The sequence below is a fragment of the Manis javanica genome, chromosome 11 (assembly GCF_040802235.1).
Source record: "Manis javanica isolate MJ-LG chromosome 11, MJ_LKY, whole genome shotgun sequence".
Classification (NCBI taxonomy): Eukaryota; Metazoa; Chordata; class Mammalia; order Pholidota; family Manidae; genus Manis; species Manis javanica.
In genome coordinates, this window is record NC_133166.1 from 103,145,285 (window position 1) to 103,216,701 (window position 71,417).

A 71,417-nucleotide genomic window follows, 5' to 3' on the forward strand; every position below is an offset into this window, starting at 1 on the left:
GCTCAGAAGTAGCGCACTTCTTTCCACTCACATTTCCTTGGCAAACCTGATACCACTGGGGCAGGCAGCGCAATCCTCCCCAGGGCCAGGTGGACAGAAGTGGAAGACGTTTTGACAATACAACCTACTACAGTCTTGGAAGTCTTTTATCAGAATACCAGTCTCTCTCGGAACATAGCAACCTGTCCCTTCTGCTCTTGGTCCACTCCTACTGTATAACCTTCTTTCCATTTCATGAAGGCCTTTCATTTCCCATCAGCCCCCTGGAAATAATGACAGTAGGTAACATTTGCTGAACCCTTCGCAGGGCCTGGCTTAACATCTACTACCCTGAGGTATTTGAAGCTTAGAGAAGTTGAATAATCTATCTCTATTTCTTTTTGTTGTCTTCTAGATTAGAACAATCACTTCAACTATTAGGGAAGCAGGAAGACCAGGTAGATTGGAGAGCGCAGGTCGGGGACATGAATGTGTAGTGACAACGACCCACAGGCGCGTGGTTTTTCCTCCGGAGGCACTCAGCAAGCAAAAGGAACTGGCAATCAAGAAATTTCAGGGTTCGGGGGTGTACATGGCAAGCCACTGACTTGGGCAAACTGACTCCTCCCTTTCCTCACACCCATTCATTCTTGAAGCCTGTCTTGTCTTCACTCTAGAAAAGCATGTGCTTTATACTCCCTAATTCCCAAGGGCCCTAATGAGGAACCCCCACAACTCTGCTTAACTAGCTCAATGTAAAATACACTCTGCAACTAACTTCTGCCTTGATTTCTCTCAAATCCATGCACTTTTTAGGTTTTTATCTCAGACACAATAGTTTCAACCACTGACTGATTCTGCGATTCTTCATTGACTGGACAGGTTATTGAATTTCTCTAAGACTTAAATGCCTCGTGGGATAATAAATGCCATGTCAGCACCTACTCGGTGTTCAGGAAATGGTATCTATTATTATGCTTTTCAGTCCCACTGCACCACCGTAGGAGCATCATCGTTTCCAGCCCAGATTGCTGCCACAGCCTAACTGTTCTCCCTGCTTCTGGTCCAGCCAGCATGCCAATCTGTTCTGAACAATGCAGCCAGATGATCTTTCAAAAATGCAAATGAGATCATGTCAAACTGCTACTTAAAATCCTTTAATGGCTCTCTACTGCCTTTAGAAGAAGGTTCTGACTTACTTGCTTAGCACAACATACCCTCATCATCTGGCCTCTTCAACACGTCAGCCCCAGCCCTCATCACTTCAAGCACATCCTTTGTTCTGGTTACACAGAACAACTTGCCGTGCCCAAGACAAGCCACCTGCGGTCCTTACATTTCCTGTTTCCTTGGCCCATGTGGAAACTGTCTCATTTCCCTAATGCCACTGCTAGACCGCAGGCAACGTGAGAGGGCTTCCTTATTCATGGTGGTATTCCTAATACCAAACAGGCTCTGGTTCATATTAACACTTAATAGGTGTTTATTGAATGACTTTAGCCCCTATCCTTAATTTTGAAGAGGAAAGCAAAAAGGAAACCAGTGATCAAGTGAGTTCAGGGCTGGGGGTGTACATGGCAAGACATCGCTGTATCCCCAAACCTGTGATGACGTAACATCTAATAGCACTGATTCTCTTAATACCTTTAGAAGTTGGACTTGCACAAATTCTGGCAAACAAGCTCTGACGAGGCATCTGCCTGCTAACAAGTGTTCAGCTCAGTTCCTAGTTTCAGCCTGCCAAAGACAGATCTGCAGCCAGGACTCAGGTAAGCAGGACACAAAACCCAGCAAACTAAATGTTGTGCAGTTGGAATCATTAAAAAGTACCTTCAGGAGGTCCCAAAACGTGGAAAGCATTGTGTGGACACAGAAGATGGCCTCATCCCGTCCCCTAAAGCCCCTTACTTTTTTTCAGTTTTCACTTTTACAAAGCCAACCCTTCTATTTCCAGCAACACCCTGACCCCACCCACAGGGCTGCCTCATACGGATGATCCCACATTCTCTCTAGGGGATACCATTTCCGTGGCAGCCTCTGATGGGTGCCCCCAAAAGTTGTGCAGTACGCCGCAATCTGCACCAATTATGTGATGGCCGTAAGCTCAGGACAACTGACCAGATGTTTTGCTCCCCCGAATGGCTTTAGCCATAAGGAAACGACCTTCTGAGAAGTGCGTGGGCCAGCAAGCTCTTCGTACAGGTTCACTTGTCTTTGATATTCCTCCAAAGAACAGAACCTGAGGGCCACAGACAGGGGGCTTCAGTGAAGCTCCTGAAAGTGAACATAAAATGTGTTTTCTAAGACATTTCTTAGGTCTCATTCATTTTTCAAGATAGCTGTAACCCCCAAATATTTAGGAACCATGCTAGAGATACTAGCAGATGCTAGGCCTGTAAATGATGAACGTGTACTGTGTGACACTCTCAGGATCTCTCACAGTAGCCCCAGTGCAAAGACAAGGTAAGACCCTATGCCTGGCACACCTCTTTGTAAACTCAACCAAGCAAATCTGTCATCTCACCATTTAAAATCTCTTCAGTAGCAAGGGGGTGGTGGGAACAAGTTGATGTAATCGTGGGCTCAGAAGAGTTAGGTACCAACTTGTGCCAAGAGAAAGGGCTTGTCTTCACTCTAGACAAGCATGTGCTTTATATTCCCTAATTCCCAAGGGCCCTAATGAGGAACCCCCACAACTCTGCTTAACTAGCTCATTGTTAAAATACACTCTGCAACTAACATTCCACAGCATGAATATATCACAGTACCCATCTTGGTTTCTAAACATCATTTTCCAATTAAAGGGGTCAGAGCTCCTTAAAAAAAAAAAGTGGGTTATATGTGTGTGTGTACTGAAAAATTCTGAGGTTTCCTTCAGGATTGGGAACCAAAAAATGAAACCTTACTACTCTAATAGGTAGCTGGGGGTTAATACCAAAAGTCACTGTTGATTTTAAGTTCAGTAACTTCTACTACAAAAGTTATTCTGTCCCCACATCAGACCAAAAGTTGTATATAGCATATAAAAACAGAAAATGAAGTTTTACTGTATACAAAAAAAAGTACTTATTTCCCCAATAATGACACCACAAAATGGCAAATGAAAACTATTTAATACACAAAAAAGCATAACAGCATCAGTGGGTATTAAAAAGCATAACATAGTGCAAACACCAGAAAATACACAGCTATCAGTGGGGCTCAGAAAAACTAGGTGAGAACACATGAAAATGTCTCCTGGCCTCTTTTAGTGAGATGGCTGATTCGTTATTTTAAATTATTTTTTTTCTTCCTAATGTACAAAGCATATTCGCTATCAGTTATGATTACAACTACCTGATCAGGTTTGTTACTTGGAAAACTGCATGTTTTCTGTATACTGACAGTGCATTTTATGCCACCTACTCAAGTGCATATAGAAAGAGAATTTTTGTATATCAGCATGGCAGTCCTGTCTACTGTCCAATTTATACACACTACTCTCAGAACCTAGAGACAGAACTTTTAGTCAAGAGCCTCATCTCGAGGCAGACATCTGGTCTAGAGGCACAGGTGAGAGGAAAAGCAGGCTGTGCTAGGCAGGCAGAAAGGGGAGCTCGTGCTCAGCTTCCAGGAGATGAGGTCTTCTGAATGTACACCCCACACCTTGGTATGCCAAGGGCATGGCCACTACTAGCTTATGCGAGGCAACTCCAGGTTAAGTTGCTCCGCCTTGCTTAATTCCCACGACAAACTATGAGGTAGAAAGGGTAGTAGGTGCGCTCACTGTACAGATGAAAAAACTGAAGTTTAAGAAGGTCAAGACTGGGACTCAAGACTGTGAACAATCTTCCTCCGCATCTCTATCCAAGAGGGACTTGACAGTACCTGGCTAGAGTCCTATTCAGAGGCCGCTGAAGACCTCTCTTGCCAAGTGCTGAGGAGGCCAGAACATTTCAGTCCCCCTTTAAAACATTTTGTTACTTTTAAGAGGAAAGAAAAAGCCAAAGGAGAAATCAATATTCTGATTCTTTTTTAAAAGGAAGTGAAAACATAAGGCAAACTACAGGGGGGAATAAGTCCTTCCATAGGAAGAGGGAAGGCTGACCTCAGTTTCAGTGCTGAGACGGGGGAGCTGTCTCCCATTCGCCCATCATGCTCACAAAGCTCCGACTAAGAGCTGTTCTTCCTAAGTAGCTCTGGTGTCACAGCTTCCCTTCTCAGGAGAGCCCATCTCCTAATCCGCCTCTGCGCCTCTGCGACAGAAGCATTCCCCGGGACTGCCTGCACAGTGGGGTCTCATCTGAAGGTACTGTAGTTACAGCCATCCAAGGAGAGATGCGGGCCTTTGGCACAAAAGCAACACCCAGAGGTAGCTAATACCTCTGACCTTCAGAGGAAAGAGCAACAAACAGTTAGGGAGGGAGGAGGGAGATGTCTGAGATCAGAGTACTTACTGATTAAAAAAACCCAACACCTTAGGATAATGAGCTAGATGCTCTGATAAACTCTCGGTGTTATAATGAGGCCAATTTTTAATAACGCATTTGCCATATTACAGCAGCTGTTCTGAGAAAGGAACTGCTCTGACAAGCTATTTGGCCCTTTTAGGATGCCTGACCCATCCCACCCCAAGAACTGAGGACTGCTACCTGCTGTGCTGGCTCCCAGAAGACAATAATAAGGCTCTTGGATGGAGGAAAAGTGTGTAGGAGAGGCGGCACCTTAGTCTTCAGACAAGCTACCCAGAAATATGAACTACATCTTTCTGCAGGTACACTTCTTTCAGTGTAACAGTTCTTCAAAAGGCTCTTGACAGAGGTAGGTAAACCCAAAGGTACGTTTATTCTAAGGTTTATTTAACAATACGATGTTCACTGATAATGGCAATACTTGGGATTGCACATTCATTCCATAGAAAGATCACAAAATGCTTATGGGACATTGGCCCACAGGAGAGAAGAGACCTGGTGGCTCTTATAAAGGAAGAACATAGCAGTAGCCATCAAGGAAAACCGTCAACAAAAAGGACACCTCAAAGCAATCTGGAAACACTGTCCCCAAATTAGGTCTGGGGAGCCACTTGAACTACTACCTCAGATACTCCTTCCTTACTTCCAGCTGAGCTCTAAGATCCTTAAAGGTTCTCCTCATATGCTAAACTGCAAGTCCGCTCATTACAACTGCGAAATTCCAGCCAAGTAACCTCAGCACCCCTGCAGGGCACAATCCCAGAAATGTGGAGATATACATTCTACTTTTGGTATAGGGAACAGCCTGCAAGTTTCTTTACCTCTGAAGTGCAGATGCTAAACACAGCTTAATAGTCTATGTGTGCGCAAGTACACCCATGAATAGCAGAACCATTAAAATGGATTCTTCCGCAGGACATGGGTCTGAACAATTTATGCAGATACATGGGTAAATGGAATGTGGGTAAATGGAAAACAACAGATTCACAGTATCTAAAGCCATATACTTTCAGAAGTTCATATCTCTCTTGAAAAAAAAGGAACTGGTTAACAAGTTCCCTCTTTTCTAAAGATATGCAATAGCTTTGTAGAACTCAAGATCTAAGTCACCAGTATCTCATTAACGTGTTTTCAGGGGAGTCAACATTATGTTGAATTAACATTTTAAATGCTGCAAATGGGCGTGACCTTTAACAATAAATTCTTACAAACAAAATAATGTCCCACAAGGTTTATATACATCTAAATATGCATAAATTATTATTAAACACACCTGCATATTTCAAATACTGGCAGTGATTCAGCCTTCTATTAGAGAAGCTCATGGCAGTATGGAGGCTGGCCTAGCTAGGTGCCAATTCCCTGTTCAAGCCTAGAATTGGGAACCTATGCTAGTCAATAAATGGATTGTGGTAATTTCTGTTTAAAGGCTTGGTCTTTAAGATTTCATTTCTAAAGTCTAATTTAAGTATTGAATACAAAAGCATACCCAATATTATAAGTACAGTGCAAGTAGAGTTAATATTAAAGCCAGGAGACATTTTTGCTGTAACCTAGAAATTGCTTTCCTAAGCATCTGTCATCTCTGCTCTGAACTTTTTTCCAGGATAACACAATCATAAATATTACCTTTAAATGATAACTAAGAAATCTGATACTAGTATGGGTTGATTTGAGTAATCATACATCTGTAAGCAGCGGGTACAATAAACTCCACTGACACCTACTTTAACAGATCCTTTCCTCACAATTAGGATTTCAACTCAAGCATGGCTCACCTATAACTAGGAAGACCATATAATTGAGTGTCCAAGTGAAGACATTCAAGAGTGAAAGGGAGAAATGGAGACAAGTCGGACAGGATGCTGAAAAGCAGTGGTACGCCAGCAAGCAGTCTCCAGAAAACCAGAACATAAGGTCAGCCTCACTGCAGTAAAAGATGCGGTAGTGTTTGCAAGGCAATAGTTTATCTCACAGTAGTGAACTATGAAGACTTCACACAGCAACTATCCCTTGCTTTATGGCAGTGAGTAAAATATACATCTGTACCGCAGTGGCACTGAAGAACAAAATAAAAAACAGATCAAGAAGATGCTTTTAAGTTTCCTGCAGATAAAGAATTGCTCTGATAGACTATTTGGCCCTTTTAGGATTCCTGACCCATCCCACCCCAAGAACGGAGGACTGCTACCTGCTGTGCTGGCTCCCAGAAGACATTAATAAGGCTCCTGGATGAAGGAAAACAGTGTGCAGGGGAGGCAGCACCTTGGATTTCAGACAGGCTACCCAGGAATATTACCTATACCTCTTTCTGCAGGTACACTTCTGCGTAACAGGTTCAAGTCATTCAAAAGGTTCTCAACAGAGGTAAGTAAAACCCCGTGTAGGTTTGTTGTAACACTTCCCATTCAAACGAACAGCTCAGGATCTTCTAAGCAAAGCTCTTAGCGCTACTGGGGTCAGTGAAAACCCCAGGAGAGCAAAAAGGAGAAGGAAAGCTGAGTAGCCTAATCTGTGCTAGGCAAGGATGTACCAACATTAGCACCAAACATCTACAAGAACAAAATTCTTAAATGTCTTAAGTTTTCTAAAAAAACTGCAACTTTACATAAATGGAATTATGGGGTCCAAGGGCAGAGCCCCAACTTCTTCCTGCCTCTCCCTTATGACGTGCAAAAGCACTTTACTAATAAAAACAAAAGGAAGGGCTATGAAACCACTATGAACATAGTAGTACTGGAGGCAGGCAGGGAGTAAATAGGAGGAAAATAATCTAGCTTTCTGAAATTTCAGAGCACTGACCATGGACTAAATAAAACCAGTGAACTGAAAGGCCTGTTCAACTTATTGGGGGAAAAAAACCTTGTCCCTCATGCCTAGAGAAAGCCAAAGTAACCTAAGCTTCATTCCCCAGAGGAACAATACTGAAGAAAATGACTCAGGTTCCTCTGCCACCTCTACTTGCCTTCCCAGTGGGAGGAGTAATTTACCTGATTCTGTAAGAATGCCTGACATTTACTGGCCCTTTTTCTCTTTTGGGAGAAAAAAATTGTTAAAAGTTACTTTTTATCGAAAGTCTTATTTTGGTTGCAAATCATATCCTCCAATATTTTATAATTATTAGTTGTCCCAAATTCAACAAGCACCACCACAAGTATTTAACAAATAATGAGAAGTACAGCTTAAAGATTTCCAAGAGACTTGGATTCCATTAATAGCTCTATCACTAGCTGTGACTTTCAGCAGTCATTCAACCTTTTATCCTGATGTGCAACATAAAAGGGGGGGAATATGAGTTTGTTTTAGTTTTAAAATTCTGTAACTTTAACAAAACTTCTCTAGAAATTAAATATGATACTAAATACAGGGGCCTAGTTCTACTTCCTGTACCTGGAAAAACCCTTCCTTCTAGAGCAGGGCTTCCCAAAGAATGGTCTGTGAACCACTTGAATCAGCTTCCAGAACACTTGCTCAAAGGGAAATCCCTGGCCCAGACCTCAGTGAAAAAGGCTTCCCCTCACCCATCTAGAATCTGACCAGGGGGCACTGCCTCAGGGTGTAAAAAAAACCTCCAGAGGCATGAAACGGACAAGAACAAGCAGAAAACCCCCAGAGGACTCTCAAAAGACCGTGAGGACAGAGCAAAGCAAAGCAGCTTTGGTTCCGGATTCTGTGCCTTACCTTTCTACCTACCTTACAACTTTAACTAAGAAGGTCATGCCAGACACGTAGCTTAATATATTTACTTGCATTAACAGTAAAGTCAAACATTTTCTGACTGAAAGTGAAGTCTGATTTAGCTGATTAATTTTATAATGAGAACAGGCGCTGCCATTTTATATGACAGGACTTTTTAAAATTAATCAGTTAAATTGAGAGCTCCAAGGCTTTGATAAAAAATATTTTTAAAGCATGTATACAATATATTGGACAATGTATTTTTTGTAAGTACTTAGATCTAAAGACTTAGATGTCAAATTAAACACATGCAGAGGGAAAACTTATCCAGGGTGAGATGGTGGAGGGACTGCCTGGGAAGGGGCGCAGGGAACACTGAGGGGACAGCTTGTTTTAGGCAGTTATGCAGAAGCCTACAGTTCATCAGAAGGGAACACTTTATTTGCTCTTATACTTCAATGTTTTAACTGTGCAAAAAAGATTGTTAAATACTTCTTCAAAATTCTTTAAGGGGTATGTTAGACAAAATGTTTGATACTATTACTCTAGGCATACATTGAAGAAATCTTGTTTTTCTTTTGGCTTTTCTGAACCAAGAAGCCTGACTGCAACATTTCACAGCTCTACATAACTTATCAAATTATTTATGCTTTTTCACTGCTAGCTTTAATATTTTTCTAATAGCCACCTTGGATTTTGATGCATAAGAACATTCTCTAACAGAAAAGAAGAGTAGGGAAGAAAATAAATTAACTAAATGAAGATAAATCCTCAAGGCATTTGGTAAGTGAATGAATGAATGTATTTGTTTGTACTGATAGGTGCTTCCTCCCAGATCTTCATCTTTGAGGGAAGATGAAATGATTATATATCTTTTCATGTTAAAGGAGACTCCAAGTTGATAACCTAGTTCTGAAGAACTTAATCTCAAATTCCACATAAGTTTAGACACGAAAATATCCTGGAACAGAGAGGTTTACGTGAATTGGTCACACTGAGTACAGATACTCAATACTGATGTTTTGATACATGAACCTGACAGACCCTGTTATTTTTCGGCAATTCACTGATTCAGCTATGCTATAAAAACCTTAATAACTAACTGAATCTCTTTCTTGCAAATAGGGCACAAGGCCCCAGCCTTCTTTAATCTTCTGGCACAGTGAAAGCAAGCGACAAGATGGCCTGTCCTCCCGTGAATAATGTTCCCATCTCGTGGTCTTTTCTCACACAGTCTGCATGGCTTCAAAAGATTCTGACAATCCTCCATGTTTTCTGTATCTGTTCTCTGTTCAAAAAGGTTATCTGATTGCTCTCCCACGCTTGAAATGGTCTCTTGGCTTTTAGAACTGTGAGCCAAATCCAAGAATTCCACTGAGCTGCAGGGGTCAAAAAGTTTGGGATTTTCTTCCTTTAAGTATACACCTTTAGGTCTAACCACAGGAGCGGATATGGTTCTTTGGCAATCAGGGACATCGATTCCTTCATGTTCCTTCTTTTCAGGTATGGCAGCGATATTAGATGTGGAAAGAGAATGGGTTAATTTAGAACAATCTGAATACCAATCCTTCCTCAAGGCCCAGCAACGAAAACAGTACCTCTTGCTTGGAGAGTTAAATTTCTTGCACTCAGTACACTGCCACTCATCCTGCAAAGACAAGCGCAGCCAGTGAGCACTCTGCAGCGAGCCCGAGGACAAGGAGACAGAGCATAGGCCAGACCTCCTCCTCTCACTACGCTGCCAAGAGTCCCGACATTCCACAGCAGGACTCTAGCCTAGAATGGGAGTAAACTCTGCAGCTATGTGTAAGCCCGTCTGGAGAAGGTGCACAATGATAGTGACGCAATTACCATTTCAAGCCAAAATTTGACATAGCTATCTTTAAGTTAAATTAATTATTTTGGCTTTCTATCTAGTCTGGGTGGAATTTACATTGTTTGCTTTCCCCCAATACCTCCTTTTTAGGTCATTTGTCTTCACACAACTTATTCTTCAACTGAGCAAGAGGTTAAAGAGTGAAAAAGAGATAATACTCTGTCATTTTTCCTACTAATTAAAAAAATGTTATAAAATTGGCAAAAAGGAAGCTACAATTAAAATGAGATTTGAAAACTACTAAATTTACTCATACTCTCTCACTGCTCTAGCATCACAGGTAGCTAACAGTATGCCTAAAACGCAGTCTGAAAAATGTATGTTCTTATCCTTGAATGCCAACTAATTTTTTCCCTATGTCTCCATACTCAACTTAGGAGATACTAGAGCTCAATGAATTTTAAATGCCTTGCTTAATTCAAACATAGCTACCTGGAACAAATCAAGAGTATTTAATGTGGATAATTGCCTGGCTCTGACAGGATCAATGATTTGACACAGGCTGACTTGATTCCTTTGAGAACAGAGGCCAAGCACTTCAGTTTAGAAGCCATAACTCAACTGCCTAGACAGAGAGGGAGCGACAAGACCATTTGTAAACTGGGATGTTCTCCAAAGAGCCTCAAAACATTCTTGCCCATTTAAGATCCTCAGATCTCATCTGAAATGCTATACAAATTCTCAGAATAACTTCACAAAGATTTGGAATTCATAACTGATGGTGTGTCATAGTCTAATTGGCATCACTTTTTCTTTTTTAATAGTACATAAAATAATAGGACTTATTAAATTCAATGGCATCTTTGATTGATGAAATAGTCTATTTGTTTAATAGGTTTTCTGGGCCAAGTAGCCACAGAAGTCTGATTAAGATGGAAACACTTACCTCTGCTATTTGTATTATGATCAAGAACACTTAATGGACCAATATATTCCACTTTATTAGTTAGCTATACACAGCCAGATAATTTGCAATGAATTACCATAACAGTCAACAAGGGGTTCGGGAGTGGGGGGAGAGCAACACCAGAGACAACCTTAAATTTTTCTATCCCCAAGCAGCAAAATGTCAAATCCCCCCCTTAGCCTCCCCTCCCTCTTCCTCCCACTGAGAGTTAGATGAGGGACATACACACTACAAGGAAAATGGGGAATTCGCATGAAAAGAGAAAAAGTACACACTGGAGTATAAAACCCGAGATGTCAAACTGTGACAAATCCACACCATTACCTAACAGCTCAACAATGAATCTTCATTTATTAGCTCTCCATTAATATAAACCCATGTGGAAATTAAGCTATTTTATATCTGTTTCTTTTTAAGAAAGTATCAAAAATATTATTTTTATATTTGACAAAGCATTTTAATAGCTCACAGGTCTCTCTCTGGAATTACACAAAGGTGCTTAGTGGGCAAAGTATGCAGGACTATTCTGAGTAATGTATCCACTACATCAGATTCAAAGAGTCTGGACAGCAAGGGGGAAGGCACAGAGTCATTCATCCCTTTTCAAGGTGGGGAGAGATTAGATCAACTCATCCCCTCTCCTCTCTTCTCAAATTCCAGTAAGAACCTGGAACAAGATGTAAAAAAACCAACAGCATCGCTTAACACCTAGGAAAGGTAGAAATGGGGGCAAGGAGGATTCTTCAACAGAAAGTAAACTGCTGGCACATTAACACATTAACATCTGAAGAGGTGAGAGGTGCAAAATAATTCTTTGACCAGAGATTCATACCTCCGAGGTAACTTCTACATCAGTATCATCACTTACGAACTTAGAGTCCTCAAGGTCATCACTTTTCCCCACTTCAATCACCTGTGAAGGCAAGTAAGGTTTACCTATTTTAGACGAGGTAATTACCTGAGAGCAAAAATGAAAGAGCTTCAAGTTAAAACTCACATTCTGTCTCCATCACTAGTACTTAAAGAAGACAGCTTAAATGTGAGACCAAAAACAGGATTCTGTACACACCTCACTGGCATTTCAATAGAATGAATGACTGAAAAGCACCCAGAAGGGTTACCAAGTATCTTCTGAATTTAGAAGGGAGAGGCTGTCCAAATGTATGACTTTAAAGAAAATAAACAATATCAGAGTAGAAAAGCTACAAAATTATTAAATGTGGAAATTTTCAATCTTGGGAGTCTATGTCTAGGCATTCACAGGAATGGAAGTGAAAATCTCTGCACAAAATATACTTGGATGTGAAGAAGGAAAACAATTTAAAAATTTTACTTTTCATATTTTAAAGTAAAACTACTTAGGTGATATTTTGGCCATCCTATAAAAACATGCCATTGGACAAAGAAACAGAGTCAAGAAATGTTGGTCTTCTAAATTTTTAAATTCAGATTTTGAAATTCTAAAAATTAAAATCCTAGTTTTGTGATCCAATTAATGGAATAAAGCCAGTTATGATACAATTGTGAACCTCCATATAACAACTTTCTTACAAAAGTTCAAGTACTTTAGGTCACATCTCCCTACAGAAGTTCCCAAATGTCACCTTTGTCTTCATTCCAGCCACTTGCATTCCCTTCTGTTGCTACCCACATAACCAGTCTAACAGAATCCAAGCATCTATCTACCTACCACATAACATTCAGAATATCCTTCAGGAAACCAAATTACTATCAAAATCCCTTAATTAAAAGATACCCAATTTAGGTCCTTTTTTTCTTTTTGCTACATTTTCTCAATGCACGTTTGCTTAGCATCTTGTCCATGTGGGCACTGGATCTGCTGCCCAATTTCTTTTGAGACCTGAGCACCTGGCCGTACAAGTCATCTCTGTGTGCTCACACCATGTGTACTCTGAGTTCTAATTCTCTCCATTCCCCCTACTTAAACTCTAAACTCTGTGGAAAAACTCATCCATTTCTATTTGATATAAAATGGTTATGGGAGCTACTGAGATGTCTAAGAAATAAGGACTTTTTTCCTATAGGCTATTGTGACCATTTATAACTTTGCTCCTTGTTAGCAAAGCAAAGCCTCCAGAAGAAAAATATCTCCACGATGAGAAACTAGAAGGGCACAAAGATAGTTTATTGCTCCTAACAAAATAGGAGGCTTTACCCATGAAGTCCCATCCTATTTTTAAAGCCTCCCTGATTAAATTAATGTGAATCTTAAAATTGGATACAGGAAAACATTAAGAAGTAAGGGAGGATTATGTGGGTCATTTGCTGTTCCAAGAGGTATAGGTCAAGTCACCAGATCGCAATAAATTATATTGTGCACACATAAATAAAATCAACAAGAAATTTTTCCAGAACATACCTTTTTGTCTCTCACTTTCTCTACTTCTTCACTTGTTTGCTCAGTACCAGCAGCTTCAACTTTTATTCCAACACCGAACTGCTCTGATACTGACTCATTCAAAAACAAGTCGTCTGTGGTATCTGAAACAATGGCAGTACCTATATCCTAATAGAAAAAACAGAAAGACCTGAGTTTTTCTAGTCAGAAACTTACCAGAGATGAACCCAAAACTCACTGTCTTCACACATCTCCAAAGAACACCTAGCCTTTCTTCAGTGGATATCTATTCACTCAACAGATACCTTCTTGGCACCTACGACGGATAAGCTAATGGATGGGTATTAGGGCACCGGAAAGAAATTTTCTATTTTAACAGTAAATCAGGTATAACACCTTAGAAACAGTGCGGACAGGCTTAAAAGCTGAAGACTCAGAACAGCTTAACCAAACAGGACCCGTTCCTGACATTCCTTTCCACAGGTGGCCCTCTGAGAAGCTAGAAAACACTGTTAATTGCGACACATTTTTTCCTTTAATGATCAATATTTATTGAAGAAATATGAGAAATACTAATGGTTACTCAAACCTTCTGTCCTCTTTCTGAATTCTTTAAAAACTTCAAATATAACTTACTTTCTGCACTTAACTATGGACATTTTATGACATGCTTTCTATAATACTTACAAGAGAAAAACTTACTGTTTTGCCACTACATGTCTATCCATTTACTGCACAAATACTCACTGAACACCTACTGCGTGTCAGATACTGTGCTGGGTGCTAAGCACTAAGAGACACTGCTGAGTAATACAAAAGCCCTGGACTTACATTTCAGTGAAGGGAAAGAGAAAACAGACACAAAAACAAAATACAACCATAGTTTTACAAAGTGAGAAGTGCAGTGGAGAATATAAAACAAGATAATGGACAGAATGATGATGGCTTGAATTAAGGAACGAAAGCAGAAGTAATAAAAAGTGGTCAGTTAGATTTTGCATATATCTAGAACCTGAATGTGGCATGTGACAGTGAGAAATCAACGGTATCCCCTAATACTTGGCTTGGATGACTGGGTAAAAGGTAAACTTACAAAAAAGGAAAGGGGGAATAAGAGTGTTTTATAAAGTTAAACAACAAAAAAAATCAAGAGTTCTATTTTGAACATGCTAAATGTCATATCATCTAAGCAGAAGTGTTGATAGGCAGCTGGGATATGGAAGTTGGGCACCTAGGAAGAGGTCAGAGCTGGAGACACAGATTTGGGAATCATATACACACAGATGGCACTTAGAGTCATAGCACTCAATGAGAATTCTTCAGACTTCAACATGCGGTCAAAAGTAACAAGAATATTACTCCAAAAGAAAAGTTCTTCTTCAAATGTGAGATTTACCTGATTTGTCTGTAAATCAGTTGAGCCATTACTTCTAGGTGTATAGTTGTTTCTCAAGTTTCCTAAAAACCACCAAGGCAGGCCAGCTATATCCCACTCCTCAAACCCAAGGTCCAGCTTAGATGTCTCATCTTGGGCTAAATTTTCTAGAAAGTCTTCATCTACAGAAGTCGAATGAAAAGGATGATAACTATGTACACAGCACTTCAAGACTCTCTTAATAATATTTATAATCTCTTTATAAGATAGGTAAAAACGAATTACTATTCCCAGTAAGAAAGAATCAGAAAACAAACATCTGTTTCAAAGGCAGAGCCCAAACCCCTCCCGTCGTTAGGCTTCATTAGCAAGTGATGAAACTAGAAGCAAATGATCATTTATCATGAAATCTAAATTCTGAAAGCATCTAAACAATGACACTGTTCTAAAAGGATTTCTAAATGGTCATTTACTGGCATTTTAAAGATTTCTACCACTGTAAAAACTAAGGAACAACTTGCCCTAGTACATGGTGCCTGATAATGGCTTGACCCACAGGATGGCACGTGGTGATAGCATCATAGCCCAACCCCTGAGACAGAAACAAGGTGGTCCAGACTGTAACCGGCAATAACAGGGATGTCAAGGCAGTCTCTCACTGGTACCACATATTGGGACATTTCTCAGTTAATTCATACATTTTGATAGGTAACAATCATTATAAAACACCGAACTCTAGGTTGTCCAAATAAATATACACACGTATGTCTTTTCTGGATCAATGGGCTCTTTCAGAGTTAAGATATCTAAAATCTAGAAATATTGCAAATCTAACACATATTAAGGCCCCACAATATTCCAGGTAAAAGATCACATGTTGTACATGTAAATGACATTTGGGACAGTTACTAACAAAGTCGGTTGCTACCACATGCAATTCTCTTCTTCCCGTTGTCCCATCTCTTTCGCTGTGCTTTCTCTTTTTCTACCACCTTACTTCCCCTGCCTCTTCCCAAGGCACTCAGCATGCCAACGGCAACCACGGTGTTTAAACGTCCTGCAGGACATACAGCTGGAAAACTGTCTGCAGTAAATGCGTCCCTGCCAGAATCACAAGCCCAATTCCTGAGATGGTGCCACATTAAAGTCACCTCCATTTATTCAAGCTCTGTAACTTTTCAGGAAGAGAATGGCAATAGGCCATCCTTTCCAGATAGAGAAATTCTGTCATTTCTGTCTGTTTACCTTCCTGAAAATGTTATTCTCAAAATTTACATCACAAACTACATATAGTCTCTTGAATTGGCTGTTTTTATATTTTAAACAGCCTTCTGAGTAAAAAATAAGGACCAGCATTTAAAGAAACAAAATTACAGATTTAATGCCATACAGAGTGGAATAACCTCCAGGGTAATTAGGTAGCCCAAAATTCAGTGTGTATTTTCAATGCGATTTGAAGAAAACACAGCATGATAAACTGATTCAATTTTTTTTAAACTGATTCCATTTTAATTTAAATATTTAAAATATTTCAGCAGCATAACTTCCTGGGATGTCACCCTAAGTTTAACCTACCATCGCTCCAAATGTGAGCCAGGTACCTAGACTAAAAACCATCATGCCATTAATACCTGTGAGGAATTTAGGATTTTATACATTTTTGCAGAAAAAAATTTTAGAAGACATTTTATAAAGTAGGGTTTGGGGGAAACTTCCAAAATATCAATTAACTCATTTAAGCTATGCATTCCATTTCTAGTATGGATGGCAAAGATCTGATGACTCCCTTTCCAAGGGCAGAGGAACAACTACACTCGGCTTCTTATGTCTCGTTCTTGCCTCTAAGATACTAAGAATATTTTATCATCTTTGCAAAATTCAAAAAACTGAAAATTAGCACAAGCAGTCAAATCAAAATAAAAATTCTAATCAGATTGAATACAAAATAAAAATTCTAATCAGATTGAATATATACATAGGTTCCAATATTCCAAAGGCCAAGGTAGCCAGGTTACCAGGTTGCAGAACAGATAAACATGTAGTTATCTTGCATTAGTGCATTAAAGGAAAGGCCTTGCTTTATCCCAGTAATCACGGCTGCTCAATGAGCATTACAATCTTCCTCAAACTTCACAATGGTGACGAGGGCAAAAAGATTTTCAGAAAAGAATGAGAAATAAGTATGACATAACGCCCCTCCTACTTCACATTTGAAGAGAGAGCATTATTTTTTTTTTTTGAGAGAGCATCTCTCATATTTATTGATCAAATGGTTGTTAAAACAATAAAATTCTGTGAGAGAGCATTATTTTTTAAGTCCTCAATATAATGGTCTTAATTACAACTAGTGCTTAATGTGGATAGATGCCATTTCTAGAAGTCATCAACAAAAAAGAAAGTCTACCTAGTCTTAATCCAAAACTTACCTTCCCTAGAATTTCTGCATTTACATTGTGAGGTTGGCAGTACGGGAATATTGCCTTCTTCCGTTCTTTTCCTAGAATTGGAACTTTCCTCTGCACTTTGCTGAAAAGAAAGGAAAGGTGTTTATCAGTTCAACAGAAATGACTGAGACCAGGGGATGTAGCAGTTCCATTCTAGCTCACCAGTCAGTGTGCGACACAAAGGGTTACACACAAGCAAGAGAACTCTGGAGTTCACCACAGTCATCAAATAAAGGCAGCACCTCTCCTCATCCCACTGTGAGCAGAGCTAGGAGACTCCCAAACCTGGGGGAGAGAAGTCTCTGCACAAAAGGCTAAAGCATACTGTGAAAAATGGGCTATCAATACAAAGCCTCTAGCCTACTACAAAATTAGGTGTAATTCAGAGAACATGTGAGAAACCCTCACCATATACCAAGATGATCATAGTTGTCCCAGGTCTTGGGAAGCTTTGAGAAATGGCATAACATGAACTTAACTGAAACAAGCCTGTAAAATCTAATAAAGCCGTTTCCTCAAACACCTCTGAACATACACATCACACACACAGGCACACACAAACTCCAAAGAAACTGCAGCTGGAAGAACTGAATTCAGAAGTGCTACATCCCAAAGGAAAATTCAGAGACTGGAACTCTGTTATGGGCAGAACAGAGAAGGTTCACTCTGTCCCTGGTCTGTGAACTCCCAAGAACCTTTCTTATTAAATTCTTACCACATTCAAGGAAAGGTCGTGGGAGTCCAAGATCCATAGGTACAGAGAAGGGGCCACTCTGTACAACAAAAGAAGTCACCGTGTGGTGATTTTACCTTCAGTCGGTCTTGACTTGGAATATCCATACTGTGATCCTGTGCGAGAGCGCGAGTCTGAGCAGCATCTGGATAGCAAGTAAAACAAAAGGAAAACCTTCCCTGGTAATAACCATTCTTTCCACACAAAGGACCTCAGCAAACAACCCTGGAGCCAGGTTTGGTCCCTAGAGATGTACTTCTCCATACTGGCTAGACAAGGCTCTTATCCAAAAGGAATGGAAAGACCAAAACTACTAAAAATGGCAAAGACCAAGACAGGCTATTTCAAAATAAATTACCAAAATATAATCTGGGGGAAAAATGGAAAATGACTAAAAAAAATATTCATGGCAAGCTTTCAAACTTTAGTATGAAAAATGATTCCAAGCAGGGAATAAACAGAGTGTATTTTTATTATCTTTTCCTTATAGGTGTTTATCACCAAATTTGCCTAACTTGTAAATAAGGACAAAAGAGTTTGGCTTTTTAATTTAATCTTTACTTTCAAGTGTTAAAAGTTACAGAGGGTTATGAAATCTGGAATTTTCCCCACTTGCTTCTAATGCAATGGCACCTTCATGTAAATTTGTATTCTAAGTGTCAATGATGATTTCTTAGTTTAAATTCCCATCACCTTAATATAGATTAATCTTTTTAAGTCAGTAACTCATTTTTTCCAGTCACTATACACATTTCCTAAGAAGGAAGAAGAGGCAGACAAAGTTTTTCTCAAGGCCAATAAAACAAAGCAAAGCAAACAGTAACCTGAGAGCATTTCTTAGATAGTCTGAGAGAAATGTATTTCAAGGGCTGGAAAATTTTCACGCAGACCAGAAGATGAAAACTTAGCTACAGAGAAAGAAGAAGCTGCACAGAACTGAATAACTCATTATATAAGGTTATAAGTAACTGAACTGCACCCAAATAAGTCTATCATGGATTGAGTTCATAAGCTACTATCAGGTCCAGAGATAAGATACCAAGGCAAAACATCATCCTTGTCTAATAAAGACTGCCAGGGAGGGTATACAGATCCTACCACTCGCCTGACAAATCAGTTGTTTCACACAAAGCAAACATCTCCAAAATTGTAATTACAAAGAGCAATATTTCTAGAAGCATTTTTATAAGTAAATGTTGATATTAAGAAGTTCAATAGACAGCATTATCTAACCACAGTGGTCTTCAAAAATCAATGAACATATACTGCAGATGAAGTATTTCTCTAGTAAGTCAATTTGATAACTGCTATTCATAGTTCTAAAGCCTTTCTACCTTACCTGGGTTAAAACAATTAGCAGCAGAAAGAAATTATCAGGGAAAACTACAAGGTACAAAGGAATTTTTAAATAAATACAACGTTTGTCATATGTATTTCACTTTATTAGTATACATGTGGAAATTTGGAGAAATGGTTTATAAAGAACCACCTTCACTTTAAATTACAGCATTTTCTTCAACCATCAAAACATAAGGTTTAACTCCCTTGCAAAAGTGCAAACTAGGTGATTGCAAAAGCACTTTTCTCATCTATCCTTTCAAATGTGACACACGCATTCCAATTTACAAAGACCAACAGAGATGGCCAACCATATGCACCAACATAAGTTCAAGTCAGAGCAGACAACCAATCAAAATCACTGTGGGGCAGTGTCCTGGTCTGGATCGCTGTACTGTGGTTCTTAAGATACTACCACTGGGGGAATCTGCGAAAAGAGTCTATGCAGCTCTTTTTAACACTCTTGCAACTTTTTTTGTAAGTGAAATTATTTCTAAGCTTCAAGTTAGAGAACAAACAGAATGTTTTGAAGATTTAATGTTCAGAGAAAATTTGTGTTAAAAGAATTGGGGCAGATTCTGTTCCAAGCAAGGGCTCAGGAGACATCAATGAGTGTGTGGCACAATGAAAGAAGTAAGGACTGGCCAGTCAGAAATACCTGTTCTGTCAATTATCAGTGGCATCTGAGGATAAATCACTCATTCTATTAAAAAAACTTCAGTTTCTTCTTCTCCAGACCTTTCTTACAGGGCTGTTTTAAGGATCAACTGAAATGTTTCTTATAGAAATGTTCACTTTAATATAAGGCATGTAAAATTCTGCACAGGAAGTGCAAGGAAGAAAATGAGGAAGAGAAAACATGAGAATTATACCCACTCTAGATATTCAGAGAACAGAGCAATGAGAAAACAGATTTTACTAAAAGAGTAGATTAGCAAACATAAAATAAATCCTCTGGGTATTTCAAGCCTGTAGTGACTATCCAGGAAAGCCGTTCTATTTCACAAGTGACTGAATTTCAGTAAAGCTCCATTATCATTTGCAAGGCCTTCCCTCTCACACAGACATTTACAGTTGGGTGAAGTGGGCAAATGGCTAAATGAAACTAACAGGCTTCAAATTCAATGTAAGTCCAAAAGCACCTTTCAGTATAAAGCAAAGTGTCCTTGCTCTCACTTTAAAGAGTAAATCTTCATTAGGAAATACTTTTTTCCAACCTATTTGTTTTCGTGAACTATTGAGAGATAATCCAAAGGGATTACAAATTCAGGCTTTCTTCAAAGGACAATGTTACCTAAAATCTAAATGAAGCTCACAAAAGGGTTTCATGTAGGAATAAAGAAAGAAAAAGTTCATTTTTGGAAATTAGTGAGAGACAGGGTTACATTTCAATTGTATCCACTTTATTCACTTATCTCTAACACACCACACTTCAGACCCCAAAGTAGCCAGTTTCCTACACGTACTTAATAAATTAAACTCAAAGGCAGTTATTTAAAAAATATGGAATCAAGCAAAGAGTTAAACTGGCATTCAAATAAACAGAAAACTAAAACCATTAGGTAAAGGTTCTTGGGGGACCTTTCTAACAGATAAATCAGGTGATGTCACATGACACCACAGAATCTTAACATCACTGAAAGGGACAGGCAGGCCTTACATGACTGATAGGATGCAAGAGATACACAACATACCACCTCTGAAACCTCAGCAAAAAATTTAAACATGAATCTACTCAAGTACTACTAGTTTACCAAAAACAGAAGATAGAGAAATACATTAAACAACATCACAAGGATACAATCTGCAAACTCTAGAATGTGGGAAATTCTACAGGACAAACAATCCATTTCTTCAACAAATAAATGACATAAAACCAAAGGAGGGTTAAGTTGTATAGATCAAGGATACTCAAGAGACATATCACAAAATACAATGTGTGGACTTTGCATCCTGATTTGAACAAGACAAATGTAAAAGATATTACTGAGATAACTAGGGTAACTATACACTTGGCTACTGAATAATACTATGGAGTTATTATTTAGTTCATTATTTTTAATTTTGTTGGGTGTAATATGGCATTGTAGTTACGTTTGAAGGAAAAAAGTCCTTATCTGTTAGAGATTTTAAATGTATGTCTAGATGAAGCAAATACAGCAAATGTTAATAATTACTAAGTCTAAAAGTAGGCATTCATTATACTAATCTCTCTTTTTCGGTGTATTTGAAAGTTTTCACAGTGAAAAGTTAAATAACATAGTAATAATGTTGTGTGTGACAGGTATCCCTCCCAGTCAAGCCAAGGCAGTATCACATTTCCATCTTGATTCTCCTTGTTTTCCCACCATTTGCCCCCTTGAACTCAAAGCTGTGATAAAGACTGAAGAAATATGATGAGACATACCTGTAGTAGCAGTTGCTAAAGTGACAAGATTCTTCCTTAGCATATCATAGAGAGGGCTGTCATAAAAGATAAAATAAAACATTAACCCCATGGTTTCCACTAAAGTGTTAAGGCTATTTCTGAAATGCTATCTTGCAACTTGTCTCTATAACATATGAAGAGGCAGCAGTGCTTCCGCAGATTTTTTAAAAATTATTTAAGCATCAAGACGGTAATGGATAAGCCCTTGTGTTACTTTGCCCCCATTAAAAACTAATTAATTTACATTGTATGTTATTAGCTATCGGTAACTGAAAGTGGGGAGATTTCCTTTGAAGATTATCCCTTATTTCTAGGGGTTAAGTTTTACATTTTAATTAGGGAGTGGAGGTGGAAGGCAGTCTTATTGCTGTAAGACAAAATGAGCTCAGAAGAAACAGTCATCACAAAGCTATAGTTATTGATTAACATTTGACTACATAATTTAATGACCATATCCCCACCAGCGGGAGAAAAACAGACACAAGCTTAGCATCAACCCCAAATTGCCCAGCAATTCCACCTTTTTCTATCAGCTCACTCTCCACTCTACAGTAAGCATTTCCCAGAATTCTAACAGAGCCAAGTCCTACCCAGGGAGTAGGTCCCTCCCACCCAGGCATGTATACATTAATGTTCCATCTGTCAGACACACTTCATCCAGCCCCTCGGACTCTCTGACCATCCTTCAGCTCAAACACGATGTCCTGAAGGAATCTTGCCTTAACCCCTAAGGACCTAAGTCACACCCCCCAACACAGCTTCCTGAACCTCTTTCTATAACATATAACATATAACAATACATGTTGCCGGACTGTCCAGGCTTATTGTGAGATAAGGGGACATCCTTCTCTGATTTCAGCCTAGTAGGTATCCTATTGCCTTCCCTCGTTTGAGTCACATTTGCCTCCAAAACCGGAAGTGATACCTTGACCAGACTCATTTACCCAGAACTTTATGCTCATAGAAAAATACACACACACATACACACATATATCTGATGGTCAATACATTATTGTTAATTGAGATCATTAAAACATAAATGTCATTCGAATGAGGTTTACAATTTTTAGTTGAAGAGGAAAATGCTGTTGATACAATTTTAAGTGAAAGAGACAAGATAAAAAATTGTATGTATAGCATGATATAATTCTACCTGCACTGGTATGATCATTTGATTAAGATAAGAAGAACATTTACTTTACGCTTGATAAAATCAAGTCTGTTGCTCACTACTGTGTTCTCAGTGTCTCACAGGCCACCTGACATATTTAGGCCCTTAAATATTTGTGGACTAACAGAAAAAATAACCATTAATGACCTACACAAACTAAGTGGTTAGGTATAAGCCCCCAAAAAGACGAGCAAGTCCTCACTGTTCTCACCTTGGATCTTTCACGGAGAAGCTCCGGCACCCTAGTAGCTCCCCCAGAAGATCCCCGCCGCAATGCACCACGTGCTGCTCCTGCTGATCGTAAAGCCGCTTCGCCATTATGTACTGGCCGAGGTGGTGCATGACCTGCCGGGAACAAAACGCCATGAAGAGATCTGTCCAGCTGGTGCCAAAAACACACGAATTAATTATGGAGAAGTCAGTCTGCTAGAGAAAGAGGGAACATGTATTTGGAGATGACTATTGGTGCTGGTGTAAGGGCTGTTACAGCCAGAGAGTTGGCCCCAACTACTAGCTTCAACCACTTATTATCGTTCTGAACATTGAGAGACCCTTGCATTTTAGAATGGAAACGTACTGGTCTGACAAGAAGAAAAAGTGATGAATTTACCTAGTATGCCCGTAAGTTTTTTCTCACCAATCCAAATAAGGGGTCTGGTTCTTTAAATTTCAAAGTTGCCTGGGTCATAAAAATATTTTCCAAGTCCAGCAGCGCATGACTTCTCTAGCCTTTTGATGTGTGTTCACTTAATTCTTTTTGGCAAATGAAGTACAATGGTTAAGAAGCCATCAGCACTATAAGTGCATAAAACATAATGTTTATCAAATAAAAATTTGGTATATCTGCCTTTTTTCACAGAGTTCACAAAATGGAAGGGGCACACACAAGTTCATGATTCAAAACTTTAAAACTGTCTAATTTTTCCCTAGTTAGGAAAGTAGTATATTTTTTTAGAATTACTAATTAAGGTCACTTAATGACAGTAACAATCTTCTCCCAGATCATAAGCAGACCAAAGACCAAAGCAGATCTTTATCTTTAGGTCCCCCGCAACTTCTCAAGAATTATTAAGTATTTGCATAGATTTTTCAAACACTGTTCCCATTATACTGGAGCAAACAAGTACCTACATTGCACCTAATTCCAAGAAACATGTCCCAGTATTAATAGCTGTCAAATCTAATCAAATATCTAGGACAAAGAAGTTTTATATTTATGTGTGTCCAATATTCAGAAAAAAACATATCTACTCTAAGAATACAAAATAAGATCCTCTAAAACACTACTCTGAATTGATCTATAATACTAGTATTCTCATTGTACCACACTGCCTCAATGCACATACTGAGAACCAATATTTAAAAATAAAAAACTAGGAAATTCCTCTTTATGCACCAGGTAGGGTCAAGATTCAAAGAGAGAGCTTATCATGCAAACTGACTCTGTTCAAAGTTTTCCCCAGTAAAACAAACATTCTCCCTGAACGGCACGGAAGAGGGGCTTTTTTTGACATCTCTTGATTCCAACTGTGTTTCTTCTTAGCCCAGGCAAATTCTGCCATGATATTGAAGGAGATAGCATAATTCATTTTAACAACTATATTGATATAAAAATCGGCACTTTAATAACAGTTTGGAAAAAAGTCTTATTGCTCAGGATTTTAGAGATATAATCTAAAATGATGCACTTAATCTTGAGGGGTGTAATGGCTCAGGAGAGCAGTACTGCTGGTTTAAGAAAAGTGAAAAAAAAAAAAAAAGCTTGACAATTTTGTGTCCTCTGGTTAGGAAAGGTTAGGTCTTTACCCTACTAAATGCAAGCAGTTTGGAAGAGGTTAACATTTTAATACTGAGTCTTTTCCACTTATAGAATTAAATTTTCTTTTGTTTGAAGAAAAAAAGAGAAAAACTTCATATGCTAAAGAAGTTATTTAAATACATAAGTGTTTAAAATAACTCACAGTGCTCAGAAAAGTATCTGACACATTTACAATGAAAAACTACATTTAATTCTTGCCTGGCAGTATATTCTGTAAATCATAGACATGGTCATTTTTAATCTTGTACATGTTTTGTATTTTAACTCTGAGATCAATGAATTTACAGTTAATCTTGTGTTTAGCTGACAACACTCTTCAGAAAGAAATTTAAAGGAACTAAGAAGTTCAACTTCGCTTGATGGTCTTTACAAAAGAGCAAATGTTGCCCCTCCCTTACCTCAAGAGTAGAACTTCCTGTCTTAGCATGATTTCAGAACTACACATTCACTGGCTTCTACTTCTCAGCTGTACTTAAAACTGGAAATCCGCTTTGATGGCTTACCTCTTTAACAGTGAACATTTCACCTTGTGCACCTGCTGCCTGCAAAATCTTCAGAAGAGGCAGTTTTGGTCGTACCTGATAGAAATATAAAATAAACTTGCTATTAACATTTCCATTAGACTGGTTTCTGAAACCCTAGGGAACAAAAGACCCTCTTTAAACAATTTTTTAATGAACTCTGGTAGATATTTACCACTTAATAACATACAATCTTCCAACACATAAAATAACCACTTGTTTCTATGCTGAAAAATCACATTTTCTGTGATGACTGAGGCTGAAAAATCACATTTTGTGTGATGATTGAGACTGTTACTTGTTTCTGTCCTGAAAAATCACATTTTCAAAAGCAGCACATTCACACTATGATGGCTATAATAAAAGGAAAACAGAAGAAATCAGCAAGTATTGGCAAGGATGTGGAGAATTTGGAACCCTTGTGCATTGCTGGTGCGAATGTAAAATGGTGCAGCTGCTATGGAAACCAATCTGGCAGTTCCTCAAAAGTTAAACACAGAATTACCATATGACCCAGGAGTTCACTCCTAGGTGTTAGGGGGGCGTTACTTTCCTCAGTTCTTATTTTCCTGCCTAATACAGGTATATACCCAAAAGATCTGAAAGCAGGGACTCAGTTTGTACACTCATGTTTATGGCAGCTAACTGCTACTCATAGCAGATGAAATATGGACAATGAAAATGCCATTGACAGATAAACAAACAAGATATGATATACACATACACGGAAAAGGGGCTTTTTTTGACATCTCTTGATTCCAACTGTGTTGCCTGTCTTTAGCCATACAATTTTATTTTTTTCATTTTATATAGTCAAACTCGTCTCTCCTCTTACAGCCCCCTCCAGTTGTTTGTCTTATTTAAGGTCTCCCTCTTTCCAAAGTTTCACAAACATTTCCTAAACTTTCTTCCAATATTTTTTATCATGTTGCCTTTTACACTTATATCTTCTGCTGTGTGGAATGTTTCTGTACAGGGTTTGAGGTCTTCATTTGTTTCCTTCCAGAGATGGCCAATTATATCAAAATCATTTATTATATAAGCCACATTTTCACCTACCAAATCCAAATTCCACCTTTATTATACATTAAGGTAGATAATACTATATATTGTGCAATGTTTATGAAAATACAAAACAAAATTATGTTTTATACGTTAGAGGGAAAGATCTGGAACAAGACACACCAAATTGTTAATAGTGTATATCTGAGGGGGAAGGGACTTAGGGAGGTAAAAAGGAGATGATCAAAGGACACTCTACAGATAAATACATTATAAAGTTTGAATTTTTTGTTAAGAATACATTTGCTAAATTTTCAATTTAAAATAGATTTTTAAAGAAAAACTAGTTGCAATGAAGTGAGCAAGACAGAAAACAAATTTATATGACTTGGGTTTAAATTCTCCACTAGACACCCACACCCTAAAAACGCTAGTTTTCAAAATGTACCACTTTGAGTAATACGTAACCTCCATATATATATTTGTTTAATCAATTATCAACTCAAAATTTATGGGTGTTGATACTGTTTACTAATTTCCCTAATATGACATTTCAAAATATAGTCCTTTCTGCTCTGCAAAAAAAATCCTACAGTAAGGCCATCTACATGCCCCAATTCAATTTTTTAAACTCTTAAAGAAAAATAGTGGTGCCTAAAAATGATTTACCTGATTAACTGGTTCTGAAGAGATTCTGCAGGCACTGTCAGATGTTGAACACTGGGCAGAGGTGGCAAATGATGTCATTTTGGCAGTGAAGAAGTTGCAGTCTGTTGATAAATCTAGAAGAAATAATAAAATCTCTTCTGAAGTAGAAAACTCTCTTTAGGATTTACAAAACAGCAGCCAGCAAACGCGAAAAAGACACATATATTGGCACACTCTACACAAATGCAACACACCCACGCTAAAGTCCTTGACACCCTTCTATCCACTTTCTAGTTCAGATTATGCAAAAAAACAATAAAAACGATCTATGCTTCCCTTAGGTGAAGACCGAAAAAGAAACAGGTACAGGCTTGCTCCAACCTCCAGGACAATGATGATAATGACTAAATTGTTTCAGCTGAAAGTCAAATTTACAATCATTATCTCCCCAGGGGTATCAGATAGTTCTTCAGTCCCTCCTCCTCTCATGGACAAGCGCTCCAGAGCAGCCCTTAGAAGACAAGATGCAGGGCTGAGGGATTACCAAGATTAAGTAACAGATTTAAGATTGCAAGCACAAATCAGGGAAAACCTCTGCAACATGTTGGAACATGTCTTGGCAAGTGACCACAGGAAAATGAGAATCAAAATATTCAGTATATTCATTATCAGTTAAAGCAGCTTTTAAAATGTGACGACACACTATATACCTACAAAGGGGGTTAAACCAAGGTGGACATACCAAGAAGAGATATAGCTTGAATTCCCATACAGAGTAAAGTTTCATTAAAAATTTTCGCTTTCTACCTTTTTCCCTTAGGAAAAAAAACCTATAGAGAAGGAAAATGAATTTTTAAATAAACTTGCTTGAGTTACCTTCAGGCCTTTTTCTAGTAAAAATCAGTGAAATGTATGAGAAACAAGTCACATCAGGAAAAAGGTGAAGCAGCCTAGAAAAATCAACAAACAGTCTGGCTAAAGTTAACATGATTCCTCACTCTTCTTAGAAGACTTCCTAACAAATTATAATTTCCTCCCTTTCCCTATCAGCTTCTCTTGCTACAACATGGGAAGTCAAACAGGACACAGTATAACTTACTATTTTAAAGCAGCTTGTTGTGCCCAAAGTCGCGAATCCCAGAAGACCACCAAGGAGCCAACACCGATGCAAAAGCCAAGAGCCTTTATTCGAGCTAGCTCGAGCTCAATCTCTCATCTGCACCAATGCAGTGGCAAGATGGCAGAGAAAGAGAGCGAGTTTCAAAAGTATAAAGGTTTTATTGGGGATCTAGGGGCAGTTGGTGGGGTAGAGGTGTGACCTTGGCCAATTGGCTGGGTCTAGGGGTAATTGGTGGGCTAAGAGGTCGTAGCTCTGGTCCATTGGCAGGGTCTAAGGGTGGTTGGTGGGCTTCTTGCTGACTGGTGAGGAGAGAGCCGAAGCTCCAGTTGGCTGAGGTAGGATCCAGGTCCCGATTGGCTGGAGTAGGATCTGGGTCCTGATTGGCTGAGGTAGGATCCTTGAAAGGGCAGCACTTATGCTAAGGGGGGGGGTCTAAAAATAAAATTAACTTCTAGGGGAAAAAACTAAGTCCCCTTCAGCCACTTTTAACTAGCATTTCAAACCTTATAAACAGAAAATCAATCCTGATCTCCCCACACCTGCTAGTCCTGTTGTCTGCCCCATCTCAGCAGATGGCAATTTCATCCTGTCAGTTGCTCAGGTCAGTGACCTTGAAGCCATCCTTGGTTCCTGTTTCTCACTCCACACCCAGTCCATAAGTTCTGAAGCTCTCTCTATCTTCATAATATGCCCAAAGTCTAACCACTTCTCATGACTTCCCTTGTTACTACACTAATCCAAGCCACCCATTTCTTAACAGCATTAGCTTCCCAAAGGTGTTCTTGGTCCCACCCCTGCCCTTCTAGCTTCCAACTTTCTCCTTTTGTCTTGGGTCAAATGTCAGTTCATCAGTGAGACCTTCCAAAAGCACCCATTTTTAAAAGTGCAACTCCCTGCCCCCAGTACTGCCCATCTTCTTCCATGCTTTATTTTTCTTCATTGTTCTTGTCATCAACCAACACATGTTAATTATTGCGTAAAACATAACCTGCAAGTGGGCAGAGATTTGTATTTACTTGTGCATTAATATTATCCCCCAGTGCTTAACCTGAGAATTACTTGGTAGAGCAACATGACGGATATGAATATTAATAGTAATAACTGATGGTTTCCAAAAATTAGCCCAATGACCCACATCTCCAAACTGACATAAATTAATAGAATACAGTAGACTTGATAATGTGCCAACTCCAGGCCCAACAGCTTCACTTTTTGTGCTTTTGGAAATCCTGAAAATCTGGCTACCCTACTGGAGACCACACAGAAAGGCCACGTGGAAGCACTCAGTTGTCCAGCTGGGCCCAGTCTTAGCCTCCAAAACATCCACACACCTTAAGACATTCCAGCCCAGCTGACACTTGACTAGAGTTGCATGACAGGCCACAAGTGAAACCACCAGGACCATCCAATGGAGCCCACAGAATCATAATAAATAAATAAAATGGTTGTTGTTTCAACTTACTAGTTGTTTGGTGATTTATTACATAACATTAAATAATCAAAACAAATGACAAAACTTACACAGAGCTTACTCTGTACCAGGCACATATATTAACCCATATAATTAAACAATCTTATGGTGTAGGTACTATTATTATCTTTATTTTACATATGAGGCAAGAGCATAGCGATGTTATTTGCCTGAGACATATATTTAATAAATCACTGGAATCAAGATTTCAAACTCAGAAAAGCTTTCAATTCCCCACTTAGTTAAATGTCTAACTTAAGAAATCAGGAAATGATCAACAATACATTTTAAGAAGTAGAAGAGTTTATAAGAAGATACAATAATATCATGAATGGAAAGGAGGGTGTATCAGTGTACAAAGTAGAGCTTAAAAGAAAATACTGTCAACTATATGCCAGCAATTTGAAAGCTTAGACAAAATGGGAGATATAAAAAGCTTTAATAATCTGATATTTATTAAAGCAGTGAAAAAATCTTCCTACAAAGAATACACTGGGTTTTGTACTTTTTACAGGCAAGTTCTATCAATCTTTCAAGGAGGGATTTTACTAAAATTTTTTTATTTTTATTCATGACATTTGAATCCTTAATCCATCTGGAGTTGACTTTTTTTAAGAGATCAATTTTATTCTTTTTCCATTTAACTTATTCCTTCCTTTATAATTTGAATATTAGAGCTGCAAATTCCTTCCTCCTTCTACCCCAGCAAATTTTGATAGTTTTATCACCCAGCTGTATTTTAAATTTCCATGACAATTTTTAAATTAATCCATGAGCTTTATAGCTATGCCTATACATACTGTATTTTTCAAATTTAGGTTTTTGTGATTAACTTCTAACTGAGCAGCACTATGGGAAGAGATCCCCTGCATAACATTTCATCTTTGAAACTGTTAAGGCTTCCACAATGGTCTGACCAATGATCAATTCTGTAGAATACACTTGCAGAACTCTAAGTCCATTAGGTTAAGCCCATTGGTTTTTTACAACCTTACGTATCTGTTCATTTGTCAGCCTGACATACAAAAATTAAGAGAAATGAAATGAAATCTCCCACTGTGATGGTGGATTTATTCATTTATCCCAGTGTAGTTCTACCAACTTTGCTTCATCTACTTTAAGGATTTTTAATCAGAGGCATACATGCTTTAAACTGCTATCTCTTCTCAGTGAACTATCATTATATAGCGATTATCATTATGTAATGATTCTTTCCATCCCAGTTAAGACGTGTCTTAAAGTACGTTTTATCTTAATATGCTCATGCCAGCTTTCTTTCGTTTAGAATTTCCAGGTATGTATCTTCCCAATCTTTTACTTTCCGTTTCACATACCCTTAAACTTTTAATGTGCCCCATGTAAAAAGCATATCTGGACTTTGGGTTTTAACCCAATTTGTCAATTTTTATCTGTAAAGGGTGAATTTAGCCTATTTATTGTGACTGATACACATAGATCTGTTTCTATCTTACCTTAGCATTCCAGTTTGTCTTACTCTCCCTGTGCTTTTTAGTATGTTATTGCCTTTCTTAGAAGTTGTATCTCTGTCTCCAAGCTAATAAGAACTCAGCACAATATCATCTGGACTTTAAATTCTGAGATAGATGTATTTTTCTCTCCTTTGTTCTTTCCTTTTCTGTCTTTTAGGCCTTAGTCTTTTCAGCAAGCAATGATACCAAGGAATATGATTACCTTTACTTCGTATCTGAATAGGAATTTTTTTACTTTTTAGCTATTCTGAAACTTCCATGATAATTTTTTAAATCCATGAGCCTTATAGCTGTGCCTATGCAGTCTATATTTTTCAAATTTGTTTTTGTGAATAGCTCCTAATTTAGCCACACTGTGGGGAAAGTAACACTGACTTTTCCTGGTTTTGCATAGTACTTCATCGAGAACTGTCTTCACTGTGGGTCTTTGTGTGGCTTGTCAGTTTGACCTACAAATAATTAAGGCTCTCAAGATTTCATATACCTGAGAATATTATCACCTATTTAAACGAATGTGATTAGGTATAAAATTCTAAGTTTCTCTTCAAAACTCTGAAAACACTCTTTTGTCTTCTTGTATTTAGTGATATGCTCAAAACTCAGATGTCAATTCCATTTTTACTCCTTTGTATGTAATCCATTCTGAGGCTCCTATAACTTTCTTTTGCTTTGATATTTTTACATTTCACTATAACGTACCTAAAACTGATATTTTCCTGATCTCCCATCTTTAGCCCTCTAAGGAATCTTTTCACCTGAGGCTTTCATCTACCTTTCTTTAATTCTAAAAGAGAACTTTAACAGATATTAAAATAAAAGAAAAAACTTTTTGTTTTTCCACAATTTCTTCAAGTACTTCCTTCATTTTTATTTCCCTAAAATTCTTATTCAGATGTGAGTACCTACATGTGAGTATCTGTTAGCTTTTCCTTTATATATTTTGTTCCTTCTTTGTTCTGGGAGGTACTCTCCATCTAGAGTTCTAATTCATTCTTCAATTCCTTTATGTTATTTGTACCATCTGTCATGTTATTTTAACCATTATATTTTTCAAGCCTACTACTTCTGCTTGGTTCTCTCAGCCCCTGCTTACTCTTGTCTCACTATCTTCCCTATTTCTTTTAGGTTGCTTATCAGCCTAACTTTAAACCCTTGGTCCATCTGTTCTATTATTTCTGTTCCAGTGAAGCCTGTATGTTGTTCTTCTCTTGAAATACCTGTGCTCTTCAACTGTCTCTGTTATTTTTCCCTGGAGGACAGCAGCTACTCCGACAAGCAAAGCAAATGGGGAAAACCAGATTCCCGTCCTTATCAGTCACAGTGACGTGGAGTAAGGCAGGAAATGAACACTAAAGTAGAAAGCCCCAAGCACCAGAAAATCACAATCATTAGACAATGACAATCACTCTCCATCCCATAAAATCAATACTCAGATCAAGGATTCAACCTTTGTTCCCCAGGAAGAAGCAACACTGTGATGGGGATTCGGGTATCAAGGAAGTAAGGGGCAGCACAGAGAAGACGGGCAGTGACTCTGCTGCATCCTACTACGCTGATGGACAGTGACTGTAATGGGGTGTGGGGTGGGGACTTGACAATGGGGGGAATCTAGTAACCACAATGTTGCTCATGTAAGTGTATATTAATGATACCAAAATAAATTTAAAAAAGAAAGTAAGGGACAGAGAAGTGACTGCCTAAAGTGTGTCATCACCTGTTTTTCTGAACTCCTCACAAGCATAGGCTTCTGTAATGCCCTGACTTACTCTTGGAGAGAGCTGGACTAGGGCTCTGAGTCACCCCAAGAGTAGAAAAAGGTAATTCCAAGGTAATGCAAGAGGGGATAAACTATAGCAGCATTACAACAGTTTCCTTCCCCCAGGGTTTATTCTCCTACAGCCACGACTGGCTGACTCCTGCTCCAAGCCTAACACCCCCAGCACCCCCCTACACACACACACACACCAGACCACAACAGCTCACATCACCCATTGTTTCTCACAGTATTTTCCTTTCACGGTTCCTCTAGGGATGATTGGGGGAAGAAAGCCACCAGTCATGCTGGTTCAGCATCTTAGCAGGGACAGGAACTGAGCACTTGGCAGCGCTGAAGAATTTAAACCTCAATAGAAGTTTTTCTTACTTTGCTGTAATACCTGGTAGGAAGTGTTGTGCCATTAAAAATGGTACTGATAAATGGGCCATGGAAGTTCAGAGCAGGACAAATTACTTATTGCAACACACAGGAGGAATGAGAAGGACTGGAGATAGTAGTAGGCTAATTTTTAAATGGGAGAGTACTGCAAAGCATAGGACGGAAAACATTATGAACAAAAGCACTGTTTAAGAATGTATGTGAGAAATGAAGTCAGCTGAAGGGCTTTGAATCCAAAGCAAGATCTTGACTCTTTTCCACTTAGAATTTCTTTCAAATACAGCAGGGTTAGACATTGTTATTACTTCTTAGAAGAGAAAAATCTTGGGCATAAAGAAGTGGAGTAACTTGCCCAACTATAAAGGTTATCCTTTTCCACTATACCATGCTGCCAGTTAGTATTACTATTTATTCAGTTATTCAAACCAGAAAGTTAGGAGTCATCTTGAACTCTCCCTCTTCCACTATTACATTATCAAACCTTATAGATTTTAACTCCTAAATTCTTCAAAATCACTCCTCCTCTTCATCTTCATGACCACTTCCCCAAACCAAAGTGTTAACTCTTGCCTGCATCACCACAACGGACTCTTCACTGGTCCCTCCAAGCTCATTCATTTTATGCAAACTCCACCTTACAGCCAGAGTTAAAAAGCCACAACACAACAAACAAACCCAATTCTATAGTGCCAGGCCCCAGAGCTTGGACTGCTCTAAAGACACACACAGAGCTGGCGCCTTAGCACCCTGTCAAGCTATCCACTCGCACTGTCTTCCCCATTCCCCAGACCACTGGCACAGTGATCTTTCTGTTTCTCAAACAGAGCCTTTGCACCTTGTTTCATTATTTGGGGCATCGTGAGTTTTGTACAATGACTCATCCTAGACCTTCCACTCTCAGGTTAAACATCACCTCTTCAACATCATTAATAGATGCTAAAACCACTCACGTGAATGGCTGGGAGAGGGAGGATTTTAAAACACATGGAACAGGCTTACAGCACTCAACCCACTGACCAAACTTATCCCTAAGAAAGGGCCATTCACACATCATGTACTTCCTGATGTGAAGCAACAGGAAGCACCCAGTACTTCCTTTGAAATACTCTTAACCCAAAGAAAAATCCAAATCTAATCAAGCTTCTAGATCTAACTACTAACTACATGTTTGTAGGAAAAATGGATGGTAGAGAAGTAAGTAAACAATACTAAAAAGCAGGTAATTAACCAATCCAGAATGTAGGAATTTCTACAGGACCCCTGCTCTGTGGGATATGGGTAAGTGGGGAGACTCTTACAGACACTTCAAACACATAAACCTAATACAATGTGTGGACCTCGCTCAAGTCCTGATTCAAAAAAGCCATCTGTAAAATGTCATTTTTTCCTAAACAATCAGGAAATCTTGATGTACTAGGTATTAGATACTATTAATAAATTGTTAATTGTAGTAGAAAGGCACTGTGATAATTTTTAAAATCCTGACAAGAGATACATCCTAAGATATTTAAAGGTGAAATGACACTTTCTGTGATACACTTTTAAATGTTTCATTAAAAAGTTGGGGAAAAGAAAAAAAAATATTCAATTAAAACAACATGTTTTAATTACTTTATTGAATGATACACACAAATGTGGAATAAATTAAAAAATTTTGTGTTTATTGTATCTTGAAAACACTAGTACACTTGGAAAATATCCCAATTATATTTTAAAAAATTGCTATCAGTAATCTGCACTGCTTTGACTCTCTGGAGATGTGTTTCTTTCCAGCTAATAATAAACATAGGGATGAGTATAAGGAGCTAAAAACAATTTGCCTGCTTTTAAATGAATGATAAGAAAACTCCTTTTTGCAGTTTTCTTTGCTTGCTCTCAAAAGGACTCCCACTCAAGAGAGATGTACTTATTAGAAGAGAAGCCAATTTCACCACTGCATTCCACAATACAACAGAACTAGGAATACACCAGGGCAGGTGAAGACACCCTGTTTTTTAGGGCATTTCAAAAGTGAGGAACTATCTTACATGGGCCTGTAGAGCTCATGCAGTAAGAATTCCATTTCTAGAAACTCACCCCCTCACTGGGTATACAGGTACATAAGCTTTTACGATCTGTCTCCAACTCACTCTCTATTCCTTCTTGGCATTCTTCTCCAAGTCTCCATGCAGCACCCACCATGATGAACTCAGTTTCTTGAATCTGCCTAGCCTTTTTACCACTCACCTCACAATGTTTTTGGTACTGAGTTTTTTCAAACTTCAACTTATATCACAGTTGCCCTTACTTCCTCCCCTCCATTAACAAGATAGAACAGAAGATAAAAGTAACAAAATTTTGTTCTGTGGAATCTGTTTCTGTCATTGAAAACAGCCCACATTTAACACAATTAAGTACCATTGTGTCAGGTACTCTTTAAAGCACTTTATATACCAGAGTTGATTTAACTCTTACAGAGGCCTTATGAGGTAGATATATCATGGTCCTTATTTTCAGAAGAGAAAACTGAGGCAGAGAGGAAGATAACTTGCCCAAAATCAAAGTCTTAGAGTCCAAGCACTCTGGTTGCAGAGCTCTTAACCGTTACTCCCCTTCGGTGTACTGAGTCATAATATAAAAGTTCTTTTCTACTGGAGAGTCACAGATAAAAAAGTTTGAAAGTCACTGCCTTAGCACCTGTCCTATCTACTCTTGTATGTTATTTTCTATTCTGGAAAACTCTTATTCTCCCACCCAGGTCCGAAGTCACTTCTGTGGTCAAGATTTTTCTAACCCTCCAACAGAAGCTAATGACACCAGAGCACCTCTATTAAAACACTTAACATATTATAACTCATCTATCAATGATGAAGGTGTGGTATTCACCCTACATTTAGTCCAAGGGACTCCTACCCCTCATCTTCAAATCTCTACCTTTAAAGACAACTGTGATTTTAAACCTAAAATAAAAACTTGTCATAAGTTAGCATAATTAATCATTCTAATCAATTCTTTAAAACCCCAAGGACCTCTATTAAACAATGATACTCTTTCAACTATATACTTGAGAGTAATCAAAACAACTTCTTCCTTTTAAAAAATAAGCTACTATTCAGACACTGTTTTAGTCCTTACTAGGTCTGCTACACACCTACAGAAGTCAATTGTGTACAGGAGAACTGTGTACAGGAGAATACTCCAGCACAGTTTGCAAAACAAGCAACATGCCAGGAAACAACCTAAAAACCCATCAATGGGGAACTCGTTAAAGCAGCCATTGTACAACCCCATAGTGCAATACTAAGCAAGCCTTTAAAGGGAAGTATTATTTGTATACATACAGAAAGCTGTCCCTGATTACTACCTGAAAAACTTCAGGTGCAGAACAATACATACAAAAGGATCAATTGTCGCTTTAAAATGTGACTATGTGTAAAAAAATCAGGAGATATAACATCAAGCAGTTAACAGCAGCTAAGGAAAGGACCAGTCAGGGATGACGGACAGTAGTTAACTTTACACACTTCTGTACTGTGTGCATTTTTTAACAACAGGTACACACTTCCTTGTTTTTAATGACTACCAGAAATGATCCTGACCAGTCCTGTGGAACAAACTATTGTGAAATAAATACTTTTAAACTAAATTACCTTTTCATATCAGGAATGTGTAAAAGGGTGGGGACTAACTTAAACTGAGATGTAGTCATACTTAACACCAAAGGTACTAAGCATCTTTGACAGATACTTGTTCCGCCTGCGAACATCCCAAGACAAGAAGCTTCCTAACACAGAGCTTTCCTGTGTTCACAAGCGTTTTTCCTGTGGCAAAAACTGCAGCATTTTTCTCCGGGTCTCCCTTTAAAACAGTGTTTTCAAACTTTAGGGTGTACAAGAATCAGTTGGGAGGCATGCTGATTAAAATACGTATTCCCGAGCCCCACCTCCTGATACTGTTTGGGGGAGGTCTGGGTGTGGCCCCCAAACGAGCATTTTTCAAATAAGCGCTCAAGTTCTTCTGAAACGGAAGGGCCGCAGCCTTGAAAATGACTGTCTTAAAAACTTGAGTCACCTCTGTCATTTTCCTGCCTCCCTCCGTCCGCTCCTTCCTCCCAAGTGCCTCAGCATTCCTCAAAACTTCGCGCCCAGCTAAACATCGTCGATCCGACTATTTTCATTTGAGGTTAGTACCCTGTTGGCCACGCTGCTTCCCGTCAGTCTACTTCCATTTTTAGCTTCCGCGGGTCCTCACCTTCTAACCCTTCCCCCACAGCCCTTCTTCCGCCCGGCGCGGCCTTCCCAACGCCGCCACCCGTGCCGCAAGCCCCTCCCGCCCGGTACCCCGGCTTCGGGCCCGCACGACTGGCCGCACCGCCGCCGGCTCCCCGTCCCCCCGCACCCGCCTCCTCCAGCCCCTGGCTCCCCCCACTACGAAACGAAGAGCCACACCTTACGGCCGCTCCATGAGTCGCTCCCCCGCCGAGCCCGGGGGGGAGGGGGCGTCAGACGCAGTCCCTAAGGCCACAGCGGCATTTTGAAACGGCGAGCAATGAGCACGCAACTTCCGGCCTCCCAACCCTTCTCTCACAAGAACTTCCGGTGAGGCCTCCGGAAACCATAGATGAGTCAGCTGGCGAGCTAGAGAGCTAGAAAGGCTGAGCACCCCTACCATAGAGTAGATCCCAAATGGGGAGAGTCGCAGCACCTGAACAAGGGAGAGTTGGGAGAATTCAAGAGGGAAGGTTTCAGGAAATCGTAGAGTCTTGAGATGCTTACAGACGTGTCCTAGGAGATCAAAACGCGGGAAGGGGGGAAACCTAAGGGCATAATCAGAGGCGGCCTTCAGCTTTCCAGGAAAACGCCACTCCCTGTTCCTCCGTGTTAACTTGCTCATTCTCACTGCCCCAGAGGAGGGCTGGAAAGAAGAAAAAGCATCCTAGTGTTGTCAATTGGGAGAGATAAGACTAGTCTATACACAAATAACTACAAGATACGTCGTAAATGTTAAAAGACAGATGCAAAGAACAATGAAATGGAGCTAATGGGGAGCGCAGTCCGGTCATCTAGTCTCTCCCAACATTGAAGTGCCTTCAGCGAACCTCTCAGGCTGGCTGTCTTCAACCTCTGCTGTTGCCAAATGGCATTACTTCTCCCTAATATTTCGTTTCTTTCAGGACGATTCCAAACGTTAGCGGATTTTCTGAGTTGAAGCACGCTACTTAGCACTTTCTATTGGTTTCAGTTCTGCACTTGGGAGAAACAGTAAGGCTTCATTCTTTCCAATACGAATACTATTCGGTTATTTGAAGACAGCTGCTATGTCCCATCCCAAACCCTCTCCCTTGTTCTTCTGCAGGCTAAAAAATCCCCTCAGTAGCCTACAGCTATTTATTTGTCATGGCTTCTGGCCACTTTGGTCGCTATCTTCTGAACAAGTACCTGTTTGTCCTGCTTAAAATGTGGCTCCCAGAGCTAAATACAGACCCATGCAAAATAAAATGGGGCAATGACCTCCTTCAATTTGCACATTGCACCTTGCTCTATTTATGGCGTAACCTCGCGTATAGCTGGGCGATCCAGCGTTCTGTAAATGAACTGAAGAATTAATTCCCTTTTCAAAGTTGCTCCCAAAGAGTTTCAAGTCAGCAACCACCTCTCAAAATAAAATAGGGAGGAAGGACTGTGACCCACTATCAATGATTTCTCCTCTTTTTGTGAAATTTTATTTTTTTAAATTCCAAACAAGAATTTGACTTGTGTCTTTTCTATTCTATCTGGTTAGTTGAGGTTCCTTTGTACTGTCTCCTGGACACTTGAAATTATCCTGTCATGAAGTTCGGTTTGTTTTAAGATCAGCCAACATTTGTTGAACCCCTGCTCTGTGCCAAGCACCAACCTAGAGGATTCCAAAACAACTAACACGAGGATCTGTCCAGTGGAGGAGTCAGGCTTTCCAGATAAGGAGAATGTGGTAAGTGCAGTGGCTGATGAGCCAGTTAGTATTGCCTGGAAGGACAAGAGAGATTAGCTCTGTGACTTTTGCATTTTGCAAAATTTTGATCAACATATTTAATTTGTCTTCATTTGAGGCTTTAATTAAATGGATTAAGAATTGAGCTTTTCCCCTCATCTTTGACAGTGATTCATAATTAAGCATTCATCTTCCAGTGTTGTTCTTAAACCAGCAATGATCCCACCTAATCGTGGTCAACATCTGGCAACATTTCTCTGTCCTTCCCAAGGAGTTCATAAAACTTCATCAAATGACTTGCTATAATGAAAATAAACCTTAACTATAGTATTTCTCCTACCAGTCAAGTAACCTTACCAAAAAAGAAAATGAAATTTGGCCTTGTAAGGTCACAACTGACTCAGTGATTATCACTTCCTTCTCTAAGAACTGTACTCACAAACCATCTTTTTAATAAGGAGGCAGGAAATCTGGGTTTAGTCTAGCTATTTCTACAAACCAGAAAGTTACACAGTTCTTCATTTCCCAATCTCTTAAAAAAAAAAAAAAGACTGATTGAGATGATTTTTCTAAGGCCCCTAGTAGTTCTAAAGGAATTAGAAGTACATGTTTTTGGACAATAACCTTTCTGTAAAAATTATAAGGAACTACTTCACACACCACCACTCTTCCTAAAGAACAATACCTATTTTTTTAAAGTGCCTTCTCCTATAACATCTCTCTCCTTCAACTCCAGAGGAAACCATTATTCTGAGTTTGGAATTTACCCCACCATGCATTTATTTAGACTTTTAGAATTTACATGTGTATATATTCCTTAAAAATATTTTACATTTTAAAAAAATGTATAAACAGCACTGTGTGTATAAATCTACATTTTTGCTCATCATTGTGAAGTCAACTTGTAGTTTTAGTTAATTTTCAATATTGTAATAGTACTGTTGTACAATAATATATTGAATTGTATAATTGTATAATGAATTGTTATATAACAAATGTATCAGTTTTTGAGGACTGCCCTAACAAAATGCCACAAAGTAGGCGACTTAAACAACGGAAATTTATTTTCTCACACTTCTGAGTGCTTGAAGTTCAAGAACAAGGGGTTGGTAGATCTGATTTCTTCTGCTGTATCTTCCCTTGGCTTGCAGATGACCACCTGCTCACTGTGTCCTCACATGTTTATCCCCCAGTCTGTGCCTTGTGTGAGTCCTAACCTCTTCTTCTTATAAAAACACCAGTCATATTGAATCAGGACCCACCCATAGGACCTTATTTTAACTTAATCACCTCTGAAACTGCCTATCTTCAAACAGAGCCACATTCTGAGGTCCTGGGGGTTAGGACTTCAACATACAGATTTGGGGGGACACAATTCAGCCCATAACAGTAATGAGCACACCACAATTTTTAAGTTTATCTCCTCCTTTAATAAATATTTAGGTGTTTCCAGTTGCTTGCTGTTACAAACAACGCTACTGTCAACATTCCTTTACTTGCCTTTTTGGGCACCCTAGAAAGTGGAATTATTGGGTTACATACACATTACCAACTTTGTTAGATGATGACAAAGTGCTCCAAAGTGACTGTAGAAGTATACAGAGCTGACAGGCATGTATAAGAATTCTGTTGTTAATCCTTAGTATTGTCAGATTATTTTTTTAAAAATCTGAAAAGTGGGCAATGGATTCTCATGATAGTTTGATTTATACATCCATGATTTATTAGTAAGGTTGAGTATTTTTTCATATTTGTTGACTATAGTCACTCATCTATGAATTGCCTGTTTGTATCTTTTGCCCATTTTTCTGTTGGTTTGTCCTTTTCTTATTGATTTGTAGTTCTGTCTGTAATCTGGATATTAATTCTTCTTGATTATATATACTGCAAATAGCATGTTCAAATCTATGTATTGTTTTCACTTTCTGAATGTTGCCTTTCAATGAATAGAAGTTTTTTTAAAGAGATCAAAGTTTTAAATTATTTTCTTAGTTTTACTGATTTTTTTTTGTATTTTATTGAAGAGATTCTTTCCTGGTTTTGGTTCATAATGATGCTCTTATATATTTTCTACTAAAAGTTCTAAAGATTTCCTTTTCACATTTAGGCCTTTATCTCATTGGAATTGATTTCTGTACATGTAACATGGGATCCAATTTCATTTTTTCAGTTTGCATAATAAATGTATGGCTGTGATATTTAATCTAAAAACTGAATGTGAGCAACAGTCTCTCAAATTAATCTTTCCTTCCCATGAAACATAATCACTGAAGGTTTTGTACAAAAGGTATCATCTGAGTGGGCCTTCAGAAATGAATGGGATTTCAAGAGGCAGAGATGAGAAAAGTCATTTGAAAAGACATGACATAAATAATGAGGTGATGAAAGGGATGAGGAATTAGAATACACAGTCTTAAAACTGAGAAGAGTTCACTTGGGTTGAAGGGTTGGTGACTGTTCAGAAGATTGGCATTGTATTGAATCACACTGTCTGATATAACAGCCACCAGCCATATGTAGCTTCAAATGTGGCTAGTCCAAATTGAGATGTACTGTAAGTGTAAAATACACATCAGATTTCAAAGACTTAGGAAAAAATGTAAAGTATCTCGCTAGTAATGTTTTATATTGATTACATATCAAAATGATAATATTTTAGATATATTGGGTTGAATAAAATATGGTATTAAATTAATTCACCTGTTTCTTTTTACTTTTTTTAACGTGGCTACTAGAAAATTGTAAATTATATAGGTGGTTTGCATTACGTTGCTATTAAGTGCACTGGTACGGAATATTAGCAAAGTAGGCTGGGGCCAGATTGCGGAGGATTTTGAATGCTGCTATAAAAAGTTCTGAGTGGTTATTCAGTAAGTATTAGGGAAGAATCAAAGGGTTTTGAGCAAAGAAAAGGCAGTCTACTATTCCTAATTTGATGACTCAGCATCCCATCTACACACAATTTTATATTTTAGTCTATTTTGCCATTAGTTCCGGGTAGATCCTCTGGTCATATGATTCCTATAAAGAATTCTTAATAATATAGCCCCTGTTATTGTTTTTATTGTAACATGAATGGAGCAAATTGAATGTGTGTTCCTTCTAGTGGGAAATGGGAACAAAATGGATGAATTGGATGAGCCAAACCTTTAAAAGGTCTCCATTGCTTGGGGATAAAGTTATTCTTTCTGCCCATAATTGTTGTCATCAATTGATGACGTCCCACTGTTATCATGTTTCAAAATTCTCTACCTCTTCCACCACTCCAGTCAAATACAGCATGGTGAGTATAATAAATAATACTGTATTGCATATTTGGAAGTTTGTAAAAGAGTAGATCTTGAAAGTTCTCATCACAAGAAAAAATTTGGGCCTCTATGTGGTGGCAGATATTAACTAGACTTATCGTGTGATCATTTCACAACATACGCAAATATCAAATTGTCATGTTGTACATCTCAAACTAACATAATGTTGTATGTCAGTTATACCTCAATAAAAATTAACTAATTTAAAAAAATATGTTAAGCAGTCGTTGAAGGGTGGATAAGTGTCAGAGAATAATAGAGCAGAATCCATAGTCTGTTCTTGAACATTCTGCCATTAAGTCTCTGTGTGACTTCATGAATGCTTATTACTTGTCAGACATAGTTCTAAACAATTCATATAACCCATCTTATTTAATTCTCACAGTCACCTATTGTCCCGAGACACAGAGAAGTAGCTTGCTCAAGACCACACAGTGGTAGTAAAGATTCAACAGGGGCACCTAACTTCAATCCAGGCTTTATGTGCAAGCATTTATCCTTTAAAAACAAAATTGATCTGAAATATTTCCTAACTTAACAATACTTTGCCCAAGTTGTATTCTATATCATGATTATTAATGGCTGTATAACATTCCACGTTAAGGCTGTCCCATAATTTATACAGCCACTTGTCATTTCCAGTGTTTTCCAGCTAAAATGCAGTGACCATCTCTCCTGTAATCGGGTCTTTTTGTACATCCTTGACCATTTCTTTAGGACAGCTTCTGGAATTAAGGGAAAGTAACATGAGCTAACAAGACCTCTTCTTCCCTGTCCCACGCTCAACCTCACCGTGGGTGATGCTTCAAGGCCAGCCCTGGAGCCTTGGGCAGCGCTCAGTACTGAGGCTGTGGAAGAGCGGAGCCTCAAGGCCAAGGTCAATAAAATCTCTCCCTGCTGGCTTGTTCTGCGTTCCTGTCTCTCATGCCTAGTAGGGCTTTGTACCCAAAGGTGAACAAGCTGGTGACCACCTCCAGGGTTTGCGTCACTTGACATTCCTTGAACGCCTTCAAGGGAGTCACAGGACAATCTCACCAACCCTCTGCAGGGTCCTTTCTCCTGCATTGTACTACACAGGTCAATCCAGTAGCTTCAGAACAGCGTCTTTGTATTCTCGTTTAGTCTTTCTCTTTCTGTGTCTCTTTTTTTCCTGTCGGGTAGGTTTAGAACTAATATCCACACTATTATTAATAGTAAAAAGACGTAATGACGCTACAGCGCTTCCAAAATGGTGTGCGTCGCATTCTCCTAATCCTGGATCTATCAAATTACGAAAGAAGGCTACCTGATGAATTTATTGTGTATGTAAATATCTCTCAATTTTTAATTAGCTGCTGAAAAGTGGATGATTTAGGTCTGTTTTTCTTTGGCTCAGGAATCCTGAACTTTTCATGCGCGGTTTCACAAAATGCGAGCAAGAATCGAGTACACAAGGTGCCTCATTCTTATGTAAGATGTAGGAGAAAGGCACTTATTCCGCGAGAGCCCGGATAGCTCAGTCGGTAGAGCATCAGACTTTTAATCTGAGGGTCCAGGGTTCAAGTCCCTGTTCGGGCGCTTCTCTTTAAATTTTCACCTGATTTTTCCTTGGATTTAAAGTAATCGTAAACAAATTGCTTCTCGGTAGGGAACTACCGTTCAAAACCGTCATAGCCAAGAAAGTAACCCACTTTGAGTAGTCATTTTTCTCCCCAGAGAGCATGTTTATGTAGCATATTTTGGAATCAAAGGAAAATGAAAAGAATTGAATTGAAAGCAAGTACGTTTCCACATTAAGATTCTCATGTAAAATTTGCGGTCCCAGTGAGAATACAAAAGTAAAAACGCCCGAACAGGGACTTGAACCCTGGACCCTCAGATTAAAAGTCTGATGCTCTACCGACTGAGCTATCCGGGCGCTCTCTTAGAGAATTCTTCTTCTATATACTTGATAGAATTCTACTAAATTGCTTTCCTATGAAGTTCAATTTAGATTTTGACCAAATCTAAAAGTTCTTTTCCTCCGTGCAAGATAAAGAAAAAACAAACACTCGCTTCTATATTTTCTCCATTTACTTGAGATATATGTTCAAGTTCTTTTATATCTCATATTTGACAAATTGCCAATATATACTAAACTCTCTAAAACTAAATGGTAGTAAATTACAGAAAAATGGGCAACCAAGAGGAATATCAAAAATTCTGACATAGAGTTGCACTATTTGTATTACAATTCTTCCATCTTCTGTCTATCACCTCCCTGATAGGATCTCTTAATTTTAGTTATTCTACAGATCCAGTTTACAGTAATCTTCCCTTTAACAAAAAATACATTTCCCTTCACTAGATGATGTAGCTGTTTGATAGTCCTTGGCACAAAAGAAGGAAAGATACATTTGATTTATCAACAGAAGAGCTAATATAGGAAAACAGGAGTGACTGTGGAAAGGTGGGTTCCTGAAAACGACCTGAAGACTGAAGAACAGACCACCTACACCTGGGGAAGAAGAGAAGACCACCCAGAGAAGGGGAAAGTGACAGAGCTACCATCGATGGGAAAGCTGTGTTCAAATTTAATTTGGGAGAAAGGGAATTTAGACCTTTGTGAAGAAAGCAAAGGTTCCTGTGGCCAGGATTCTCACCTGGCCCTGGTCGACTGACTCACTACACACGTGTGGGCAATGCGTTGCTATTGACTCTATGTAAAGAGCTCCACCCAGTGCTCTGGGCTACACGGTGGCACAGCTCCACCGCTGCAGGAGAGCAGAGACTGGACTGAGAGGGCTGCAGGGGCAGAGAGGCCCAGAGGCAGAGACCGGCTTGCTGCATGCCGTCTCGCTCTAAGTGGAGGGGATTCTGGTGATTGATCTGCCACCGTGGGAATAAAGTTGGGTATAAACCCTTTCACCACAAGAACATTCCATTGTCATTTTTCGGTCTCATTGAATCCATACCGAACTTGCCTGGGGCTGAAACCCATTGACAAGACAACTTTCATTTAGATTTTGATTGAATATTTGCCTTTCCCTCTGTTTCAGGCAAGTTGCAGTTTTTTAGTCAGATTCACAAAATGAATCCTTCTAAAGCAGTATTAGTGTACACTAATGAAAGGAACATGGAGTTTTAAGAATAAAAATCTGTGGATCAGTCTATTTTTTTCTAAAATCAGTTCCATCAACCCTGACGCATAGGGTGTGGAATACAGGATTACGAAATTTCAAAGACTGATAAGGGAATTCATTTTTGTTTCTGGGAACTTGAGGCTTCTGAGCACAATGAACAGCAAAATAGCTCAGCCTCAGTTAGGGGAATTTCTTTCCTACAATTGTTTGATTCTTTTAAAACAAAGACCAACAAATTGGGTGATCCTGAACAGGCCTGTGTTTCCACATCTATAAATTGAGGGAAATTGATTAGATGACTTGTAAGATACATAAAGTGTTGCCATTCTATTACTTTTCCCACTGTGAATGAGATTAGAAAGAACAGATTCAAAATGCAACAGGAAGGAATGATTTAACTGAACAAATATTTATTGATCATCCTATTATGGTTTAGGTTCTATGCTAGCTCCAGAGATGGAGATATGCAGAACATGGATCCTGCTCACAGTCTAGGATACAAGGTAGACATTTAAGCAAACAGTTTTAACAAAGTAATAAATACAGTAGTAAGAATTCAAGTATAGAGTGGCAGGAGGTAAACGTGGACAGAAAGGCAGGGATCATAAAATGAGGGTGGGAGCCCTTGAGTTTTCAGCAAGAAAAAGACATGATGAGAGGTAAGTTTACACAAGCAACTGTCAGAGATGTACAGAAGAAATTGTAATGAACCAGACAGACATTCATTTATTTAATGAGACATTTCTTGAGCACTCACTGTGTCAGATGGGGAAAAATCTCTTGCTTTGTTTTTATGAATGAAATGTGGAAATATATTATACCTCACTGTTTTTTTTTTAAGGAAGGGAAATGGTATCCGTCCAGTGTCCTTAAAGGGGCAAGAATAAAGGGGGTTTCAAGGTCTTCTTCCTGGCCAGTGGCTTTGTTACATCATAATCCCTTGCTGTCGGGATAATAAACCAGCTGTTTAAAAGTTAAATAGATTGAATGGGATTAACTCATCAAGTTGTTTATTGAGCACCTACTGTTTCCACGACGAGGAATCTAGGCACAGTGGGAAGGAAAATGGTTAAGTCTGACAGGAAAGTGGGGAGTGCCAGGTGTGTTTGGGGGATGAAAAATAAATTAATCTGGCTGGCATGGAGAGAGGCAGTGCCAGACTGAAGAGCGCTGACCAGGTTTATTTCAGGCTGAGAATAATTTTGTCTTATAGGCAATAGCAAAGTTTGAAGATTGAAAGTTTGTCTTGTTAACATTTCAAAGTCCCGCCTGAGGTACAATGAACTGAATCTGCTTTTTTGTTGTTGCATTACAAATACCACCAGCAGGAGTTTTGTACCTTATTCAGCAGGCAGTCTTCCCGATTGCTTCTCCAAGCTTCTGACGTCACATAGACTGTTGACCTTAGGCCTCCCACTAGAGGGCAATGTAACCCCACATATTTATATTTGGAGGCCCTCCTCCCCCCTCCATTTTTGTAACTTCATTTCCCTCACCAATTACTTTTTACCCTCCTCCTCATCAGCCTTAGAAAACCACCATCAACTCTGTAACAGAGCTGGAAACAGCTGTGCAGCAAGAAAGATTTATCTTGGCCCACAAGCTTTGCCTCACCTGGTTGCACCCTGCAGCCATAACTGTTTTCGCAGGAATTTGGAGGCACCTACATGACGGGGAAGTCTTGTCTTCCTCCTCCAGAGAGACCCACAGTGGTACATAGCCAGGTATCTAGTGCAAGGATAGTTGTGAGTTGAACATAATTGTATTAAAGAGCCAGAAAGCACATGTCCCGTGGTAGAATTTTAGAAAGGTTTAATGTGAAGATGCTTTCCCGGGGCTCCCCAAACCAGAGCCTGGTGTGGCTGCCCCCTCCCTCATCACCAGGTAGAGCCTTTGGAGCGGAGACCTTTGCAAGGTACTGGGAAGACACATGGTACAGAGAAGTTATTTGGGGAAGTCCCCTTTGGTGTTTGTGACCTAAAAACTCCAAACTGAGAGCAGCCTGAGTTTCTGGTGAGCCCGTCCTCTGGTCTCCCACCACCCTCCTCTCTGAAAGCACAGAGGGGCTTGCAGCCCATGATTCTTGCACAGCAGCAAGAGCTCAGACACTGAGATAAGTACTCCCTGAACAAGGCAGTCATCAAATGTCCTGGGTCATTGAAAAGGTATAAGGGAGAAGCAGGACTGATTTCAAAGCCAGTTAGGATCCATAGGTTTGAAGAAGTCAACCTAATTACGAAATATTTACAGAATGCCTCCCCTACCTCTCCAATATCCATCCATCTTTCATAGATGGTATAGTCTATGAAGAAAGTCTTTTGAAGGATTTTTAAATGAAAATGGTACAAATATTGCCTTTTTCCATTTTAGCCCAATTTGTTTTATAGATTAGCCCCAGCCAAGAGCTGAACACAGAGAACAAAACATATATAAACAGATTCGATTACCTCCTCCTCCCACTCATTTCAATCACTTGCTCCCTGACCAAGTTCTTGTTTTTAATCACTGAAATCTTAACTTCTCAAACTCTCCATTGTCTAATCCTGTCATTCTCTCTCTTCCAGCAAACTAAAGCCACGCCTTCATTCACTTTCTCATTCTCCAAGTATTTATTGAGTACCAGCTTTGAATCAGGCAATGAATTAGGCCTAGGAATTCAAAGATAAACCCAGCAGAGATTTCCTTGTCCTTAAGGAATTTTATAGGCTAGTTATTCTCCTCTTCTATCTCCTCCTCAATCCAGAAAAATAGCAAACAAGCAGGTATAACACTCCGTGATTAGTGCTACAATCCGGGCGACTATTAGGTGTGCCTAGACATCCGTAGGGGCTTCTTTAGGGAAGCTTCTTGGGAAACGGATTGCAGGGTGTATTAGTTGTTATTGCTGCCATAACAAATTACTACAAATTTAATGGACTAAAAAACACAGTTATTATCTGATAGTTCTGCAGATCAGAAGCCCACCAAAGGCCCCACTGGGTGAAAATCAAGGGGGTGAAGGTGCCTGGGATATTTCTGAAGGGAACGATGCACAGGCAGATGCATTCGTCAATTGGTAAACTCATGATTGTTCCCCAGTGCCTGCGCCTAGTCTCACTATGGTCCCTCAGTTAATGAATACCTCCCCTTGCCGCCAATTCCTAAGGCACCTAGTGGGGACTAATTCCAGATTCCTCCCCCTCTGTGGTTCTCTCCATTCAATACATTGTGGAATATTATTTATTTGACTGCCTGACTCTCTCTTGTATCTCTCCTTTCCTTTTTTTCCCCACTGCCAGAGCCCCAGCACAGTTTTGAGGTTTTCTGATCTTGCAGTCTCAGTGTAGGCATGGCCCCCTTGTTGATCTCTTCGCCTATACTCCTAACCTGGCAGGAAGCAAGTGACACACTCCAATCTGAAGAGACAATTTACAAAGAGTTGGCAGGATATAGGGACGCACAAGGAGCAGTGTGCAATACACAGGCCAGCAGGTAGGGGGGTTTCCAGTCCCGGGCCCAGAAAGTCAAAGGAAGTGGGTGATTTTCTGGGTTAAGAAAGGAGGAAAAGGAAAAGTGACGAAGAGGGAGAGGGAATCACCTGGAGGGAGCTAGCCCACAGTGACCCCAAAGGGAAGAACCCTGAGGAATAAATACCCAGACTTCCTTGACCTCCCTCCTCCCAACCCCGCCGTGGCTCCCCATTGGCCAACCCCTACTAGGAAGCTACAGGGCTGGAGGTGGATCCAAGGGAAGACATACAGTGCACCTTCCAAGTCCTCCTGTGTCATGTGCCTGAAAGTGTTTTCTGACCAGATCACTCCCAGCTCCACCCGTCTACACATTGGGTTCCTGTTAGCTACAGGACAAAATCTAAACTTTTGACATGCCCTGGTTTCTCTTAAAAGGCCAATTTTTCCCCCTACTGACCTGCATCATAAAGCCTTTGACATGATCCTCAACCCAACAGCCCAGGCCTATTTCCTGTTAGACTTCTCAGTCCAGCAATAGTGATGGCTCCTGCTACTCTTTTCGCAGGCTTTTGAGCTTAGCCTTACGACAGGCACAGAGTAGGCTGCCATAAATAGTAGTAGTGTGAACAAGCAGTGAGGGAAGGAGGGAATGCATGCGTGCTTTTGTCCCCCGTGGCTGTTGAGGATCTGGAATAGGATCGTATATACATTATGATATGTGTGCAGAGCAGGCTGTCTGGTCATCAAAATGGTTCGTTTTATATCCTCTCATTTGATTTTCACGCCAGCCCCGAGTGGCCAGTGGAGTGGGCTACCCAAGGTCACACTGCCGTGGGGAGAGAGAAGAAACATGAGCAAGGCCTCCCTCTCGTGGGCTTCTTTTCCCCTTTTCTCATGCACCCTGCAATTACGGGTCCTTTGCACTTGGCTGGATTTATCTTGCAGGAGAACAAAACAAGGTCCCCAGAAATCCTTTGACTTGTGAACTGTATATGGCTTTCTCCCCTACGTAGTACTTCCCCCGGTTATTCAGATTCCTTTCCCAACAGTCCTCTCCTTGAGTTCTGAAAGCCTCTCCCAACTCTGTCAATCCAGGAAATGTGTTGGGTTCGTTGCGCAGTTTCATATTGAGGACAATTTAAAAGCCCCATATCTTGTTTAAAAGACCTTTCTGATACTTCCGTATTTTTTTTTTAAACTAAGTGAACCCAAGACAGACCGGAATAGTAGCATTTTAACAAACACTTCCTTGAGCTCAGGGAAGGGGAAGGATGGCAGCCAGAAGCCCGACTGGGGAGTCCTGGGCATCTGAGGGAGGTGCAGGTCTCCAGACGCCCCGCCCCCCGCCCCCACCCCCAATACCTGAAGGCCATTGCAGAGGGAAGGTGACCATCAGGTGTTGATCTTCCAGCCTACCAGGCATGACAGGGGCACCGTGGCGAGAATAGGATTCAGGTACTGAGGGAAATGTATTTTGAGATCTGAGAGCATAGTTACTACGCAAACCTGATGCAAATGAGGACCTGGCCAACTACTGGTGTCCTCTGCGTGGAAGCTTTAGGAAAATTCTTCTAGAGACCACTGCTCAAAGACAGGCACTGGGGGTCAGAATGTTAAATATAACCTACTGTATGCAAGAAGTTTTTCCTACCGTCGTTGGGTTGGAGGACCCTCTACTTTCCCTCCCCCACGGGTCGTTGATTGCTATTCCCTGGGGCTCAGGTCGGACGAGCCGCTCCAGCGAACAGGAACACGAATGAGGTTGAGCGTGCAAAGCGCGGAGACAGCTCCTCCCAGCCCCACCTCCGCCCTCAAGGTAGGGGCTCTTCCAGACTTCGCTGTCTTAACCGTGGGGGTAATTCCTCAAACCGAGAGCTGGATCTCGAAACGCAGTCATTTCCAGCCCAGTGATGTGGCTTCCTCTGCCACAGAGCAAAGGGTTCCAGCAGGGAAAAGCAAGGACCGTCTGCAAAAGCCCTCGCCCAAGTGGGAAGTGGAAATGCCGGCTCCCGGCTTCCTGAAGCACAACTAGACACCAGCGCGTCCCCCCCACCCCACCCCCGCGGGCCGGCAGGGCGGGCGGGGAGGCGAGCGGAGCGGAGGGGAGGGGAGTGCGGTCAGGGCTCCGCGCCCGCCCCGCCCTCCGCCCGCGGCCGCCCGGGCGCTGCGGGCTGGAGCCGACGGCCCGGCGCTCCCCGTCCCGGCAGGGTCTGGCTGAGCCGCGCGTCGCCGTGCAGTGCGCCGGGTCTCCGGGAGATGGCTTCTCGCCTCTCGCCCGCTGCTCCCGCTATTGTCTCGCCCGGGGTTGCCTGACCGTGGGGCCGGCGCACGCTCTCGGCCGAGAGGACGTTCTCCGCTCCAAGCTGGTCCACGCGCCTCTTCTGCCTCCCCGCTGCCCCGGGGATCCGGGCCCGACGCCGGCCGCTGGTAGCCGGAGCGGGGAGCGGTCCGCGCGGAGGAGCTGTGCAGCCGGCTGGCGCGGGTGCGGAGACGCCGGGGCTGCGGAGCACGGACCCCGCGTCGCGGAGTACAAGACACGTCGGGTCTCGCAGGAAAGCCTTGGCGAGCACAGGTAGGACGCGCCGCCGGGGAGAGCCCCAGGCCGGGGGCTGCAGACTGCCCGCGGAGGGGAGGGAGCCGAGGTCAAGGGGCTCTCCCTCCAACATGGCAACAGCCGAGGTGCAACAATGGAAGGAGTCGCGGGTTCCCGGCCGCTGGCTGAGCCGCGGAACCGTGGGCGCCAGAGCTCCGGCCCGCGGTGCCCAGCAGGTTGCCGACCCCACCGCCACCCCACTCTCGCAGTTTCGGGGGTTCTTGGGCCCCCTGGTGTCCCCGTCCCACCCGTTTCCCACACTTCCTGGCTCACAGCTGCAAAGCGATCTGAACCAGCCAATGGTTTCGGGGTTCGTTTGGTTAAAATGAGAAATATAACACAAAACCTGCCCAGAAGTGGGGGTGGGGGGTGCTTTCTCTTGCAGTGGGTGAAAAGTCAGCCAGCACATGGCCTGGGAAGTATATACATTTTTTTAGCCAGACGAATGGCAGACTTGGCTTCTCCCTTATAAGGACCCCGCAGCAAAAGCAGACCCTGCGGGAGACGGAGAGGGACCTGGACCCTCAGTTTGAGCTCCTGGGCCCTCAAGGGAGGCTTTGCTCTCCGGGCCTGTACTCTCATTTGCAGCTCCCCACAGCGGCGGCTTTGATGTTGGGGAGCGATCGCAGCAGCAGGAAGCCCAAGGGAGGCTGCCAAGCTGGGGTGGGGTGGGGTAGGGTGGGGAGCCCCGGGGGCTTGGCCGGCTCCTGGGCTCTGGGAAGAGGTTACCAAATGTATGAGATTCGTTAGTGCACACACCCGAGTTGGCTGAGAGAAAGAGAGAGAGAGAGAGAGAGAGAGAGAGAGAGAGAGTGTGTGTGTGTGTGTGTATGTGTGTGTGCGTGTGTGTGAGAGAGAGAATGTGTGAATGTGTGTGTGTGTGTGCGCGTGTGTGTGTGTGTTGTTGTGTGTAAGCAATCTGCTATTGATTGCTCTTGCTCCCTACGGCCAGCCTTCTCTCCTTCCATCTCCACCCCAATATGGGGTCTTTGTAGCTTCCCTGCCCCAGTCCCACCAGCCATGCCTAGGATGGAATCTCTATTGTCTCCCACTGCCCTGGTATTTTTTTTCTCGATGCTGTTGGGGAATTTTGTACCCTGGGCTGGCTGGTCCCAGCATGGCACCAGATTCCTCAGCACAGCTACCCAGCCTCCCAGAAGTAGGCCAACATTGCCCCTCCTTCTCTTTCTAAACTACCTGACTGCGATGTAGCCAAGCAGATGTAAGCAATTTGCACTGAATTCCAACCCTGTCTCAGTCGCCGAATGAGAACTTATCCTATTGCTGCACTAGGTCTTGGAAAGATATTGGAAGAGAAATGGTCCAGGGGGTGGTAAACCTGATCCCCAAATGATGTACCCCCTCCCACTCCCAATACTAGCTGTGGATCCCGGAGAAAAGAGGTTATAAGGCTTCTGAACTGCAGCTCCTGCAGAGCCTGGCGGTCTCATCTGGGGTTGTGTCAATGGAAAAATTAAGTCGAGGCACATTTTATAGCTCTGCCTCGCAGCCAGTGTCTGAGGAGATGGTGGCTCTGAGCCGGAGCCACAGACTGAAGCCATGGCTGCTTCTCCTTTGGCCTTTGGGTGAGCCCAAGGTTTTATTTCCATGGCTCTGAATTTACTGCTGAGTGTGCATGGGTGTGTGTGTCTGAATTTGATCAAGCTCTCAGCCCTGGCCAGAACAGAGCTTGTCTATCTCCCTCTCCCTGGAAGCAAGGGTGAGGGAGGACCAGGGGGTGTGCTGGGGTGAGGAAGGCTCTGTTTACCTGGGGCCTCAGGCTTGTCCCTCGGTAGCTCCTTTAGATAATAGCCCACTGGCCCGGAGTGCCTGTGGTCTTTGCCGTGATGAAGTGGTATCCAGCAGATACCCTACACTCTTGAGGAGCTGTGGTCCCCTCTCTGTGCATTCCTCACCCCACCTGGGCCTGGCACACTGCAGATACCTAATGTGTATTGTCCCTCAGCCTGGACAGCCCTTCCCTGGGCCAGCAGGGAGAAAAATGAGATATTCTCTTTGAGGAAAATGAGATGTTCCCTTGGAGATTTGTAACTGGCCATAAACTTCAGGCTTCTCATACTCCCAGGATGTGAACTTGGCCATGATAATGAAGAGTAGTAGAGAAAACCGTGGGTGGGTTCAGTGTCCAGGTGGGGAGGGGGGCTGGCTTTGAAGTCCTGGTGTGACTTGCTTCCTAGCTTTGGGAGCATAGACAACTTGTGAACTTGCCTAAGACCTAGTTTGCATATCTGTAAAATGGGAACAAATAATACTTTGGCTCTAAGGATTATTTTAAGGATAAAATACACTACTGCTTACCATGAACTGAAAAAAATACTGTATGCAAAAACATTCTGAAAACTGCCAAGTACTGTACAAATGTGGGTTATTCATCCTAAGTTTAGCCTTGGTGACAAGTTAGGGAGAGCTAGTGGGGATCAGGGGAGAGGTGGGAGGAAAGGGATATGGAATAGAAAATGTTCTGGAACCTTTCCTTTCTGGCTAAGGAAAGAGTGATGTGATGATTCCATGGTAACTACTCCTTGGGTATTTCTCCTTAAATAGGGTTGTTATGATGGGAACTGGGAGAGAAGGAAAGGCTGCTAAGGATATTTGTAGGGAATTAGGGAGAGACATACAACCCCCCAAAGGCTGGCTACTGTCAATAGTCAGAACAGTGCTGAGCAGACAAATCATATAATAACTAACACTGGTGTCACCAGCTGGTAAATGACAGCAGGGAGATTTGAAGCAGGCAATCTCACTCCATACCCTGTGCTCGTGACCTCAGTGCTGCTATCAGAACAGGGGCCTGGGAGGACAAATTTCCTCTACCTAGCCCCAGGTACCTCCTTAATTCCCAGTTTTTTGAGGTCAAGCCACATGTATGTGAATTCCTTGGCTTCCTGCCTTACTGGCCTTTCTTTGCTTTCTCATTCAGATTCCTACCTTCAGTGTAAAGAGAAGACCAGGGATAATCAAATTAGTTTTGCTACCTTCTGGGCAACTCTACTAAGAGGTTTGGGATTTGGGGGTCCCTGGGAGAATTGAGGCAAAGCTTTTGTTTGATATTTCTATATCTGCTCTATGTTGCATCTCTTTAATAAAATGAAAGGAGACTCTTCTTGCATTTCCTGTGGTCACATAAAGCTTTAGAACTGGAAAGGACCTTGGAGATCATTTCCCTGAGAAGTGACCCTCCCAGGGTCACAAGGGTACAAGCAGTGCTGGAACTTGTTTGCCCCACAGATCGCAATGTGACCAATGGAAAGGTGTCCTTCAGCACTTTAGAACTGAATTCGACCCTGTCAGTGGCTTCATTGTTGGGAAATTCTCTTCTCAGAATATTAGTGATGGGATTCACTCATCGCAAAACAGATTAAAGACACCAAAAACACCATTTGTGCTTTGGGGCAGAGCCTCAAGGTATGGAGAAGGAAGAGGACAGGGATTCCCAGTGGTCCTAAAGCAGAATACACAACATGGGGCTGCAGGGGTCTTTAACAACCACTCCTTCCTCTTCCAGAGAACTTGCTGTAAAGAGTCTCCATAATATTTCAAAGAGAAGCCAAGATCATTTGACTGTTCAGAAGCTTTTCCTTTCACCGTAACTGTATCACTCTTTCTCTTCCTCGTGGACCTTTCTCTCTTAACCCTAGCCAATCCTAGTCACTGTGAGATTGTCTCCTGGGCAATGGTTTCTTTTCTTCTCAGCAGCTCTATGTTTTCTGCCTTCTTCAGGGCTCCTGTCCTAGAGGTTAGACTCCACTGCATCTCCTCTCCGGTCCCTGTACTCTGCCCACAGCGGGTGGAGGTGGGTGCCCATTGAGCCAGGCCCATGAGGAGTAAACTGGCCTGGAGGCATTCTCTGTAGCCCTGTCTTTCTCTCTCAGTCTAGTCGGTTGCCTTGGCAGCAAACCCAGAAGCACAGGGAGAGGGGAAGAGCAGAGAAGCAAGGAGATCCCATTATAAAGAATTACGACCGTTTGCTTTGCTAGGTAGAAGGGATAGATAGAAGCTCTTCTTGTCTCAGGTCTCAGACTCACCTAGAACCCAGAGAAGAGTCGTGGGGAGCCCTTCCACTGCCAAGACATCTAGCCGGAGCCCCACTTTTCTGAAAGCAGAAGGTCTGTCAGAAGGACTTGCCATACTGCTTCCAAAGGATAAGGGAAGTTTAAGTGACCAGGAGCACAGAGTGCGTTTAATTCTGACCAAGTAAGGAGAGACTGTTTGCAAATCAGATACTGTGGGCACCTGGGAGAGGGCAACTGTATTTTCCCTCAAAAAATTATAGCCATGATGTCAGATTTCCACTCTAGATTTCCTCAAAAAGTCAGTTTTGTTGTTGTTTTTGTTTTTAACTTAAAGAAAAGATAGATGCCATTCCCGGACAAGAGACTTTGAAAGATAGAGTGGTCCCAGAGTGCTGACAAATTGTCTGATGTGTGATATTGGCAATGCTGTTGCAGATGATCCCAACCAGGGAGGCAAGAAGGAACCACCTGAGCAAAAAGTTCAAGTACCGAGAAAGGCGGGTGATGGAGAAGAATAGCCACGGGGCTTCTGTCCAGCCATAGCTTTTCAAACGTATCTCAATCCCCGCCCCCGCTGCCCTTGCGGGAAAGGATAATGAGGAAATTGTCTCTTCCCCTTTTACAGATGGGAGAACTGAGATTTAGATTAGGTTTGAATTCAAGCTAAGCTTAAGAAACACGCCTAAGATTGTACAACTAACTAGGGCCACCGATGGAATCTTGGCCAGGATACCTCTACAGCCTGTATTCCCTTTGTGCTGTACTAAAAAGAAAAAGACAGATCCTGAGAAAAAAACGTCAACAACGTGCAAGTTCTGAATGAGATGGGGTGTCCCCAAAAGCCAGATAACAATAGAACCGGTTCTCAAAGTCGCCTGTGGGAGAAGATATTGTCACAACGGGATGCAGGTCTATCAGATAATATTTAAAAAGAATTCCTTTATTCCACAAATGTTTTTCGAGGGCTTCCTCATGAAGTTGGGTATTTTCAAATACCAGGACAGAGAACCTCCCAGAGCTTACTGTTTGTTGAGTGGGGAATGCAGAAATCAGTAGACTATAGTGGGAAGGTATGGATGCTTTGAGAACTCACAAGTGTGAGGCTTTTGGGGTGGTCAGACTTCCTGAAAGAAATTCGGAGTTAGTTGAGGTCTGAGCAATGAGTACAAGTTGGAGTGCGGGTAAAGGTGAAGTGAATGGCAGAAGGTGAGGTGGAAGTAGTTTAATCTGGCCAGAGCCATTGTAGTTTAATTTTCTCTTTTATTCATCCCTTCATTCACCTACTAGGCACTGAATGTACACAATATACGTGCTGTTCTTACCAGTGCACAGGACCACATCCCTGTCCTTCTGTAGTTAATGCTGTAGGACAACTTGGTTCACTGAGAATGAATTAAACTGAGTTTCTTTATTTTACCAATGGGATTCAATACTGGTAGATCAGGGGATTATTTGTAGCTATAATCTGACTGAATTTAAGGAAAGTTGGAGAAAGATTCTTGTGATATTCCTATGGATAATACAGAATGGAGACAAAATGAGTTAATTAATGGCTGGTTAGTTGTTCATTCAACAAGAATACCTTCAGTGCCGCTGTTCATTTGTTCTTACATTCATTCATTCTCAACTGAGGGTCCGTATAATTTCAGCACGTGCTTGAGTGTGGCTCTGGAGCCAGAGTCCACAGGTTCAAAGCCCGGCTCTCTCATGCACTACTTCTTTGACCTTGGAAAGTTATTCAGCTTATCAATGTTTCCATTTCCTCCTGTAGATGATGGGAAGATACAGTACTAGGGAAAAAAATGCAGTTGTAAAAATGAAATGGGCTCATTAATGAGCTACCTAGATCAGGACTTGATGCATGACAAGGGTTTAGTAAATGGTGATTGTTAGAATTATTTTATCATCCTTCAATAGCAACTTTATGCTAAACCCTAGGGATATAAAACCTCAATTCAATATGGATCCTGACCTTGAGGCAACCACTTGTGCACTGAGGCATTCCTGTGAATGGAAATGCTTTTTATGGAGTGGGGTAATCCTATAAGCTTAATAGTAGTCAGGTGTTATATGGCTGCCCCAAGGGGTGGTATAATCTTTAGGCAGCATCTCCCTGAAGTACGGAAGCTAGAACCAGAGTGTTTAATAGTTTGGGGCCCTCTAAACTCAGAATATAATAACTACTATTAGGTATCAACCTGGAAAAATCAATTACAATTTTGTCTTCCTCATCCAGCCTCAGAATCTCTGATCCTATAACAGGGAGTTGTTAACTCTCTCCTTGGACTGGTCCAACCACCCTCAGAATACAGTGTTTAACAGCTCTGTCCTGTGTAAAATGAAACACCGTGCTGAGCCTGGTGGGGAAGACAAAGATAAATCAGAGGTCATTTCTGTTCTTAAGATCAATGGGCTTATGTCTGCAAAAGTGCTTTGTAACTATAAAGCACTTGCATGGATCAAAGTCTATTATTCTAATCACAAGTAGGGATAATACAAAACAATAAAAACACAGTAGGACACATTACAAATTTTAGAGATGTTCCAAAGAGAGCAAAGTCACTTTCAGTCACAGGAGACGAGAGCAGGCTCTGAGTAGAAGAGCAGGCATTTGTAGAGGGCAAGCCAGAGAGTATTCCAGAAGGCCCTGGTGTGAGTGGAGGCTTGTGGGGAAACTTGAGGCCTCGGGGACAGTTAATGACCATCAGCATTTGGGGGGCATGCAGGAGACTGGCCTGGGACTCAAGGTGGGGAGTCCTGAGTGTCTGATAAGAACAGGGAGAGACAGAAACCTTTTCATCAGAAGAGTGACATGGGAGCTGCACTGCAGGGTTATCCTGGCCATGGGGAGGTCAGCAGGGGACATAGACTAGGTAGGAGGCTGTTTCCATTGTTCAGGCAAGTGGAAGAAATAATTTTTTGGTGCCCGATATGTGTTTTCTATAGGGTGTTTCACTTAAAGTAACCCAAGCTTGGAAAGGATGGGCCCCTTTGAGAGCAACTCGAAGAGGAAGGCTGGGGGATTTCCTTCCCTGGAGGACCGTGAGAATGGGCACGATAGGCTGGCGTGGCTCCATCTGGAAAGAGCACTGGAGTGGGAGCCGGGGACCTGCTACTAGTCCCCCTGCTGCCACTGACCAGCTATGTGACTTCAGACGAATCATTTCTCCCCTCTTGTCTGCAAAACTGTGGGCCGTTTTTTCCCGCTTTTGTATTTATTTGCTTGCTTTTTGAGTGCCTCGGGAGGATGAAGAAGTGTTTTGAGGTGTACCAGAATCATCACCAATATCAGCTGGTAAAAGGTGATGTGCCTGGGTCTCCATGGCAGGATGGGGAAAAGACTATGAATTTCAGCCTCAGACAAGTTTCAGCTTAAATGTTGATCCCATCCTTACTGGTTGTGTGGCCTTGGGCAAGTTACTCAATCCCTTTCCTGTTTTCTAGTTTCCTCATCCGTTGAATAAGGATATTAATATCCACATTTAAAGATTGTTATGAGGCTTCAACAAGACAGTACCTGCCACAAAAGACCAGAGGGAAACGAGGCCTGTTTCCTTCCATTTCTGTGCTGCTCATTTTCACCTGGCTTCTCCCCACCTCTCTGCCTCCCTTGTCTTTCCCTTTCACCAGAACAAAGTGTGATACTCTTATGACCATCAGGACAGTGGACATATCCCTGAAGGTTAATTGACAGACTTCGCGGTGGTGTTGACATACATCATAAAGGGGTCTAGCAAGGTGTCTATGGGAGGTTAGCCTTGATGTGCCTGTGCATGTGCTGAAACCCTGGCTGTGTCTATCCAGCTGCAAACAATACCAGCTAATCCCTTCTGAGAATGGCCTCTGACTATTGCTACCCTGGTATACCCTGAGGGAAGGTCACATGGGCCAGGGACCCATGGAGGCTGATGGGATGTGAGTGGGCTACACCATGCCAGGTGGGCAGCCGGTCCACCTCTCTTCTCTGTGGCCTCTCCACTGGGTGTAGACTTGGGCTCTGTCTTAAGAGCCCTCTGTCTCCCTTGGGATCTTCCTGTATATACTGGGGCTTAAGAGAAAGAAAAGCATCAGAGCATGTGAGAGCAACGCCAAACGGAACTGACATGATTCCTTGCTCTACTCCCCCACCTGCTACGTCACTTCCTACTTAGAAAATAAGTCTTCTAGACCCATCCATGCATGGAGATGCAAAATGGTTGTTTCAGCACCATCAAAGTGAATGTGTAGTTCTTCTGCCCCAGACGCCAGGGCCACCATTTTAATCTTTCATGTCACACACACAACATCAGAGTGTTAAGGAGACAGTGGGAGTAAAAGAAGTAAGGAGAGATGGAAAGGGTTGGCCTGCGAAGGCTTCCAAGGATCTTGAGTTATAGTGGAAAGAGGAGAGAGAAAGCAGGAGAAAGAGGAGGCGCCTTCAGCAGCACCTGGCTTTGGAGACCCTGAGAGTCAGGTGGGACGGGGACCAGGGCATGGGGAGCCACACCAGGTGCCAGTCCACGCAGGTGAGTGGGGCTGAGGACTCTGGACCTACCACTAGGGCAGCGGGAGGGGTGGCCAGGCTGGTGTGGGAGACCTGGTGTGGGTACCCTGCGATCTGGCACCATCAGGACCCCTGCCTGCTGCCCCTTCCTGGTTCCCCCAGCCAGGTGTCCCCTTCCCTGTGGTTTGGAGATTCTGAGACCATCTCTGGGAGGCTCTGGGTGCTCAGTGCCCTCTCAGGGCCCTGCATCCCAAGTGGGACTTCTCCTTTGGCCTGAGTAAGATCTTCCCCCGGTCAGTGTCCTTGGCTGGCCCCCAGCAGGATGTCCTTCCGGCCTGCTGCCAGGGGAGGGGAGTGGAACTGCGTGGCAATTGGGAAAACCTGGTGGCCGCCTGGGTCAGGCTGGGCTCACAGTAGACCAGGCCGGGAATTGGAGGGATCCGTGACCTACTGCCTGGCAGGCAGCACTGCGTTCTGGAGAGAGGGCCGGGAGATTCTTGGGGCTCGGGAGCAGAGACCAGAGGAGGCCGTGGAGAGGCACCCTTCCTACTCTTCGGTGGATTTTTCCCAGGCCACTGGAAATTTCCCCCACCACTTCCAGAATCAGCTGGGTTGGGCACCCCTCTCCTCAGACTCTGCTTTTTAAATGCAAAGGACCCTGGGGGGAAATAACACCCTGGCTTCTAACACTCCTGTGTAAGTTAGTAAGAGATGTTTGGTGGTGGTTGTGTGTGTGTGTGTGTGTGTGTGTGTGTGTGTGTGTGTGTGTGTGTGTTTTCTGGGCTAAAAGATGCGGTCTGCTTGAGAGGTGGCTCCCCTTTTCCCCACCCTGGTCTGTGGGGACCCCAGGGCTTCTCCACTTTGCCCTGATTTAGGAAACAACTGGCCACCCCTGGGGCCTGCCAGCAGCTAGGTGGCCTTGGGGCAAAGCCCTCCTGGGCTCTTCAGCCTGGGGTCCCTTTCCCAGCATTCTTGTTCCCTGGTGCTCTGGCGGCCTGGGCCTGCCTGCAGCACACTGGAATGTGGACAGGGAAGCGCTTGCTTGGGAAGACCAGAGCTGCCCCTGGAGCTGAGACGTCTTTCCTGGTTCAGCCTTCCATCTGCTTTTCTCAGACTTCTTTACCAGTGACACTGAGATTGTGACCTACAGTATCGAGGCCAGCTTCCTCTCGTCTCCTGTTCTTAGGGAGCTGATGAGGGAGTGTATAAGAAGGGTGTAGGTGGTGGGGGTGTATGGTGTCTGGGAAGATATGGGGGAGAGGACAGGGCACTTTGTCAGGTGTGGGGCTGTGGGACGTATGCCAGGTATGGAGGTGTGTGCGTGGGGGGAGGGGGAAGGGTGTGCATGGAGTGTGTGGGGTGTATGGGTGTGTGTAGGGTAGGAGGGGTCTCAAGGGTATAGGGGTGTGCACAGGGAAGGGAGTGGGTATGGGGTAAGCAGTGCGTGTGTGGCGGATATGTAGGGGACGGTGTGGGGTCTGTGATTGATGTGATCACCATGACTTTGGGTCCCTGAGAAGGATTATAGACTGTCTTGACTGGGGGAGTTAGCATTAATCAAAGGTATTCTTTATTATCAGACCACATGCCTGGACTGCTGCTTTAGGGATGCGGCGGTAGAGGGACAGTGGGTAGGGAGTGTGGGCGGTGCTGAGCCTCCCTGCCAGGAGCAGGGCACCAAGCTAGCCCTGCCATGGGGTAGGGGTTGGCTCACCCTTCTGCTCGACTTCCTTCCACCCTCCTCGGAGCCGAGCAGGTGGCTGTCAGCTGCCAACAGTCCACACAGCATGTCCCTGCCCGGCCGCCCCCTCCCTTCCCACAGGCAGTACCAGCACAGCGCTGAGGTCTCTGTGTGGGATCCTTCTGGGGACCAGTTCCCCCGTGGTGTCCTTGTCAGGGGAGAGCGCAGGCGTGGGGCCGAGGTTGTCTCTGAGTGTTGGCACCATGTGATAACCTCATGGCGAGGGGTCTGTGGACCCTTCCCAGCTCTGCCGTGTCTCCAGCGTGAGACCTCAGGCAAAGCTGCTGACCTTTAGTGGGCCTCACCCACTCCTCTCTAACAGACAGGAGGACGCTGTCACGGAGTAGCGAGGGAACCTTTCAGATGTCCAGGAAAGGTGCTGTCAGAAAACAACCAAAGAATTGTTATAATTAAATGACTTGGAGACAGTCCCTAAAAATCAAAGCAATGCTCTGTGGCAAAGAAGTCGTGGGGGGTGGCCCCTGGCATTATTTGGTGCACTCGTGTGGATTGATGCCGCTGCAGTTACCCCGAGATACATCTCCATCCTCTTGCCGTGAGTTGGGACCATAACTTGAAGTGCTTCTCCTTGCTCCTTGCAGACTGATGGGTTGGCCCTGCCCAGCGCGTGAGGACCTGGGGCCGCAGGCTGGACAGTGAGGCGGATGCCGCTGCTTCTCGTCCCCTCCTTCCGGTGAGTCCTCCAGGCAAAGCAGAGCCTCTTGTATGTTCTGTCCTCGCTTTGGTGCCTCAGCTGGATGGGAGCAGCTGTGACCTGCTTTCTGGATTCTGCTTAATGGGCTGGCTTCCTCCAGGGAGTTTTCCCAGCCTACACAGGAATCCTGGAGAACCGGATTCCAAAGGGCACGGGCAGGGGAAACTGGACCATGGGTTCAGGGAGAGGACACAGAGGCGTCAGTCTGGGCCTTGCACGGGCTGTCAGTTTGCAGGAAGCAGTGCAAGAGGCAAAGCTGAGGAGGGGAGAAAAGGTGGGAGAGGCAAGGACCAAGTGGGCTGCTTTGTCCCATCCCCACTCCACCCATTTTCTCATGTCCACCTCCCAGAGGGGCTTCCTTTATGCTCCATGGGGTCTACAGTACCTTTGGAGAGACTCGGGTTTCCTAGATGGGACCGTGTGGAAGTGTTGAGGCTGTTTTCTGATGTGGGGTGGGCTGATGTGAACGTTGTTCATAAACAGGGAGGCCCCTCGGCTGTAGGCCCAGATTGGTGTGGGCACGCCATCTAAGGCGCTCCTCTTCTCACTGCTATCCTGTGCCACTGCCTTTCTCTGGAGGGCTGAGGAAGCTGGAAGAATAATTCTCAACTAGCCTGCTCCTTGGAGGGAACCTGGCCAGGCCAATTCTTAGGGCTGTGGTGGCTGCGGGCAGAAAGCAGGACGTGTGGGCCAGACAGAGAGGTTAGTTAGGACTGCTCAGCTCCAGGGATGGCTCCTGGGCTGGGCATCCACACACTGCCAAGACCTTTCTTTCCTCTTTGCCAAAGGTTCCATTCAGCGCCTGGCCACTGGCCCGGCCATCTAATCACCCACTCTAGGAAGGAAAGTCTTGACAGGAGCCACGAGCTGTCTCATCTCTTCCATCGTTGTCATTCTTCATACTCAGATCCCGAATTTACAGGGTGGGTGGTAGGAGCTGTGGCCTCCAGGGATTCTGTCTGTGTGTGAACAGAACCAACTGCAAATGGTTTCAGAGTCGGGACCGGGGATGCTCTGAATGCAAACTCAACTCTATTTAACCATGTCACCCGGTCTCCTAGTACCTGTCCCTCTGCTCTCCTCAAACCAGAGAGCCCTCTACTAACTCTCACACCCACAGTGGAAAGCCCAGGGAATCGAGAGGTGGACAGTGAAGTAGCAATGCAAAGACTGAACCTGTGGAGCTGCTTGAATTTGGCTAAGATGACATTGGAGAGGGTCTTTCTGAATGGGAAAAAAACAAAGCAGTCATTTTCTGTCTCCCCACATTGGGAACTAGGTGAGAGCCACACACAGGGACTCTTACCTAGGTCAGGTAAGAGACAGACCCTGGAGATGAGTGTGTTTCAGTGATGGGCATGACATCCATGAAGCTTGTAAAGCTAATAAAACCTTTAGGTTTTTTAAAAACCGAGATACAGTTGATATACAGTTGATATACAGTTTTTAAAAACTGAGATACAGTTGATATACAATATTACATTGGTTTCAGGTATATAACAGTGATTCGACAATTATGTACATTACTAAATGTTCACCACAATGATTATAATTGCCTTCTGTCCACATACAAAGATAGTCCAATATTATTGACTATATTTCCTCTGCTGTACGTTCATCCCTGTGACTAATTTATCTTATAATTGGATGTTTGTACCTCTTTATCCCCTTCCCCTATTTCGTCTATCCCTTCCCCCTGTGCCAAATACGGAAGCAGGGGTCGGGGGCACATCCGTCTGAGGCAGGAGCTAGCCTGCTTGTTCTTTGCGATAAACCTCCCTGCTGGAGGAGTCGGGCCCCTGGTACAGGGCCTGCTGACCTTCCCTATTGGAGCTGCTGGGGGGAGTGGGGGGGAGCAGGGTACCAGGGGTGTGCAGTGAGGTGTGGGGGATGGGTCCCTGGCTGCAAATCCAGTGGGATTTTGGGTGTGAGTGTGGGCTTCAGGGCTTGGTAGGGGCAGTGGTCCTCTCTGAAGAGAAAACTGTGGAAGTCAAAGGGTGTAAGTCCTTATGGTCTCCAACCCCTAGACCCTTGAGGAGGAGCTGAAGGTCCCTTCCTAGGGCAGTCCTAGAACTGAGTTGTCTTCCTTCAATAAAAACTATTAAGAGATGGGATGCCCAAGGCTGGGGGCTTGAGACCCTCCCTATTTTTCACCACCTTGCTTGATAGCTCTACATTTTCCCTGCCTAGTAAACATGGGCTGATACATTCAAGGGTTCCCCACTTTGTGCTTCAAAGGGGGGGGGATTGAGTTCTTTGTGGATATGTCTATCACCTTTGCTAGATTGGAATTCTTGAAATTGTGCCATAGTAATCTGAATACTTCTAGGTCTAGCATGGCCCCTGGCACGTAGATGGTACTCAGTACCCTCTGGGATCTAATTCTGTGGCTCAGGATGTGGGTGAAGATGACACAGACCCATTAGGCTGTCCCATGTAGAGCAGTCCAGATAACAGTGCCCTCCGGGAAGACAGCAGGAAGCCCTTTCCACCTACAGCCGGAATCACTGCTGGCCCTGGGGCCCCTCCCTCTCTGGCACAGCTGGTATCACTGCTGGCCCCTGGGGCCCCTCCCTCTCTGGCACAGCTGGTATCACTGCTGGCCCCTGCGGCCCCTCCCTCTCTGGCACAGCTCCCCGGGAGGGAGTGCCCTCCCTGTTCTCTCCACCCTTTGACTCGGAACCATTGTGTGGCTCTGCCCTGACCCCGCTTCCTCTCCCCGGCCTCCAGCCCTCTGTTGGCAGCTGTGTGGATTGAGTTCGGTGCCTGGTGCTACTTAGACCCTGGTACTGACCTGCTCGGCCATAAACATGCCCTCTTCACCAGCTGCCCACTTGATGCTTTTTGGGGATCTCTTCCCCCATATCTTCCTGGGAGCTCTGAAACCCTAGTTGGCAGAGTCAAACCTGGTTGCGCATCTGAATCACTGAGGAACTTTGAAACATGCAGAGTCCAGAGACTCACTGCACTGAATCAGACCCTCCAGGAGAGGGGCTAGGAATTTGTACGTTTGAAAACATCCCAGATGACAATTGTGAATATTCAAATGCCGACTATGTATTAGACACTATTATTATGTCAACATTAGATTTAGAGGGAGTGCTAATGGCGTTGTGTTTATGTGGGAGAATGTCCTAGTTCTCCAGAGATTCAGGCTCAAGTATTTAGAGGTGAAGTGTTCGCATGGTTAAGCAGAGAAAGAGCGCACGAATGTGGGGAAATGGGAACTCAGTGCACGCATGGTGAAAGGAAACCCGCAGAACATGACTGCAGATGATTTCCAGCTGCTCTCTGAGAAAGCCGTCCTAGAAGAGCATTAGCCAAAGCCACCAAGGTGCACGGATCAGGGGCCATTGACGAGGTTCTCTCTGCTGTGGTCAGAGGGTGTCACTCACACAATGCCATGTGTGGGTGCTCCCTGCAGTTGTGTGACACAGCGGTACTGGACCCAGGCCCTCTTCCATGCCACCTCTTTGCTGGGACCTAGGTGGATTTTTCCTTTTTTACAGAATCCTTGTAGCCCTTGAGAACTGAGCGAATGGAGCAATTGCTAATTTGTCAAATCATCAGAGGCTGGCAGGGAGGGAATATAGGGTGGGATATAGGGGGAGGCAGGAAATGGGAGACTCTGATGCCCAAAATACTTTGTGGATCCCGGCCTGTCCTGGAAAGTGAGAATTAAATCCAGTCTTGAGTTCTTAAAGGAAGCCAACTCCATCCAGCTCCAGGCTGTCGGGGCGCGGTGCTCCTGCCTTCCCTCCTTCCCTCTCTGGACTTCCTCTGTGGCTGGCTGCTGCTCAGAACCATCGCTCTGCTCTAAAGGGTGGTCCTTCCGGTCCTGCGGGGGATGCCGCCTGTCCTGCTTCCTCACCAGGGATCCCTCGGCTTCAGAGGGAGCAGGGCACTGAGCCTTTTGGAAGGAGCAGCTGCCAGTGTGGCATGGGGCACAAGATCTGTCAGTGAGCTGGGATTCCTTCTCTGCATGACTGACAGTCTGGTGGTGTCCTGCCAGTGAGCCAGGGGGACAGTGGGTAGAGAGGGGTAGCTTGGCTTTACTCCTCTTAACTCCAGTCTGAGAAGAGCCTCCCGAGCTGAGCCTGCTGATCACCCTCCAGCCATTCTTCTCTTTCTTTGCAGGCTCAGGCCCTGGCCCTGGGATAGGACTTTGGAGTCCTCTGAGAACTTTGACTGGTGGGCATTAATAGGTCAGAATCAGAGCATCCCAGAGCCGGAAGGCACTGTATGTGATGGTCCTGTCCATCCACCCACCTGCCCTTACAGATGTCAAACCTGGCCCAGTGAGTTGAAACCCAGTCCTGGGTTTGAAGGACCCCAAGAACCTCTTGCGTCCTGATCACCCATCTCTGTGTCTAAAGATTCTCACCAACAGAAAGCTCTGTCCTTAATCTCAGTTCAAGTACATTTTTCTCAATGGAAATGAGGTGAATTTGGAGCTCAAGGCACTTAATGGGAAGTGACAGATCCATACACATTTAATTCTGAGTAAAATATTTTAAGATCATGTTTGAGAGATGCATAGGTTGCTATTGGGAGCAGAAAGAAGGGGCCCTTAGTCCAATCGTGGGGCACCGGGAAGGCTTCCTGAAGAACCTGCTGTCCGAGCGAAGTCTGAGGAGGGTGAGTTAGAGTCTCCTGGGCAAAGAGTGCTGGGAAGGGCGTGCCCAGGAGGAGTAAGCCATTGAGCGAAATCACAGAGGTACTGATACAAGGTAATGAATGGCTGGAGATGAGAGGGACGTGGAGGCTGGTGATGAAGGCCTTGTAAGGGAAGCCAGCAGAGAGTCTTTGAAGGGGTTACAGTGAGGTGGTCAGATTTACACTTTGGAAAGAGCCCTCTGGCTGCTCTGCGGAGACGCCTCAAAGGGGAGGAGGAGGGAGAGCTGTTAAAAGACAATTGTCACAGGCCTGTGGGAGAAGCGAGGGCTTCAGTTAGGGCACCAGAGGTTGGAATAGAAGGAAGTACTGAAGAGGAGAAGGCCTTGGTGGTGGGGGAGCCGAGGGGGAGGAGGAATCCAGGTGACTGCTGGCTTCTCATCTGGTGATTGGGAGGCTGTTCACCCAGGTGGGGCGCCACTGGGGGAAGGAAGGAGGATGGAGATAGTTCATTTTGGACATTTGGGGTTTGCGATACGATGGGCATATCAACTTGAGGGGAGAGATACACATTTGGAATCCTTTTATGCGAGCAGAATGACCAGGAGACGGGAACAGGTGCAACTGGCCACACAGAGGGCTTGGTGCTCACAGAGGACTGAGAACGGAACCCTGAGTCGTCACTCACATTTCAGAGGTGGACAAAGAAGGAGGCAGAAAATAAGAAAAAATAGTGTCATGGAAACCAGAGGGTCCAGGGTTTAGGAAGAAAGGGATGGTCCGCAGAGCCAAACGGTGTAGCCATGTGGAGGCAAATAGAAATGCCTGTGGGATTGGGTGGCCCAGGCATTGTTGCTGGGGCAGCTCTTCGTGGGGGTGCTGAGGGCAGAAGCCAGAGTACAGTGAATTGAAGAATAAATGGGAAGGGAGAACTGGGGACCCTCCTGTGTTGTCTACTCTAGTACAGTTTAGCCGGGGAGGGAAAGGAGAACAGAGAGGGTATTAGCTGGAGGACAAGTCAAGAGAACGTGCTTAGGGGGTAGGGTTTTGTTTTGTTTCTCTTTCTTCTTAAGGCTGCAGGAAGCTTGAACATGTTATATGCTGAGCAGAGAGCTCCAGATAAGGAGAAGAGGTGAAGACCGCAGGAGAGGGAAGGGAAAGTCAGTGGTGCTCTATCCTGGAGGCCATCCTGGAGGCAAGAGCACAGGAGGGTTGAACCTCAGCAGGAGGCGGTGTCTGCTTCCCCTGAGACCAAAAGGCAGGGAGGGAGCCCGAACACCAATGTGGGTAAGTTAGTGGGAGGAGAGGCAGGAAATGGAGAGAGATTATTTCCAGTGGCCTCGGTTTCCTCTTCAAAGGCAAATCGTGATACTCTGCTTGTCCCAGCTCAGGGCTGAAACCACAGTCATTCCCTGGATGAAAAGGCTTCAGCTCAGCCCCCCTTTGAGCATTATCTAGTGTCTCCTCTCTAAAACATGAGGACTTCTTTCTCTTGGGATCAGTTCCTGAGCTCTGAGCAGCTAAGTTCTGCGTATTTCCAACTGCTTATCCAATTCCTTTAAGTTTCAGGTAGCAAGACTCCCTCTTACCCTCTGCAGATAATCTGTAAGGAGATGTTGAAATCAGCAGAGAGTACCTCATATGCCCTGAGGCTGGGCTTAGGCGGTTCTATCTTTGCGAAATTATTCCCAGAGGTTCACTGAGGCAGGTCAGGGTTCTGCATCTGTGCCTGGTGAATGCAACAGGGTCCCGGTGGGCACCTCAGGTTAAGGGATATTCTTGTCCTAACTCATTTTCAATCTGATGGAACCTGCCACCCGAGAATCTATCTGAACCCTTTTCCTATGGATGTTCCCAACTTCCTAATCGTGAAGAAGAACATACTTCATAGGTTTGTTACCCACTGGGTACAGCAGTGTAATAGAATGAACAATTTTTGATCATTTGATGGAATCTTGAACTTCCCAGCTGCTGGTATGAAGGGTCAGAATTGACTACTTGACACTCACTTCTCCCAGCCTAGTCTGAAACACGGCTGTACACATAGGTCAGTTTTGGCGACAGACTAGAATCTCCTGGGGAGTGTTAAAAAATACCACTGCCCTACTGCAAACCAATGAATCAGAATCTCCAGAAAGTACATGGGTATCATTATTTTTATTAAGTCCCCTGGTGTTTCTAATGTGCAGCCAGGGTTCTCAGGCCAGGCTAACCTTGTCATTACAACCATTTGTTCTGTTTACATTTCCTTTTACCACCATTGTGACCTTTTCATGTCATGGCTTCTAAAGAAAAGGATGTAAATGGAGTAAATGAAGGGGGCTGCCTATAGCCAGAGGTATTGGGTCTGGGGGGGCGCCTTCAGGTAGCTTCCGGAGGGCCGAGGGGAATCAATATTTTGGCACACCTGTAATCCACCAGGCGGCTGAGTCTCACCTGTTGGCAAGCTTTGTTCTACTGCCCATGTTTGTGTATTTGGGGAGGATCTTAGTGAAGTCTGAGTGCTGCTACGGTCTCTTTCATAGAGCTCTGTTGTCCTTTTCATGTACAACCTTACTGAAGCACAATTGACATACAATAAACTGTACATATTTAAAGTTTACAGTTCAATAAGTTTTGACACAAATGTATACCTGTGAACCCATGACCGCAATCAAGATGATGAACATAGGCATTCTCCCCAAAGGTTTCTTGTGTTCCTTTGTGATCCATCTCTCTTGCCACCCTTTTCCAAATAACCACTGGTGTGCTTATTGTTGCTCTAAATTAGTTTTCATTTTCCAGAATTTTTTATAAATGGAGTCCTACCTATTCTTACTAGTCTGCCTTCTTTCACTCTGCATAGGTGTTCTGAGATCTGTTATTCCATGTGTTAATAATTCATTTCTGTTGCTTGGTAGTATTCAGTTCTGTGGCCATGTCACTTTGTTTGGTCCATTCACTTGCTGATGGACAGACATTTGGGTGGTTTCCAGTCTTGGGGTATTACAAATAGGGCTGCTGGGAATATTGGTGCACAGGTCTTTGCATGGACATACACTTTCATTTTACTTGGTAAGTAATTAGGAGTGGGATGGTTGAGTCACATGGTAGGTGGATGTTTACCTTTTCAAGAAGCTGCCTGTTTCCCAAATTGGTTGTCCCATTTTACATTCACCACCAGCAGTGTATGAAGGCTCTCCTCATTTCCATCTTCACACTTGACTAATGCAAGGTGCCTCCTTTATGCCTCGGGGCACACGTGAGAGAGTTGAGGATGGGAGTTGAGGATCAGACATGGAGAGGTGTACAGATGAATGGGAGGGTGGGTGGATGTCATAGATAAATGAATAAAGTTGTCTTGATGTCTCTTTTTTTCCTCCATCTTTCAGTGTCTTTCCATCTGTCGTAGGCACTCAAGACACAGGCAGTGGCCCAGGTGATGTCCCCTAAGTGAGATTATTAATACATATCTTTTTCTGACTGAGTTGATTGATATTTTTACCTCTTGCCTGCAGGTGCCCAGGTACCATGCCGCAGCTCTGCAGACCTGACATTGGCGGGAAGTAGAACACTTCCTGTCTCCTCCGGCCCCCATCCTCACCATGTCTTCGACTCAGGGCAGTGGGGAACACTGGAAGTCCTTGGAGTCAGTGGGCATCAGCCGCAAAGAGCTGGCCATGGCTGAAGCCTTGCAGATGGAGTATGATGCCCTGTCCCGGCTCCGGCGGGACAAGGAGGAAAGCAGAGCCAAGCAGAACACAGACCCCTCTCTCATCAGCTGGGATGAGCCCGTCCTCGACTTCTACAGCAAGCCTGTAGGAGGGCAGAAGGACCTCAAGCTCTTGCGCGGGCTTTCTGGCTCCGATCCTACCCTCAATTACAACTCGCTGTCCCCACAGGAAGGGCTGCCCAACCACTCTACCTCCCAGGGCTGCCAGCCTGGCCCAGATCCCTGGCCCAAAGGCTCCTTGGCTGGAGACTGTCTCTACATTTTTGATGGCTCAGATGGGGGACCCTCGTTGTCTCCAGGATCGGAGGATATAGATGGCTCTTCCAAGAAGCTGTCCCCACCTCCTCTGCCTCCCCGAGTCTCTATCTGGGATACCCCTCCACTGCCTCCCAGAAAGGGGTCCCCTTCATCTTCCAAGATCTCCCAACCCAATGACATCAACACACTTTCTTTGGTTGAACAACCTCCAGGCAAACTGCTGGGGCATCGGATTCTGGAAGAGGAAGAGGAGCCAGGAGGTGGGGGTCCAGGGCGCCTACTCGGGTCTGTGGACTATGATGGTATCAATGATGCAATTACTCGGCTTAACTTGAAGTCAACCTATGATGCAGACACACTGTGGGATGCCACCAGGGTCTGGAAGGAGGGCCGGGGGCACCTGGACTTCAGCAAGGACACTCCTGGAAAACCTGTGGCCCGAAGCAAGACTATGCCCCCTCAGGTGCCCCCCCGCACCTACACCTCCTGCTATGC

At 43.0% G+C, this 71,417-nt stretch overlaps 2 protein-coding genes, 1 long non-coding RNA gene and 2 other non-coding genes across 12 annotated transcripts in view; 3 read left to right on the forward strand and 2 right to left on the reverse strand.

Annotated features, from left to right (window-relative positions):
* Nucleotides 1-2,168: 2,168 nt before the first annotated feature.
* MDM4 (MDM4 regulator of p53) lies at nt 2,169-37,537 on the reverse strand. 6 transcript variants are annotated; one of them, XM_017678885.3, is made up of 12 exons: nt 37,393-37,537; nt 26,751-26,863; nt 25,062-25,136; nt 22,951-23,084; nt 21,548-21,603; nt 17,880-17,947; nt 17,052-17,151; nt 14,647-14,807; nt 13,272-13,418; nt 11,724-11,804; nt 9,707-9,756; nt 2,169-2,253 (listed from the first exon to the last, which is right to left on the reverse strand). In XM_017678885.3, exons 2-12 carry the CDS (start codon nt 26,826-26,828, stop codon nt 2,184-2,186), a joined length of 1,020 nt encoding a protein of 339 aa, XP_017534374.1. In that variant the 5' UTR covers nt 26,829-26,863; nt 37,393-37,537; the 3' UTR covers nt 2,169-2,183. The 6 variants fall into 6 exon arrangements, 5 of the variants coding, with proteins under 5 accessions (XP_017534374.1, XP_017534370.2, XP_017534373.1 ...); XM_017678884.3 differs by lacking the exon at nt 2,169-2,253 and adding an exon at nt 9,309-9,603; XM_017678881.3 differs by lacking the exon at nt 2,169-2,253 and having other exon boundaries at nt 3,074-9,756.
* A 20-nt stretch (nt 37,538-37,557) lies between these two features.
* LOC140844502 (uncharacterized) lies at nt 37,558-41,125 on the forward strand. The gene is made up of 2 exons (XR_012122930.1): nt 37,558-38,205; nt 38,726-41,125. It is a non-coding gene; the product is annotated as an uncharacterized lncRNA (long non-coding RNA).
* A 2,581-nt stretch (nt 41,126-43,706) lies between these two features.
* On the forward strand, nt 43,707-43,779 carry TRNAK-UUU (transfer RNA lysine (anticodon UUU)). Its single transcript has one exon. It is a non-coding gene; the product is annotated as a tRNA-Lys (tRNA).
* Nucleotides 43,780-44,046: 267 nt separating this feature from the next.
* Nucleotides 44,047-44,119, reverse strand: TRNAK-UUU (transfer RNA lysine (anticodon UUU)). Its single transcript has one exon. It is a non-coding gene; the product is annotated as a tRNA-Lys (tRNA).
* A 6,107-nt stretch (nt 44,120-50,226) lies between these two features.
* PIK3C2B (phosphatidylinositol-4-phosphate 3-kinase catalytic subunit type 2 beta) overlaps nt 50,227-71,417 on the forward strand; it is a 59,713-nt gene continuing 38,522 nt past the window's right edge. Inside the window, exons 1-3 of one of the 3 annotated variants that reach the window (XR_012122931.1) lie at nt 50,227-51,344; nt 62,226-62,317; nt 70,450-71,417. The exon at nt 70,450-71,417 is cut by the window's right edge and continues 52 nt beyond it. Coding sequence is in view for 2 of the 3 variants with exons in the window: in XM_073217077.1 (XP_073073178.1) it covers nt 70,537-71,417 (881 nt within the window). In the remaining variant the exon portion in view is untranslated. The remainder of the gene's footprint in view (nt 51,345-62,225; nt 62,318-70,449) is intronic. The other 2 variants (XM_073217077.1, XM_073217076.1) reach the window with 2 other exon arrangements.

What these genes read in the sequence shown, in the direction of transcription:
- MDM4 (XM_017678881.3), bottom strand. Translation starts at nt 26,828, where the DNA reads ATGACATCATTTGCCACCTCTGCCCAGTGTTCAACATCTGACAGTGCC. An exon ending in AAATGTTCACTGTTAAAGAG is followed by an intron (nt 23,085 to 25,061) that starts GTAAGCCATCAA and finishes TGTTCCCGGCAG; the next exon opens with GTCATGCACCACCTCGGCCA. An exon ending in TTCTCCGTGAAAGATCCAAG is followed by an intron (nt 21,604 to 22,950) that starts GTGAGAACAGTG and finishes CTTTTATGACAG; the next exon opens with CCCTCTCTATGATATGCTAA.